This window comes from Salarias fasciatus, chromosome 20 (assembly GCF_902148845.1).
Source record: "Salarias fasciatus chromosome 20, fSalaFa1.1, whole genome shotgun sequence".
Classification (NCBI taxonomy): Eukaryota; Metazoa; Chordata; class Actinopteri; order Blenniiformes; family Blenniidae; genus Salarias; species Salarias fasciatus.
The window spans coordinates 32685394-32757482 of NC_043764.1; the positions used below are offsets into that span (position 1 = coordinate 32685394).

At 48.6% G+C, this 72089-nt stretch overlaps 1 protein-coding gene across 1 annotated transcript; it reads right to left on the bottom strand.

Annotated features, from left to right (window-relative positions):
- Positions 1-18265: 18265 nt before the first annotated feature.
- On the bottom strand, positions 18266-44753 carry LOC115407481 (tumor necrosis factor receptor superfamily member 14-like; the record flags this gene model as incomplete). Its single annotated transcript, XM_030117827.1, has 7 exons — positions 44616-44753; positions 39431-39545; positions 19428-19518; positions 19061-19186; positions 18606-18764; positions 18420-18507; positions 18266-18347 (listed from the first exon to the last, which is right to left on the bottom strand). Coding segments are annotated over exons 2-7 (588 nt in total), but the record flags the coding sequence as incomplete, so codon positions are not given.
- Between the last annotated feature and the right edge of the window lie 27336 nt (positions 44754-72089).

The following is a 72089-nucleotide window of genomic DNA, read 5'->3' on the forward strand; positions in this document are numbered from 1 at the left end:
GGACGCCACCATTCACACACTCCCTTCTGGTGTGACCTCCTCTCCTTGTCACCCACGCCTGGTTTAGGCTAACCTGCTCTGTATCGTGACACTGATATCGTCGGGTTTGTTGGAGCGTCCATACGATATTCCTCACATCTCCACCCCAGGACACGGTGTGGAGAACCTCTCGCCAGCTCCTGCTAAGACATTTAACATGTGTGTATTTCGTATGGTCATGATAGTCATGTTGACTAGGTATGTCTGTTCTGCAATGACTTCTTCTTATACAGTGGTGAACTCTCATATTCACATTCCAATGCATACATGTACATATGCGACCCCTCTCCTAGTTGCTCATGATTTCAGGAGTCTCTCCTCTGAAAAAACAGCAAAGTTCCACAGCATGGAATGATGCTTTAACATGAAGTCTCTGACTCTGTGTCACCTGATGTTACGCTGGTCTCTCCTGTCATTGCAGATTTCTGAAGTTGATCAAATAAGATCAAAAGAGGGGAATGTTCTGGTAAAATGAAAAATTGTCATGTTTTTGTGTTCTTCCTGCTGATCGTTATACCAGATGACTGAATGTTCTGTAGCAGAGCTGTGGATCTCAGTGAGGACTGCATTGTCTTCAGGTGGTTTTCCTCTGAACTGCTCAGCTCCTGCTCTGCCTCCTCCTCCTCTGACTTGGGAGGGGTAGAAGTTTATTCTGCTGTGTCTGGGTCTCACAGAGGCTTGGTCATGGAGGCAGGACTCCTGTGCTCCAATAAAACATTCAGAAGACCGTTGGTTGAGGATTCTTTACCCAAGGCTGTCAGCAGTGCTTCATAGAATTTCCAGGACCAGGACCAGGACCCCTCAGGGAAGCATTGCAGACATACACCATACAATACAAACACAATCCCAAACCAAGGCCACTATTATTTAACAATACTTCCTGATCAGAAGGCACAAAGCATGAAGACACCACCATATCGTCTTCCCTCACTCCCCACGGTACAATCTACATCCCATAATGACACAACAGCAACAGAGTTTCTGACAGGGAGCATCATATATTTGCTTATATTAGCCTGACAGCAGGACAGATCTGATCCAGAGAGAGTAAATCAAACAACAAACGGTCAGTTTATATCTGCTATTTAATTATATCTAGCCTAAAGTTATAGCCAAATTATATTTAACTTTTCTATGTATGGTTGGGCTTTGTAATTTTCACTTTTCTTTTCTACGTTGTGCTGCTGTAACCCTGCAATTAAATAAAATAAAGGACTTTCAATTTCAATTTCAATTTCAATTTCAACAAAAGCCAGCAGTTTGTTCTCTAAACCAGGCGAGGTGCAAAGTGCCCTGATCCGGATCACTCTCGAACGAAAATCCAAAGTGATAACCATGGGATGAAAGGCCGGGTTGGACCAGAGATGAACCAGTCCACCATCCTGGCTGAAGGACAAGCAGGAGGAGTGGACCAGCAGGGTGCAGAGATCCACGACCCTTTTGGCAGAAGCCAGAGCCAAAAGAAGGGCAGCCTTGAAGGAGAGAAAACCGAAGTCTGCCTGCTCCAAAGGCTCGAAAGGAGGCCCCCCCCCCCAGGCTCTCCAACACGGTGTGGAGGTCGCACGGGGGAACCACATGTCTCGGGGGAGGCCTCAGCCTACACGCACCTCACAGAAAACGCTTCACCAGCGAGTGACTGCGTGCCGAGAAACGCCCGAAGCCTTTGTGGCCCGTTGTGATGGCCGATGTAAACACCACGAGGGTGGAAGCAGAGCGACCGCTATCCAGCCACTAGGGATGTCCCGATACAACTTTTTCACTCACGATACGATGCCAATATTGCAACCTTCAGTTTTGGCCGATACCGATATTGGTCCGATACAATATCAGCGCGAATCATACATACTTTATGACTTATTTTTTAATGTGGAATGTTGGAAAAGGCTTGATCAAGTGATGTTAGACAGAGAGCAGCAGTCAGCAACAGTAGGTATGAGAAAAACTGACCCATTTATTATTAACCGATTGGTTACAATCATTTTAACCTTCAACATAATATCTGCAGTGCTCTACAGTTGAATAAAATAAGAAAATAAATACATTAGAATATGCTGAAAAATAGCCTAAATAACTCCAATAAAACCAAATTATACTTTTAAAGTGCAAACAATTCCAGTCCTCTTCAGTTAATTTTTACTGTCAGTAAATGGTGGAACAACTGAAGGCGAGGATGAAAACAACAAAAACAACACAATACTGTCCACTGTCCAACTGCTCAAACCTCATAGTTCACAGCTCCAGGTTCACTGACTGGCTCTTAGTCTTCACTCAAAAAAAAAAAAAAAAAAACTTGCTTCAAACGTGCAATGAGGTTGGTCGTATTAAACTTTCTGGGTTATCTGCCACCACGGGAAACTTCTGCATGACAAGTGTTGCACTCAGCTGCAGCGTCTCTGTCCAAGTTTACGGTAAAATACTGCCACATGGCGACATCCTGCTCTACAGAGGCCCTGGTGTTGTGATCAGGTGGGCTCTGCATGCTGGATCAGAGACTTCTATTGGCTGGATCCGGGTGCTCTTCTTCTTTGGCGTTTGTAGCAGACGGCACCAACGTTCAGGTGCATTACCGCCACCTACTGTTAGAGAATGTGAACCAGACTCACCTCTGGATAGAAGTGCTGGAGCGGAAAATGGACTGCTTAACAGGGCGCTTATATCGGAGATTTTAGATTCAATCCAATAAAATCCGATACTCGTTTTTTTGGCTGATATCGGACCGATATCCGATATCAATATCGGATCGGGACACCCCTACCAGCAACCCCTGCAAAAACTCCAGAACCCCACCAACGGTGCAGGAGCTGGGGTCCAAACCCTTCTCTGAGCACCACGACATGAAGAGGCATCACCGAGACCTGTAGGCCTTGACAGTAGAGGGGACCCTGGCAGTCTGGATAGTGGACACTACGGCCAGGGGGAGATCTACGAGGGGGGACCGGAAAGAAACCGGACTGTGTTTATAAAATTAAAACAAGAATGATTTCAGACTTCTGGCCGTTACATGTCGCTATAGCATAGCCTTAAGCACTGTGAACAATTTCACCTTCCAAAGACACAGAGGCAGCTCACACGCAGTGTTTATGTTACTACAGTCCCCCCCCCTTCTTCGAAAAATGCCAAAATGGTCCGGCGCCTCTGAACCACGGAGCAGAACCAGGCTGGGTGGACATGTCCAGGAGCTGAAAGGCAGCTGGAGGACGATGGAGGCTGTCTGGAAGATCCTCCCTGCTGCGGCGCTCCGGGAGGCGGTCAGGCTGAAGCGGCGGCGCTGTGGGAGACTGGGGACTGCTGCTCCATCCGCCGTATCCCCTCCATTTAGCATCTTGCAACTTCTGTCTCTTCCCAAGAATGAACATGGAACTGAAGGGGCGGAGCTTTGATGACGTGAAGAGGTGCAAAAAAAATCGAAGGACGCTCTTAAAGGGACCGTTACGCAGCAGCATGCTGACTGTTCTGAGCAGTGGAAATCCCGGCTGCAGCGCTGGATTCAAGCCGAAGGAGAGGACTTTGAAGGTGACAGTTTTGATTAAATGTGAAAATAAAAAGTTATAACCACAGTCTGGTTTCTTTCCAGTTCCCCCTCGTAGCTCTGCTAGTCTCACCCTCTCAGCATCCAGACCAGGAGTCTACTGCCCAAGACAGGGCGGGACCGCAGGGCGCCCCCCGTGTGGAGTAGGGCATCGGGCTCGTCGGGGATCGGCCAGGGACTCTCCCTCGCTCCGCCTCTCCTGGGAGAGACAAGCCTTCATGGTCACGGCGTCCAGTTTCAGGGCCAGATACATCGCCTGTTGGGCCGGAAGAAGTGCGCTTTTGTCCTCGTTCACCACAAACCCAAGGCGTTTGATGTGGTGGAGAACCTGGGCTGTGTGTTCCACGGCCTCCTGACGAGAGAATGCCAGTGCCAGCCAGTCGTCGATGTAAGTGAGAATCCTCAGACCACAACGACGGAGGGGCTCCAGCAAAGCCTCGACGCATTTGGAGAAGGTGCGCGGCGCGAGGGAGTAGCCGAAAGGGAGGCGGTCGTACTGCAAACACCGGTTTCCAATGGAGAATTGAGAACCCGTAAGTCCAGGATAGGTCTTACTCCTCCCTTTTTCTTGGGAACCAGGAAATAAGGGGAGTAGAAGCCCAAGTGTGCCTCCTCCGTGCTCAACTCCGTTATCGCGCCCCGGCATAGGAGTGAGGACACCTCTTCAATAAGCGTGGCCCCCTGAGGGGCAAGTGAGCCTTGTGCGGAGGATCCCATTGAAAGGAGGAGGGTGACATGCAAATTGCAGGGCGTAACCGCACCTCAGCATCCTGGACAACCAGGGTGAGAGCGGACCCAGCATCTCGCGCCATGCGTGAAAGTGAAGCTTAAGCTGTTGAACCACGTTCACATCCAGGAGCCCCGGCCCGCCCGCCCTCTTGGAGCAGATGTTCAGTGATCATCAGACGTTCATCCCCGGCGTTCAGCGGCAGTTGAAGCGGAGGGAGGGGGCGTGGTCCCCAGTCGCATCAGACCACCGACCCCGCAGATAACCGTGGTTGCCGGGATAACAGCACCAGGCTGTTCCACTGCAGGGATGCCACCAATCATGGTTCAGGCGCCGTCAAATTCCCCCCCACTCCATTGCAAACCTGTCGGAGGAGGGCGGGAGAAAGGCACAGGAGAGGGGCGCTCAGAGCTCCTCGCCGGGAGGCGGACAGGCAGCGCGAGCGGGAGGGCATCATACATCAATCAATCAATCAATCAATTTATTTTTGTATAGCCCAGTATCACAACAACAGTTGCCTCAGAGGGCTTCAAGATGTTACATTTGTCGGTAAAAGTAAAAACAGTGAATAAGCATAATGGTAATATGTCAATATTTACAGTAACGAGACAGAACGAAGCAACCACCGCCTTCGACCCTCACATCCGGCAAGAAAAAACTCCAAAAACCCAGTGGGAAAAGAAGAAATCTTGGGGAGAACCACAGTATGGAGGGATCCCTCTCCCAGGGACGGACAGCTTTGGCAACAGCTAGCATGAGACAATAAGAAGTAAAGCCTAGGACTATGTTGAGGACAGTTCGTTGGACGGTCCAGCACAAGAACCACGGATCCCAGCAGTAGAACCGAAGCCAGTCCACGGGCAGGACCGACAGGGGTGTCCTCCCGGTCCGGACGGAGCTTGTTCATAGGCCTTCGTAATAGTGGAGTCAGCAACTGAAACTGGAGAAGACTCCCCCTCGAAGGGGGGGACAACAGGTGAAAAGCAATGAACGGACTAAAGGGAATAACATTCAGACATTAGAGGAGGACAGGGCTCAGTGCACCGTACTTCCCACAGCATTCTAGCTCCTGGGGCAGCTTTGTGGATACTTAACTGTTTAAACTAGTATTTAGTTAGTATAGTTTAGTTTAGTTTAATTTGGTTTGGTTTAGTTTAATTTTGTTTAGTGTAATTTGGTTTGGTTTGGTTTAGTTTAATTTAATTTAATTTAGTTTAGTTTAGTTTAGTTTAGTTTAGTTTAGTTTTGTTTAGTTTAGTTTGGTTTACTGTAGTTTGGTTTGGTTTACTTTAGTTTGGTTTGGTTTGTTTTAGTTTAGTTTAGTTTAGTTTAGTTTAGTTTGGTTTACTGTAGTTTGATTTGTTTTAGTTTAGTTTAGTTTAGTTTGGTTTACTTTAGTTTGGTTTGGTTTGTTTTAGTGTAGTTTAGTTTAGTGTAGTTTAGTTTAGTTTAGTTTAGTTTAGAGTCCCTAGCTGACCTGATCATAGGCTGCATCGAAGAGAAACGTCTTGAGCCTAACCTTAAATGTGGAGACTGTGTCTGCCTCTTTGACACCACTTGGAAGCTGGTTCCATAAAAATGGTGCCTGATAGCTAAAGGCTCTTCCACCTAGTGTCCATTTAGAGACTCTAGGAGTCACCAGTAACCCTGCATTTTGAGAGCGAAGTGCTCTGATTGGTTGATAAGGCGTTAAAGCATCTTGGAGATAGGTTGGAGCCATCCCATTTAGGATTTTGTAAGTGAGGAGAAGGATTTTAAATCTAACTCTAAACTCGACTGGAAGCCAGTGAAGAGATTTTAGAACGGGAGTAATGTGTTCACGTCTTCTAGTTCCAGTTAATAATCTGGCGGCTGCATTTTGAACCAACTGAAAGTTTTTTAATACACTTTTTGGGCAGGCTGCGAGAAGGGAGTTGCAGTAGTCCAATCTCGCAGAAACAAATGCATGGATGAGTTTTTCTGCATCGCTTCTAGGTAAAATGTTTCTTATTTTAGCTATGTTGCGCAAGTGGAAATATGCTGTTTTACAAGCCAGGTTGATGTGTGCTTTAAATGAGATATCCTGATCAAATAAGACCCCGAGGTTCCTCACAGTAGAGGAGGAGGATACACTGACGTTATCTAAGGTAATAATCTGTCCGGACAGACACTCCCTCAGTCTACGGGGGCCCAGTACAACGACCTCTGTTTTGCCAGGATTCAGACGGAGATAGTTCGTAGTCATCCAGGTTTTAATTTCTCTGATACAGTCACTGAGTCTGTCTATTTGATTAGTTTGATCAGGTTTCATAGATAAATACAGTTGTGTGTCATCTGCATAGCAATGAAAATTGATATCGTGACTTCTAATTATGTTCCCTAAAGGAAGCATATATAACAGAAATAAAATTGGCCCGAGCACGGACCCTTGAGGAACCCCATAACTGACCTGGGAGCACGGTGAGGACTGTTGGTTAACGTGAACAAATTGGTACCTATTAGATAAATAGGATTTGAACCAGCAGAGGGCTTTTCCTCTGATGCCAACCTCACATTCTAACCTCTGCAGGAGAATATTGTGGTCGATTGTATCAAAAGCTGCACTGAGGTCTAGGAGAACCAGGATTGAGACTAGACCTGCGTCAGCCGCCAATAGCAAGTCATTAGTGACTTTAACTAGCGCAGTCTCAGTGCTGTGATAAGCTCTATATCCTGACTGAAATTTCTCAAATAAACTATTGTCCTGTAGGTGGCGGTAAAGCTGTTTAACCACAACTTTTTCCAGGACTTTTGAAATAAAAGGCAGATTTGATATCGGTCTGTAGTTAGCTAGAATATCAGGATCGAGATTAGGTTTTTTCAGCAGTGGTTTGATTACTGCGAATTTAAATGACTGTGGCACATAGCCATTTTCTAGAGAGGTATTTATTATAGTTATGATCGTATTTAAGATAACTGGAAGGATATCTTTGAAAAGCTTAGTTGGAATTGGATCTAGGAGACAGGTTGAGGTTTTAGAAGACATTACAATTGAAGTAATCTCAGCCCCATTTACTAATGAGAAACTATCTAGTATTTCAGGTATTTCAGGTGGAGGTAGTGGCTGGATTCCCTGAGCTTGATCTGAGGAAAGCGCTTCACTGATTTTACCTCTAATGGTTATGATTTTATCATTAAAGAATTTAAGAAAGTCATGGCAGTTTAAAGATTCTGGGATTACTGGTTCCACTACAGTATGACTGGTTGTCAGTCTGGCTACAGTGTTGAATAGAAACCGAGGGTTATTTTTGTTTATTTCTATTAAACGAGAGTAATATAATGTCTTGGCTTTAAAGAGAATTTGTTTATAGCTTAGCAAGCTACATTTCCAGGCCTTCAGAGATTGTTCTGATTTAGATTTACGCCACAGTCTTTCTAATTGCCGAGTTTTTTGTTTGAGAACACGGGTTTCAGAATTAAACCATGGAGCAACGCGCCTGGGTCGATTGGTTTTCAGCTGCAACGGGGCCACTACGTCAAGGGCAGATTTTAGTGAGTGCATAGCACTGTCAACAAACTGATCACTATTATCACCACTGGCCAATAAGCTCATTTCTGTGAGTTCACAAGATAATGCAGCAAATGCAGGCTGGATCAATTCTTTGTACCGAGCCACAGATTTTTCAGATAATGTCCGTATCAGCTTAATTTTATCTTTTTGAGCACAGTAGTCTTCAATCAAAACCTGAAAAGTAATTAAAAAATGGTCTGAGAGAATAGGGTTCTGAGGGAGAACATTTAGGTCACTGACTTCTATCCCATATGTTAAGACCAGATCCAGGGTGTGCTTGTGACTATGAGTGGATTCATCAACATTTTGAGTGAAACCGATACTATCTAATACTGCAATAAACGCATTACTCAAACTATCACCAGAATCATCCACATGGATGTTAAAGTCACCTATTATAAGGATCTTGTTATGAGTCAATACTATATTGCTTAAAAACTCTGAGAACTCAGTTAAAAAGTCAGAGTAAGGACCAGGAGGTCGATACACAATAATTAATAGCACAGCTTTTTGATTCTTCCAATTTGGACAAGTAAGCGTTAGTATTAAGCTTTCAAAAGAGTTGAATTTAACATTAGTTTTGGGTTTAAGAAGAAGACTGGAGTGGGAAATCACTGCCACACCTCCACCTCGACCTGTTGATCTAGCTGTTTGGAAATTAACATAGGTTGGAGGGGTACATTCATTGAGCCTCACATAATCATCTTGCTGGAGCCAAGTTTCTGTTAGAGCAAGGAGATCAATGTTATTGTCACCGATAAGGTCATTAACTAACAGAGATTTAGTGGAGATTGCTCTAATGTTTAGTAGACCACATTTTATGTATTTCCTACTGGAAAAGTTATTTTGTCTTGTACAGATGTTAAGCTTTTTACCCATTGACTTTTTTTTAATGCTTTGAGCACTTTGGACAGACTCAGTCTCTGTTAGCCTAGGTAAACCTCCATGCTTGACTTGTAAAAATCCGGGAGCAGGATTAGTGACGGGATCAACAAGATCAACAGAGGAGTGTTCTACACGACTGCTCTGCGCCCGGGGCTCATAGCTGGATTGTCAATTTAGAGTTCGAAGCCGATCAGCCATATTGTGAGCTAAAAGGGCTGCACCATCCAAAGTTGGGTGGATGCCGTCCCTGCGGATGAGCCCAGGCTTTCCCCAGAAGGTGCACCAGTTGTTTAGAAAAATAACTCCGTTTTCCTCACTCCATCTAGACAACCAGCGATTGAATGATGAAAGTCGGCTATACATTTCATCATTGACCAAATTGGGCAGGGGACCAGAGAATATTACGGCATCAGACATCGACTTAGCCAATTCACACACCGAGGCTACTTGTAATTTGAGCACCTCTGATTGTCTCCGCCGGGCATCATTACCGCCTGCGTGAATCACGACTCGACGGAATCTCCTACCTTCCTGTTTTAAAAGCCTAAGGTTCCCCTCGATGTCCCCCACTCTGGCCCCCGGGTAACACCTAACCTTCACCGCTGGCAGCTTCACGTCTCTAACTATAGAGCTGCCAATCACCAGCGTGTCCAGTTCAGCCGGCGTGTCGTCGCTGAGGGGAGAGAACCTATTGCAGACGTGAAGCGGTTCTTGGAGTGCTACGTGGCGGTGCTTAGCACTAGCCTTCCTCCGGACTGTCACAAACCGGTCCTGGTCTTGTCCCGGCTGCTCGGGACACGCTGCGGGGCTAGGCTTGCTAACACTCCTCTCACTGCGGGAACGGGCTGCGAGCCCTGCCGCTACCTCGCTATAGCTAGCGCTGCCCTGCCCCTCACATCTGCGCAGCCGCTCCTCTAACTCGGTTACCCTGGCCTCCAGCGCTGTCAATACACTGCACTTTACGCAAATACCCCTATCGTCAAGGGAGGCAGGGTTCTGACTCAACATACGGCACACTGAGCAGGAAAGAAAAGAAGACAGAGGGGAGGACGCCATAGCGGTCCCGGCGGACCAAGCTAGTTAGCACGCTAAGCTAGTTAGCACGCCGGTGGCGCTAACGGCGGAGAAGAAATGTAATTCACGAGAGATCGCTTGGTCAATCGGGGGCGAAGTAACCCCGGGGGCGTAAATAACCCCGATTTTTGATTGCTTCGTGAATTAACAGTAATAGCAAGAGAGAGACAGCAAGCACTTCAGTCGCTCGCAGGCTTCAGCAAGCTTCACCAACACGGAAAACACTCACCGGAGTGACGTCAGACGCTCAGGCTGCGCAGGCTCACACACCAATGACCTTATATCATACATTGCCGTGGGGGCCAATCTGGGACACTTAGGGACTGACCACCGGGCCAGGGAGTGGAGGTGGGTAGCAGGCAGAGTCTCACGGAGTCCTCGATGATCGAGACTCCGGTGACACAGGACCAGCCATCCACACAGCAGTACTCACGGTAGCCTTTCACCGGCCCCTTGGCGGTGAGGGGCGTACCCCAGTCTCGCTGGACGTTGTTCTGGAAAGACGGCACCGCGGGGCATAGAGCTGCAGTCCGGGACCTGGTCCAGGACTGGGTCACTAGCCCGAGTGCAAAGTCCCGCGGCGCCGGCTCGGGAGGCTGCGGTGGGAGCGCTAACCCGGTGCGGTCTGCAGCGGCGGTAAACAGTGCTGTTCCACAGGTTCACGGTGTGTACTGTGACAACTGGCTCTGGATACAGTCGACAGGGAGTCATCGTGCCGCTCGGACCTCTCGGAGCTGGAGGAGTCATGTCAGCTCTGCAGGTCATGTCTGTCTGTATCGGTCCAGTTGGTGAAGGCAGTGGGAGTGGCGGCGAAGTCATTGTCAGTCTCGTCGGTTGCTGAAGCTGGTGAAACGGCGCCCATGAAGGCAGCTCGACGCTCGGTTTCTTCGAGCGGGAGAGCGAGGCAGGCTGGGCAGGAAGCCCGCTGGCTTTGGTGCTGCCAGCCGAGGCAGGTGAAGCAAGTGCTCGTGCCGGTCTTGCTCGAGCAGCGGAGTGCCACGTCCGCGGCAGCTGAAGGACGCGACACCGGAATGCGACTCAGATCGGGCTGGCTTGTCCATCTTCATAGTCTTGTCTTTGCCTTGAAGGCAACGGTCTATCTCAGGCTGAGAAAGAAGAAGGGAGAGTTTACGGAGCTGCTTGGTTATATCCTCTTGGAGAGGGGCCGGCGCCCGGGTATGATTGGAGGGGCAACGTTTTTGATCTGTCTCAGTGTCTGGCTGGTGCCAAAGGAGGGTACCAATAGCGAAGCCCATAGGTGGGCTAAGCACCACACGAAGTAGAAATGAGAGTTATTAAAATCTGAGCCAGACCACATTCCACCTCCATAGTTCCACAGCCAGTTCAATCTGCTTTTTGAATAAAAACAAGTCATTAAACAGCAGTTAAATGTTGCAGAAGAGGAGCAGAAAAGAGACGCAGATCAGTTTTTAGACACAATGGAAACAAAAGGAAACACATTAAATGAGTTCAAGTTCCTCACAACATGGAATAAAACTCATCATCCAGAAGGTGGTAGAAGGTCCTGACCTCTGTTCAGTGATGAAGTCAGTAAAGTCATTTTAATCCATTCATTGAAAGACTTTCAGTAAACATAAAGCTTGAACATGGAGCTCTGACCACAAACAGTTTAACTGTTCAGCACTGAACCAAAGAGGAACACTGAAGATCTTTACAACAGAACAGAAAAGGAACCATCAGAGTTAGAATGATATGAAACAAGCCAAAGTCATTACAGCCGCTGATTAAAATATACTGTCATGATTTAATGTGACAGACTGAAGCAGAGTGAAGTGGAAAGAAACAGACTCGTGGTTTCAGTAAAAATATCTGAAATATTTACATCAGGATGTTTTAGTATGCTGGGAAATATACAATATATGAGCAATATATTTCAGTATATGCATAGAGGATATATGAGTGTATATTGATACTGATAAAAAAAAACAGCAGAAAGAGCTCAACTCTTTAATATTATGTATATGGAATAAATTGAATAATGGTGATCGTAAATGCATCTACCTCGTGGTGAACTTACTTTACATTTACAGACACTAACAACAATGATCGAGTTAAAAAACATCAAGCTAAAACACTTCTGATTGCATAAGTCATGAAAGAATAATTTAAAAGAGAAACTGTGCAAATTATGATACAAGCATGAAAAACTACATCCCTGTGGTCCTAGGGCCACCTGTCCTCCTGTCCATCCTGTCCTCCTGTCCCTTCAGGTGTGTCTCTCTGACTGGTTCAGGGTTCAACAGGCCACACTGAGATTTTCAAAATCCTAAAGAGAAGTTTTTTCTCTCTTCCAGACTCCACACAGGAGGAAAACATCTGGTGGTGATCAGTTTGATCGATATGCTCCACCAGGCCTGCGCTGGATTCCAATCTGGAATTTCAATCAATTTGAAGAGTTGGATTTTGTATCGATTCCACCCACAGAAGCAGGAACTCCGCCCACCCAGTCATAGAGAGAGTTGGGGCAGTGATGAAGACCAGTGTCAGCAGTCCATCCATAGAGACGTGGCTGACTGCTAAACCCAAGGTTCTACTTCTATAACTACACCCCGACACCCCGAGCACAGCCTCTTCAGCTACGACTGAATGAAAACATTAGGACAAAACATCATTAATACAGGAAAACAAGACAAAACTTCACTCATCAGACTGGTAAAGTCCAGGTGAGCAGGCTGGAAAACACACATCAAGGTTGTTCAAATCGTCACATATAGTACATGTTACAATGAAAGAAATCAGGTTCTAGAGGTCAAGTTAGCAGCTGTCTTGAAAAATGGCCGCCATCTAGGATTCTTTAATGTCCAATCAGGCCTATTTGATCAATAAGTAAGTAAATCACGGTCATTTATAAAATACTTTTCACTGATAAAAGATCACAAAGCACTGTACAGAACAAAATAAAATACATATCATTACACATACCTCAGATTTATCTGGTGAAGTATTCAGCCAAACACTTCCCTAAATAAAAGGCTCTTCAAGTCCTTTTTGAAGGAGTCTCCAGACCCAGCTGTATGGAGAGACAGGGGCAAACGGTCAGAGTCTGGGGGCAACAGCCTGAAAGGATCCGTCTCCCAGGTTTTGAACCAACAGCCTGAAAGGATCCGTCTCCCAGGTTTTGAACCAACAGCCTGAAAGGATGGGTCATGGAAGAGTTGCTGTGGAGGTGGTCAGCTGAGGGCGGGGCTTCTTTCACAGTTTGCATGTTAGCAGGAGTGTTGCTCTCCAGCTGGCTTGAGAGAAACGGCTCCGTTCTCATGAGAGCCTTCACTGAGCTCTTCAGGAACTAAACGCCTCCTGGCCTGAGGCTTGGTGTTCGGTTCAGTCATCAGTACAGTCACATCAACAGCAAATGCAAAATCTGTTATCCAGTCCTCAGCGGAGGGCTCCGGGATGTCTTCGCCTCTCTTCTCACAAAACTCTAGAATCCCTGCTCTCAGGTCTCAGACTCTTTTTAGCTCTTTGGCCCGGCTGACGTTCAGTCTCTGCTCCTCCAGAAGGGAGACAGACGGTCTCTGGCTCAGCGCTCTCACCCTGTTCCAGTCCCCACATCAGCAACATGCTGATCTTTACCACTGACCTGCAGACACCTGCTGATGTAGAACACTTTCTGCTCTGGGTCGACTTCCGTCACTTAATCTTGCACACGTTTTAAAAGTCCGATGTTTTTCTCCGCCAGATTTGGACAACCATCGATTGTGACGCCTGCCGGTCTGTCCCATTCCAGTCCCGGTGTGTCCCTGCACGCTTTAACCTCGGAGGACAGGTCTCTCCCTTGGTGGTCTCCTTCATCGAGCACATTGCTGCCGGCTGCTCTGTGATCTGGAAGTCCTTCATTGTCCCCAGGGCCGGCGATTAGGCTGGGCATCCGGGGCAGTTGCCCAGGGCGCCGAGCCATAGGGGGGCGCTTGACGTGGCCGTGAGGCGCACCGCCCAAGTTGCGACGCCGTGACGGCTGTTTGAGCAGCGCACTGCTTGGTTCGCTCGCTCGCGCCCCTCGACAGATATTGTCCCCGCTCAACAACTTTCGGCGATACTCGGCGGTCTCCGTCTCCACCCCCCCGCTGAACAACTCTCGCAGCGCGACTCTCCTTGACACTACCACGGGGCGCCAGGTTTGCCCAGGGTGCCTGACAAGCCTGCGCCAGCCCTGATTGTCCCACAGACAAATACCAGTCACTGGGCTGTGTCATGGACATCACAGCTCTCGTCCGAAGCCAGGGAGGAAAAGTCCAAACTTGACACTTCACTCTGCAGCTGAAGCTCCAGGTTCCCCGCAATGTCCTGGATCCTTGTGGTCAATTGCGTCTCTTTTCTCAGGGCATAAGAGCGATGCAGAGTCCACCGAGCCGTCTCTGATGAACCCCCGTCTTAGAACGGCTGTTCTGAGCCGTCTTGTGGGATTTCACAGAACTGGTCTTGACAGCTGCATCCCTGGACGTGACATCTGGTGAAAAAGTCTTGTTGCTTTTGTAGCTTTGCTAGCAAAGCTCCCGATGTTCCAGCTCTGTCGGCATCGCTCAGGGTTTTATATTTATCAGAACGCTTCATCCTGTAACGCCCACTCAAATTATAATCCTTGAAAACGGGGATCTGTTCTCCTCAAACACACAGCTTTACCTTTAATGTCAGTAAAGAAGTACTTAGCAGTCCATACTTTGTTGAAAACTCTGCAGTCTGCACTCTGGGGTTCAGTGTCTTGCTCATAGGCACTTTGACACATGGACAGTAGGAGCTGGATGAAACTAAAATAATGTTTAATTTGGTCAACATCCCATCAGTGAAAGCATCAGACTGAAGTGTCCTGGTTCCTGTGTCCTGTCAGTGTCCATCTCTGTGGACAGCAGCCAGGAGCAGCAGCTTCAGGACCGGGTCCTGGTCCCTCCTGCTGCCGGCTCTGACCCTGTTCCCAGAGCCTCACCTGTCCTGACAGGAACCTGCAGCCTGCTGCTTCCAGCTCCTCCACACACCGGCTTCACCTGGTCTGCTTCTCAGGAGCCTGCAGGGGGTTCTGAAGCTCCAGGTCCCCTGGTTTCTGACAGATAGGGGGTCCCTGGTCTCTGGTTCATTGGTCTCTGGTTCTCCTGTCTTCACCTGGTGTTCCTCTGGTTCTCTCCTGTCTCTCATCTACAGCAGCTCTGTGGACCCCTTCACCTCTGGATTTAAGAAAATGAACCATTCTGAATTCTGTTTCTTTGTTTAGTGCAGTTTCTCATGAAAAGCTTCTATCATCATATTCAATCTGTGAATGAACTGCAGCAGCTTGTTGAAATCAAGGTAGTAAAGTATATATATATATACTGTATATATATACACAGTGCCTTGTGAAAGTATTTGACCCCCTTGAACTTTTCAAAATTTTGCCATTCCAGCCTTCAAACATAAAGATATAAAATTTAAATTTCATGTCAAGAGTCAACAACAAGTGGGACACAATCGTGAAGTGGAACAAAATGTATTAGATATTTTAAACTTTTTAAACAAATAAACTGAAAAGTGGGGCGGGCAATATTATTCGGCCCCCTTCTGTTAATACTTCGTAGCGCCACCTTTTGCCATCTCTATCTCACCGTCTCTATCAGGTTTGCACATGGAGAGAGTCTGAAATTCTTCACATTCTTCTTGCAAACAGCTGGAGCTCAGTGAGGCTGGATGGAGAGTGAACAGCAGCCTTCAGCTCTTTCCACAGATTCTGGACTGGGTTCAGGTCTGGACTTGGACTTGGCCATTCTAACACCTGAATACGTTGACTTGTGAACCGTTCCATTGTAGATTTGGCTTCATGTTCTGGATCCTTGTCCTGTTGGGAGATAAATCTCCGTCCCAGTCTCAGGTCTGTTGCACACTCCAACAGGTTTTCTTCCAGAAAGGTCCTGGATCTGGCTCCATCCATCTTCCATCAGTTTTAACCATCTTCCTGTCCCTACTGAAGAGAGGCAGCTCAAATCATGATGCTGCCTCCACCATGTTTGTGTTCAGGGTGAGGAGCTCTGTTGCTTTTATGCCAAACATCTCATTTTGCATGGTGGCCAAAAAGTTGGATTTTGGTTTCCTCTGACCAGAGCAGCTTCTTCCACATGTCTGTTGTTTCTCCCAGGCGGCTTGTGGCAAACTTTAAATGAGACTTTTTATGGATATCTTTGAGAAATGGCTTTCTTCTTCCACTCTTCCATAAAGGCCAGATGTGTGCAGTGTAGGACTGATTGTTGTTCTCTGGACAGACTGTCCTCCCTCAGCTGTAGATCTCTGCAGGTCCTCCAGAGGGATCCTGGGCCTCTGGGCTGATCTCTGATCAGTCTTCTCCTTGTTCCAGAAGAAAGTTTAGAGGGACGGCCGGGTCTTGGTAGACTTGCAGTGGTCTGATACTTCTTCCACTTCAATATGACTGTTTACTCAGAGCTCCTTGAGCTGTTTAAAGCTTGGGAAATCTTTATGTATCCACATCCGGCTTTAAGTAAGTAAATAAAATTTATTTAGAGATCGCTTTTTACAGACCGGCGTCACAAAGTGCTTCACAAGCAAAAAAAAAAAAAAAAAAAAAAAAAAAAAAGATAAAAGAACATTCAAAAGAGCGTGTAATATATCAATAAGAGATTGTAGCCATTGCTCTTACATAAAAGCAGAATGTTAGAAACCATATAGGCAGTATATGGTACCGCCAAGACACACTGTGTCCGTGGGTCTGATATACCTTCTGGAACAGATGTGTTTTGAGATGTTTTTTGAAGGCCTCCACTGAGTTCAGGGAGAGTAGGTCTCGGGGGATCTGGTTTCAGAGGCGAGGCGCAATGGATGTGAATGAGCGGTCACCCCTGGTTTTAAAGTGAGTCCGGGGGGTTCTCAGCAGGTTCTGTTCAGCGGACCTCAGGCTTCGGGCCGAGCTGTCTCACGACGTTAGACCATCGTGAGACAGGTTAGTTTTACCCTACTGATGATGTGATGTTCCAATAGTAATCCTGCTAACTCTGGGTTGTAAGGCTTTAAACTTCTCCACAGCAGTATCTGGACCTGTCTGGTGTTCCTTGGTCTTCATGATGCTCTCTGCACTTTAAACAGAACCCTGAGACTCACAGAGCAGGTGCATTTATACAGAGACTTGATTCCACACAGGTGGGTTCTATTTATCATCATCAGTCATTTAGGACAACACTGGATCCTTCAGAGATCATCACTGAACCTCTGGAAGAACCTCAAGAAAAACTAAATTATAGAAGGACAACAAAATCATGCTGCAGTTTGAGAAAAACTTAAACAACAATGTCAAGTATTTTTTCTGTTGAGTAAAAAAGTTAAACTCCAATGTGGAGAATAAAGTAGAAACGAGCCTCAAACTCTTCTGGCTACAGGAACACAGAACCCTGAACCCTGCAGACCCTCTGAGGAACACATCTGTCCCAGCAGAGACCAGCTGTGTGGTGAAGTGTCAGTGTGTGAGCAGCAGCTGGTCTCAGTGTGATGGGATCTGGTCAGTCTGGAGACTCTTCAGGGTCTGAGCTTCTGGAGCCTCAGAGTCCGTCTCACAGAGGAGGTTCAGCTCTGCTTCTGGGGGAAGAAGCAGCTTCACGTCTCCTGGTCCGTTCAGTCGTTCCTGTGTGATAAAGCAGAGATCATCAGGACAAAGAGGAAACATGTCAGATGGAAATCTTCCACAATTTATCATCATTTCACAGAATGAGACAAAACTTTATGACTTCAACACTGTTGACTGGAGAAATGCTCTGAATAAAATACTTCATCAACTGAAAACTCAGAAAATATCAAAATGATCTCAAAGTAAAAGGAGTCTAAATATTAACAGGAATTTGTCTGTTGAGTGAAACATTAAAGATCTGCGACAAGTGAGTCAAAGAAAACTCTGTCCAAGAGCAGCGATGCAGCAGGAGAAGACAGGTAAATCTAAATTGAATTATGGAGAAGTTTATAAAATAATAATTAAAAAAAAGAAGATACAGAGCTGATCTTAAGATCTTCTCAGAGCTGAGAGTTTCCAGACTGAGTCTGATCCAGATCAGAGTTTGTGTCCATTCAGTCCGGTTTGACAGAGACTGGAGAACAACGTCAACACGTCACGTTCTGCTCTGATCAGACGTTTAACAGCAGCTCTAAGACGAGGAACCATGAAGTGAGGAGAACATGAAGATCCATGAAGCTACCAGACGAACTGTCTTATTGTGAAACACAGAAGAAACTGTTCAAACTGAGAGGAGTTCTAGAAACGAGAGGAGCAAACGTACCGTCACACCACACCATTCTCTGGACTTCCTCCGTTTGGCTGTTTGAAGCACATCAATTCAAAAACAGATAATTAATGAACATGTTCTTTCATCATATAGACTATAATATTTCCACAAAATCCAAAGCTTACCCTGAAGATAGTCTTTCGTTTTAAAAACATTACAACTCCAACTATTACCAGTAATGCCACCAGAACCACCGGAACCAGACTGACACCAAATATTGTCCGAGGTTGACCTTGTTTTTCACACTGAGCATCAGCTGAAGTGGTTCCAGCTGTTGTCTGCAGCAGGCCCAGCTCTTCACATCTGTCAGGACAGAGTCCAGAGTGAGAGGACAGTCCCTGCTGCTGTCTCAGTGGACGCTGAGGCTTCACTCACTGTGTGTGCTGCTGACATGTGGTGGAGTTCCCGTCAGAAAACGTCCCGTCACTGCAGGGGGAGCACTGGGTGTCTGAGGAGGCTGTTCCTGGAGAACATGGAGAGCAGTCAGCCTGGGACAGCTCCACTGACTGGCTGAATATGGCCGTTTCCTGACGGAGCGCAGCAGCAGGCGCTGACACCAACCTTTCTGATGGATGTATTGACCCGGCTCACAGCTGTGGTGCTTCCTCACTGCTGCACAGCCGTTTCTGTCAGAAGAGGCGACACACAGAAATCCTTCCCGCGGCTCACAAACTGTGTCTGATGTTGCTGAACAGAACTTCTTCACTGTCAGTCCAGAACCTGTGGACACAAGTGGAGGTTCCACAGAACGCAGACAGAGACAACATCAACATTTTAACAGCTTCTCTTCTCTATTTGGACCATTTCATCAAAGCTCCTGGTGGACATGTGAGGTCCTGACAAGCCTCAGCAGCAGAACAGCAGCCAGGATTTTTTTCCTGAGTTTGTCCTGTGATGGACTGGAGACCTGTCCAGGTGGACCTGTCCTCACCCAGGAGCCCCTGGGATTGGCTCCAGCCCCCTGCGACCCTGAACAGGATGAGCGGTACAGAAGATAAATAAAAGACAGATCCTACCTGGATCACAGGAGGTGCAAGAGAAACACTTCTTTAATCCGTTGGGCTTTTCTGTGAAGGTTCCATCAACACAGGGTAGACAGGAAGTGCTCCAGAACTCTGTACAGTCAACCCCCACTCGAGTTCCTGTTTAACACAAAAACTCTGATCACCTGAAGAAGTTCAGACAGAATCAAAGTGTGTCTCAATAACGTCTTTACTTTGATTAGATTAATTCAGAAACATGAATCCAGGAGCTGCTTTCAGGATCTGAACATCTTTCTGTTGATGGTTGGAGGATTCAAGCTCAGAAACATCTTCTACACCAAATATGTTCACCTGAGAGCCTGAAGCAGCAGCTGGACACATCTGGACTCAGTGGTCTTACCTGCTGGACACATGTAACAGCACTCGTTGTTCACTTCATACTCAGCTGGATGGCAGGTGAGGGAATCACCAATGAAGACAGTCACAATCACCTGTCCAGAGAAATGAAAGTCTTCAGCAACAGAGGACAGCAGCAGGTGGAGACAAAGCAGGTCAAACTGACCAGAGGTCAGCATGTGAGGAGGACGAGTGGAGGAGGACAGAGATGGAGACAGGAAGGAGGGACAGACGGTGAGGAGAGGTGAGACTCCTCCTGGAGGATGGAAGAGGCTCCAGAAACCACCTGTAGCAGGATGAGCTTTGTTCCCACCACCCTGCACTGTTTCTCCTGCACAGCTGATTAGTGGGCGTTGGACTGAAGTTGGGTTTATTTTATTATCTGCTGAACTGATCTTGTTGCACCACTATTTGTTGTGATTTTTTTGAGCAATTTGATAAATTTTTAGTTCTTTATTTTATGTAGTTCCTTATTTTTTATTTTTATTTCAGAATAAAGAAGCTTTATTCTGTCATTGCAGTACAAGTACATCTACAAAATTGCGTTTGAGTAGGAGTATCGTCCCGCAGCGAGTTGAACACTCCGCCAACGCCTCCTCTTCCAGAAGAACAGAACAAGAACAATCAGGGGCGATGAGCGCTGCAGTTAGCACATAGACAACATTCTGCATCTGACTTGGAGCTGGGGCTGCCACAGGGCTCTTTGTTTGCAGGGAGGGGGAGGGAGGGGTGATAAAGGGAGGGGCCAGAGGAGAGGGAGTTGCTGCATTGCTGCATGAAGTCAGCGTCCTTGGAGATGTTTCATGAATGCAAGTACTTGTTTAATCAGCAGCTGTTGGTTTGATGACCAAATGCAGCTCGTCCAGGAGACTGTCTCTGAGCAGAATGGCGTCAGATTAGGCCGGTTGCTCTGTCCTCGGTGGTTATCCTCTGGAGGAGGCCAGAGTTCTGATGACGGGAGCATGGGGGGAGGGGGGCTTCCATCATCCATAGGCTAGGTTTACACTTGAACGATTCTGTGGCAGGCATCGGCACAAATCGAGTCGCAAACTACTTGTAAAGTGGTGTGAAGTGTGCGTAAACCCGTTGTGACTGCGTGCCATGTCGGGACGAGAATTTTGAAATGTTCAAAATTTTGTTCACGACAAAATATCGCAAACGGGCCGTGAACTAAGCGCCAACTGTCCGTGAACGCCTCGTGAACATGTCAGGACGATGTGGGAGGATGCTGCCAGTCGTGGCCACCGGCGAGGATCCGGAAAAGGGCCCCATGCAGGGGATTTTCGACACACGGTCGTTGCAGCATCAAGTGTAGCGTCTTTAATTTGTCATTGAAATTGACTGATGTCAGCCGTCCGTCGGGGCCCCCTTCAGCTCGGGGCCCTCGGCAGCGCCTGTTCTGCTGCTCTTCAACACAGAGCAGCTGCAGGTACAGGATCTTCTCTTCTCCGCAGTGACGGTGTCTCTGGCGTTCAGCATGTTGTCTGTTCCACAGCAAATCCAAAAATGACCCGGGGCTGGGGAAGCCCCCTTTTTATATGACGTGCATAATTGCATGTGCAACCACGTCGTGCCAATGCGGGAAGCTCGCAAACGATGCGTGAATGTGTCGTGCCAGTTCGCCACACTGACGGGAGCATTCGTGAACTATTCGTGAACTGGTCGTGAACAGTGCCAGTTTGTGACTCCAGATTGGCACGACAACATCGTGGCAAAAAGTCGTGCAAGTGTTCCACCTCTCATTCATTACTCTGGGAGACACTCAAAGCTTTCGTGAGAGGGCAGATTATTTCTTTTTCCTCCCACTCGAACAAAACACAGAACGCTAGACTCACAGAATTATCATCTGCTAATAGTGACCTTGATCGTGAAGCCGTCTCTAATCCTACTCCTGAATTATTTAAGAAGCGCCTAAACCTTAAAACAGATTTTGATTTTATATCTACTGGAAGTGCTGAGCGTATGTTATTATGTACCCGTGGTAATTATTATGAACATGGTGATAAAGCCAGCCGGTTGTTGGCACACCAGTTAAAACGCCAGTCCACCTCACGACTTATTCCCCAAATTAAAAATGACTCCAATGTTATTGTGACTGATCCTGTTGAAATTAACAAAACATTCAAATCTTTTTATTTATTCTTATACAGTTCAAAGTTTCCTTCTGATAATACTGAAATGAATGAGTTTCTGGGCGATCTTCAGTTCCCTACTATTAAACCTGACCAAACAGAAGAATTGGATGCTCCTCTCTCCCTAGAAGAACTAAAATCTGCAATCAAAGCAATGCAGTCTAAAAAGGCTCCAGGCCCTGATGGTTTTCCAATAGAGTTCATTAAGAATTTTGTCAATAAATGATCGCCATTACTTTTGTCAATGTTTAATGGGTCTGTGGAGAATGGCGTGTTACCACCCACTTTGTCCCAAGCCTCAATAGTTCTTCTCTTAAAAAGTGAAAAGGATCCTACATTGTGTAGCTCATACAGGCCTCTCTCTTTACTTAATGCTGACGTGAAGATTTTGGCTAAAACTGTTGCCACTCGTTTAGCGAGTGTCCTGCCCGGTATTACTTCTGAGGAGCAAACAGGATTTATTAAAGGACGTCACATATTCTCTAATGCTCGTTTGCTCATGGATATCATTTATTGCAACCACTCAGATACTTTACCTGAGATTGTAGTTTCACTGGATGCGGAAAAGGCATTTTATAGGGTTGAGTGGGGGTACTTGTTTGAGGTACTAAAAAAATTTGGCTTTGGTCTTAAATTTATTAGTTGGGCAAAATTACTATACACTTCACCTCAAGCTAGTGTTCACACAAACCATGACCGCTCAGACTATTTTTCTTTAGAACGTGGTACACGCCAGGGCTGCCCTCTATCTCCATCTCGGTTTGCCTTAGCCATTGACCCATTAGCCATCTCCATAAGGTCCTATAATTTACTGAGAGGTGTAATCCGTAATGGTGTTACCGTTTATCTCTATGCGCAGATGATTTATTGTTATACGTAACAGATCCGGTATTTTCTCTTCCAGGTGTCCTGTCCATTTTGGATAAATTAAGTTCATTCTCAGGATATAAGCTAAATCGCAATAAAAGTGAATGTTTTCCCATTAATGCTGCTGGTTCACAACTCCAACAGGCTGACTTGCCTTTTAAAATCACCCCTTCTGGCTTTAAGTATCTTGGAATTCATGTGACTCGTACCTTTTCTGGTCTCTTCTCCGCCAACTTCACTCCAATTATAGCCCAAGTAAAATCTGACTTAGAGAGGTGGAAGAACTTCCCCTTTTCCTTGATAGGAAAGATTAAAGTTATTAAAATTCATATCCTATTCATATCCTCCTTTCTCTATCTGTTTCAATCAATCCCTTTATCTTACCAAAACATTTTTTTGTTTCTTCAGATAAAACGCTTGGTTGCTTTGTTTGGGGTGCAAGGTCTCCAAGGGTGCGACGATCATTATTACAAAGACGTAAGCTTAGTGGTGGTCTTGCTCTTCCATATTTTGAGTTTTATTATTGGGCAACACACATTCAAAAAATACGTTGTTGGATCAATTGTCCTTATTTAATATGGTGCAAACTAGAAAATCAATCTTGTTACAACTCTTCTTTGCCTGCTCTCTTATATTCTTCTCTGCCACTTAAGGTCTCAACATACGTTAAAAACCCTGTTGTGCTCAATACACTAAAGATTTGGCTTCAGTTCAGGAAATATTTTAATTTCCTCATGGCGTCTCCTCTGGGCCCATTGTGTGATAATCACCTGTTTTCCCCATCTAACATGGATTCTGCTTTCTCAGTATGGTGTAAAAAGGGTATTCGTTCTTTTCTTGATTTATATTCAAATGGTATTTTCAATAGTTTTGCCAATTTATCAACACGATATGATCTGTCTTCAAATCATCTGTTTCGGTACTTCCAGGTCAGACATTTTGTTTCTAAGTCTTTCTCAGCCTTTCCTTCCCTACCCCCTCAATCAGGTATGGGAAGATATATTGACATTTAAGATACCAAGTTGAGGAGGAGTCTCGGTATTATATGACCTTATACTGGACCTGGGTGATCACTCCAGCTCAAAAACGAGGACTGCATGGGAGGAGGAGATTGGTATTTCAATTGATGAAAATTGGTGGGGTGCAATGGTCAGAAAGTCAAGCACTGTCTTTTCTTGTGCACGTTTGGCTCTTATCCAGTTTAAGATCAACCATAGGGTCCATTTCTCTAAGTTAAAATTGTCTAAAATAATTCCAGGGGTGGAGGACAAATGTGACCGTTGTTCTAATTCACAGTGTCATCTGAGTCATACGTTTTTCTTTTGCCCACGCCTGCATAATTATTGGTTAAGTTATTTTTATATAATATCCTGTGTAATGGGAATTGTTATACAGCCCTGTCCATTTATTGCTATTTTCGGCACCACTTATAAGTCTAGGGAATTAGGGTCCAAAAAGAAATGATTAGTTTTACCTCTTTAATTGCCAAGCGCCGCCTTCTTTTGCAGTGGAAATCTCCCAACCCTCCTTCTGTATCGCAATGGCTTACAGACCTCATGTTCTTCATTAAACTTGAGAAGATTAAATATACGATGAGAGGATGTACTGACAAGTTCTTTTCTAAATGGGAACCCTTTATTTCATACTTTCAGGAATTGCAGGTCCTGCCAGATTAAGTGCTATTCTTTGTGCTTAAACTGTATATTTGATTTTCATCTGAGCCAGGGTGGGATGGGTATATGTGGTTGGGTTAGACTTGAGTATATTTTGTATGATTTTTATTTACTCATCTTTATTTTGTTTCCCCTTTGTTTTGTTTTTTTGTTTTTTGTTTTGTTTTTTTTGTTTGTTTTTTTTTTCTGAAAATCTGGGGAATAAGGAAATTGTATGACACAACTACAACTTGTCACTGGATATATTCTCCAATAAAAAAAAAAAAAAAAAAAAAAGTCGTGCAAGTGGTGATCCACAAGACGGTGGGCCGGAACAGTATTGTCTCCCACCTAATCCAGCCTCCAATGGGCTTCCATCTTACGATAGAGTTCCTCAGTCTGTGTTACAGCCGGATGTGTTTCTATCACCTGTTCTCTGATCGCACCGCAGTGGTGTTCTATCAAAGTCGACGGCTGCAGGGCTCCTTATTGGCTGCCATGTTGCTCACTTTACCATAGATCAGGACAACCCCGAGGAGATGTTCTTCCATCATGAGTACAAAGATCTTCTTCGTCCTCCAAATCCAGCTGTCAGGATCATGACTTTCCACTTCTTCTCAGTGTCCATTGTGTAGCCCGCAGGAAAAGTCCCTTTAGGACACTTTGTCTCTCTCAAACCAGCATTCCTCAGTGAAAAAATCATGTCAATGTGTTCAGGGACCAGCTGATCAATTCCACGATTTCTCAGTTTGAGGATTCTCACTGACGGACAGAAGTTTCCAGGAAAGGAGAAAGCACCAAATAAATCACCAAAGCCTCTTTTTCACTGTTTGAATTCATCCGCTAGTTTAGCTTAGCATTAGCATCAGCGAACTCCCCCCAGAACTGCCACCTTAAAGTGGTGGGGGAGTTTGAGCAGCTGCCAGGAGTTATGTTGTCAGGGGCTTTACGCTCCTGGTAGGGTCTCCCCTGGCAAACCAGTTCTGGGTGACGGGCCAGACAACAGCCCTTATGAAGACGTTAAAATCGAGGTCCGTGACGTCGCCTGGTATGGCGCAGCCGGGGCCCCATTCTGGATCCAGGCCTGGGGTTAGGGTTCATATGCGAGCGCCTGGTGGCCGGGCCTTCGCCCACGGGGTCCAGCCGGGTTCAGATTGACAGGGCGATGTGGGCCTAACCTCTGGTGGGCTCACCACCCACCGACGGAACCATAGGGGCCGGGTGCAGTGTGGATTGGGTGGCAACTGATGGCAGGGTGCCCGGCGACCCAATTCTCAGACACAGAGTCTGGCCCTAGGGACATAGAATGTCACCTGTGGATTTAGATTTTGGTTTAGACACGCCGGACGGCGCAGGTAGGTGACGTGTGATGTGGTAAGTGACGCACTTCCTGTGAGACGGCAGATTCAAACTAAGCGCGCTGACAGATTCATTTGTTTACTGAATTTCACTAACTCGGCTCTAAAAAGTCGTAGAAGTAGAGAAATTAGTGTGTTTTAGGTTCACCCTGGAGCACAGTGAAGAGGATTCGACCAGCCTGACAGAGTACATAGATCGCTGCTTCGACCGGATCGTCATGGGGAAGCCGAATCAAACATCCACCCCCTCTACTTCCTCGTCTAAAGCCAAGAGACAGCGGGAGGAATCGTCTGGAGCTATTTCTCCACCTGCGAACGACTCGACGGACGTTCTTATCTCCATAGATAAGAAACTTTCCAGCCTCGATGCTCGCCTGAACCTGTTGGAAATCCTCCACAAGGAGTTCCAGGCTGTGCGCGAGTCGCTGGAATTCAGCCAGCAGCAGGTCGAGTCGCTGGCGGCGGAGAACGTCAGCCTCAGAGAGTCGGTGAAGACCCTCACGGAGGGGCTGACCCGACTGTCAGAGGAAAACAAGAAGATTAAAGAAACGGTGATCGATCTCCAGGCCAGGAGCATGAGGGACAACTTAGTGTTCTCTGGAATCCCGGAGCAGACGGAGGAGGACCCCGAGGCGACGGTGAAAAGTTTCCTCAGAACGCAGCTGAAGCTCCCGGAGGAAGCGGTGAAAAACATCTCCTTCCACAGGATCCACCGCCTGGGAGGGAGAAGACCCGGCGAGTCCAGACCCAGACCCATCGTGGCCAAGTTCGTCAACTTCAAACAGAAGGAGCAGGTGAAGAGCCAGGGCCGGCAGCTGAAGGGAACCCACTACGGCGTGAATGATCAATTCCCGAAGGAGATCCTGGATCGGCGCAGAGTTCTGTTCCCGATCAGGAAAAAATCCATCTCGGAGGGCTCCCGCGCCGTCATCGCCGTGGATAAATTATTCATCAACGGCCAGCTGTTCCGTGACCCAAACATCACTCCGTGGCTCTACTGATCTCAGGTGCTGCATTCTCACTATCCCATAATCACTCCGTAAATATTGATACATAAAACAGCCATAAATTAATTAATAGTAAGTCACTGCCCGTCTCCACTGCACTGCTCACCGTGGATGTGTTTTTTTAAGCATTTGTTTCTTTTTTCACTCTCACTTTTTTCTCTCTTCACCCTTTTTCACTCTCACCCTCTCACGCTTCACTGTAGCTGCACCCGTTACCATAGTAACCCGACACGCGGGGCGCACCGGGACATCGGCTTATTGACACACATCACTGTACAGGTTCACGCGCACTCTAAGCATGTTGATAGACAGATTCAGAACGCACACTCAGCTGACATGCAGGGTGCACACCAGTAAACAACGGGCTCCATTCAGACACCAGGTTTAGTGAAATGCATGTAACACTCATAGCTGTCTAGTCATGAACACTCTCAATTTCGTTTCCTGGAATATCCGTGGGGCTGGTACAAGGGAAAAGAGATTAAAAATTACCCATCGGCTTCAGGAGTTGCAGGCAGACATTGTCTTATTACAGGAAACTCATCTAACAAACTCATCAGTAGATCTTCTCCGATCAACACAGTTTCCACAGGTGTACTCAGCCTGTTACAATTCCAGGCAAAGAGGAGTAGCAACTCTTATCAGTAGAAGGTTAAACTTCTCTACTGACAGTTCAATCATAGATCCAGAAGGCAGATTTGTTATTATCACATTATCTATCCAGAATGTTAAACTCTGCATTGCTAACGTGTATGGACCTAATGTTGATGACCCCTCCTTCTTTCACTCCCTCTTCTCCTCACTGGATGATCACTCAGGTCACACATTGATTATAGGAGGGGATTTCAACATGGTTTCTGACCTACAATTGGACAGACTGAGTACCACAGGAAGTCAACGACTCTGGCAATCCTCAGAAACTGTGAAACAGTACATGAAGGATTTTGGTCTCTGCGATGCCTGGCGCTCTCACCACCCCACTGCAAGAGAATACACATTCTTCTCTTCAGTTCACCATTCCTACTCTAGATTAGATTATTTCTTAACTAGCAGCACACTGATGAATGACATCTCAGAAATCAAAATTCATCCCATCGTCATAAGTGATCATGCACCAGTTTCATTTACTCTCAGAAATAAGACGAATAAACCACCAACTAGAAACTGGAGATTTAATACATCATTACTTAAAGATCCAGAGTTTATTAGCTATCTAACGAGAGAATGGTCTATATATTTAGAAAATAATGACTTGCCAGATACTTCAGCATGTGTTCTTTGGGAGGCAGGGAAAGCAGTGATGAGGGGAAAAATAATTTCCTTCTCCTCACACAAGAAAAAGAAAGAAGCTTCAAGAACTTTAGAATTGGAATTAAGAATTAAATCGCTGGAGGAGGCTTATCATGTCTCCCCACAAGAGAACATACTGAAGGATATAAGGAAAGCTAAACTTGAACTGAATGAAATTCTAGATAAAAAAACTCAATTCCTGATCCAACGACTCCGTTTAGAGAACTTTGAGCATAGTAATAAATCTGGAAGATTCCTGGCGAATCAGTTAAAAACAAACAAGGAGAAAAACACGATTTCAGCTGTTAAAGATTCAGAAGGAAACATCAGCCATGACCCAGACAAGATCAATAATATCTTTAGAGATTTCTATCAAGGATTATACCGATCACAAATAGACACAACAGATGAGGAAATTAATACTTTTTTTAATGATATTAACCTTCCAAAATTGAAAGATGAAAATAGAATAGTGTTGGATTCTCCTCTTTCACTGGATGAACTCCATAAATCTCTGCAGGATATGCCCAACAATAAAGCTCCAGGTCCAGATGGCTATCCAGCAGAATTCTATAAAGAATTCTGGACCATGTTGGCTCCCACTTTTCATAAAATGGTAATGGAAATAAAAAATAAACGAACAGTACCCTCAAATATGAACTTAGCCAAAATAACTTTAATACTTAAACCAGGGAAAGACCCCACACTTCCGTCTAGTTACCGTCCTATTTCATTAATAAATGTAGATCTCAAAATAATCAGCAAAGCCCTATCCAGAAGAATAGAAAAGGTAACCCCGCTCATAATACATCCTGACCAAACAGGGTTCATTAAAGGTAGACACTCATCCAATAACATGCGCAGATTAATTAATATAATAGATTACGCTACAATACACAATCTGGAATCCATAATTATCTCTTTAGATGCTGAAAAAGCTTTTGATCGAGTAAATTGGAAATTTCTATTTGGAATATTAACCAAATTTGGGTTTGGAACGTCTTTCATAGATTGGATTAAAATCTTATATAACAACCCAGCTGCATGTGTGAAGACTAACGAGCAGACTTCTTCAAGCTTCTGTCTGCAGCGAGGAACCAGACAGGGCTGTCCACTCTCTCCCTCACTGTTTGCCATCTTTATCGAACCTCTGGCAGCTGCTATAAGACAAAATAAAGACATCAGAGGGATCCTGGCTAACAATAAGATAGAACATAAAATAAGTCTTTATGCAGATGATGTATTGCTTTTCCTGCAGAACTCTCCATCTTCTATCTCCCAGACAATCACACTTATTGACAAATTTTCACTAATATCTGACTATTCTATCAACTGGTCTAAGACTACAGCCATGCCTATAAACTGTGATTTACAAAGTATACCCAATGCTACAATCCAGTCTGGAAACATTAGATATTTAGGCATAAACATTTCTCCAAGGATATCAGAACTTTTAAAACTAAATTACGTTCCGTTACTGAAATCAACAGAGGATGACCTCTTACGGTGGAGACGCTTACCTATATCTCTTATGGGGAGGGTTGCCACCATTAAAATGATGACTTTACCTAAGGTTAACTATTTATTTTCAATGATACCAACCAAACCATCGTCTGGCTGGTTCAAATCACTGGACTCATACATATCTAAATTTCTCTGGAAAAATAAACCATCACGTATCAGTTTAAAGACGCTACAACAGACTAAAGACAGAGGTGGACTAGACTTGCCTAACTTCAGTAATTACTTTATAGCCAGCAAGCTGCAATATATCTCCAAATGGCTTAAACCGAACAATTTAGATGAGCCATGGCTGGATGTAGAGCAAGCATTATGTGAGGATCTAGTTATCTCTGACCTGCCATTCATCAGTCCCACCATCAAATCCCATCGGTGTTTTAAAAGTGTCAACATCAGCTCCTCTTTAATGGCTTGGTGGGACTTTCTAAAGCTAACCAAATCTTCTCTGATCCCGTGTAAACTCACACCCATCTGGAACAACCCGGACATCGTGCAAAACAAAAAGATGATCAACTTCACTCAGTGGAGAAATAAAGGAATCAGCCAGCTTGAACATATCATTGAAAATGGCAACTTTCTATCATTCAATACTCTCATCTCACAATATGGAATCAGCAGCACAGCATTTTTAGAATATCATCAACTTAAATCTATCATAGGCAAAAAGTATACCTTTAATCAATTGCAGGGACAGCTACCTCTCGGGGTCGAAGAATTCTTAAACCTCAGTTCCCCAAAGTTGCTATCAAAGATATATAAAATATTATCAAAGGTAGAAGACGAAATCTTCCTTCCGACCTTAAAATGGGAGGCTGACTTATCTAACAACTTTGACCAAAATGCGTGGTCACAAATATGTTTAAATACTTTCAAAATGACAAAGAATTCAAATATACAACTAATACAATTCAAAATTCTGCATAGAATTCATTACACAGGACGAAGGATGTTCCAGATGGGTCTATCACAATCTGATATCTGTTCACATTGCAAGGATAACATGACTGACAACTACCTCCATGCCTTGTGGTCCTGCACACCAGTGCAGAGGTTCTGGCTTCAGGTGTGTGAGGACCTGTCAACATGGTTCACATGCAATATCCCTGCAACTCCCACACTGTGCCTTTTAGGTGATCTGGGTGAAATTAACATGTCGATAAACTCTGTCTACATGGTTCTCACCATCTTGTGCATCGCAAAGAAAACTATCCTTGTAAATTGGAAATCCAGAAATAATCTGAGTAACGGGCAGTTTAAGAATCTTCTATTAGATCATATCAGCTTGGAGACGATGTCTGTCTGTTCAGAGGACCAATCAGCTGAATCTGGTTCCCTCTGGTCCCCTGTGATCAGCTCCATCACTTAATGTAAGGGGAAGATGAGGGCCTCTCCACTTTGAGGGTCGGTTGTTGGTGGGGGGGCCTGATGGCTGCAGGTGGTTGGCACTGTCTTGGGGTCGGGATCTGGGCAGCTTCGCTGGGGGCTGTCTTCGTGTTTGGTTTGGATTGGGGGTGGGGGGGCTGCCGGTTGTTGGGGCTGTCTGGCGGCGGTGGGGCGGGGGCCCCGGGGGGCCGGGGTCGGCGGGTGCCGGTTCATGTCCGGGCGGCCGGGGTGTCCTGGGGCGGGTGTGGCTGGGGGCCCTGGGCCCTGGTGCCTGGGGGCTCTCTCCTTCCGTGAGGGTGAGGGGGTCGACCTGGCTGGGGGGGCCGGTCGGCTCGGGCGTGCTGCCGCGGCCTGGGTCGGTGCACGCCCTGGTGTCTGGTTGCTGCCCCGGAATCCAGGGCATCGGGGTGGGTGGTTGTGGTGGTGGGGGACAGGGGGGTGGGGTGGATGGGTGGGGGGAGGCGGGGGAGGTGGGTGGGTGGTGGGGGACAGGGTGGGGTGGATGGGGGTGTAGATAGGGGGGTGGTGGGCTGTGGGGGTTAGGGGGTTGGGGAAGGTGCGTGTACGTGTATGTGTATATGTGTGTGGGTGTGTATGTGTGAGTATGTATATATGTTTTTGTATGTGTGGGTATTTATGTAGGTGTATGTGAGTGTGTGGGTGTGTATCTGGATATGTTTGTGTATGACTATGTATGTATGTGTGTGTGGGTATGTATCTGTGAGCGGGGTATGTATGTGTGTGAGGGTGTGTATCTGTAAGTATGTATGTATGTCTGTACGTGTGTGTATATGTGTGGGCGACTGGAGCTATGTATGAGAGAGTGCGGTGTCCTGTGGGGGGTGGCCCCGGTGGGCCTGGGGGCAGTGGGCCCTGGGTCTGGGTCCTTCTGCTGCCCCCTGTCTGTCCTCACCTTCACTCCTCCTGATGCATGATGGGTGTGTGCTTCTTGGGTCGGTGGTTCTCTGGCCATGGTCGCTGTCCGCCCTGGTCCTGGGGGGGGGGGGGTGGCGCTCCTGGCCCTGTCCTTCATCGGGGGGCTCCTGGGTGACGGGGGTGCTGCGGCATCCCCGGACCCCCCTCTCCCCCCGCTCTCATGCACACACACGTAGGGCTTTGGGAGGCGGGCTTATCAAGTTGGGTGTGGTGGAGGGGGCCATCTAAGTGGCCCCAATCACTGCACCCTTCAGTGGCTCGCCTCTCAGTCTTAATTGCACTTAGTCATCTAACACGACCAAATACATACAAACACACACATCGGGGGGTCTTGGCGCGCTGTGTCGGGGGTGGGGCTGTTCAGGTGGATGAGACTGCTCGTTTGGCCTCACTCGCGGCACGGTGTGGTTACTGACCCTCAAATTTTAATCGCAAACAACATATACTCCCATCAACACTCAAGAGACGGAGGGGGGGGAGGGAGGGCAATGGGGTCTTCTGCGCCCCCGTTTCCAGATTCCTTCTGGTGGGGGGTGGGGCGGGGGGGGCTGTTGTTTTCCCCACAGGCCGGGGGTTTGGAGCGGCTGTGGTTTGGGGGGCTGCTGGCTCAGGGGGGTGCATACCTGTCTGCGGCAGGGGGGTGGGGGGGTGGGGGCGGCAGTTGTGGGTGGCGGGGGGTTCTGGATGTGGGGTTCGGTGTTCCCTTGCCTTCCGGGGGTGTCTCCCACAGGATGTGACAGTTGGATGACGCGGGAATGTGAGTGTGTTTGGGGTAGGATGGACTGTGTGTGTGTGTGTGTGTGTGTGTGTGTGTGTGTGTGTGTGTGTGTGTGCGTGTGTGCGTGTGTGCGTGTGTGCGTGTGTGCGTGCGTGCGTGCGTGCGTGCGTGCGTGCGTGCGTGCGTGTGTCTGTGTGTCTGTGTCTGTGTGTCTGTGTGTGTGCGTGCGCGTGCTTGTTAGCGTGTGCGTGAGAGGGTGTGAGTGTGTTGGAATGTGAGTGTGTGTGTGTGTGCGTTTGGTTTAGGGATGAGTGGTTGTGTGTGTGCGTGTGTGCATGTGTGTGTGTCAGTATGAGTGAGTGGGTATGAGTGTTGGGTTGGGGCGGGGGGGAGTGAGGCGGGAGAGGACAGGGGGTGGGAGGGGTGGGAGGGGTGGGCCGGGCGGGGGACGGGCGGGGGGGTGGGTTCCGGGTGGGGGTCGTGGGGTGGGGGGTGGGGTGGGGTGGGTTGGGGGGGGGGGGGGGGGGGGGTGGGGTGGGGGGGGGGGGGTGATGCCCTGGATCTCGGGGTGCGTGGCCGGAGCGCTGGGGGGTGTACTGGCCCGGGGTGGGTAGCCGCCCGTGTGGGCTGGTTCTCCCGGGTGGGTCATAGCCCTTCGCCTGGGTGGGGGGTTGGCTCCTGGGCTCTTGGGCCTTGGGCTCTCGGCCCTGCCCGCCCCGGGCGTCCGGCGCCCGGGGTGGACCGGCTCCTGCCGGTCATGGCTCCGCGGGGCCCGGGCCCCGGGACTGCCGGGGTCCCCGGCCGGGGCTTTCCTCTGCCCCGTTTCTGGACTGGAGCGTGGGCGTCTGCCTCGGGGGGCGGCTTGGATCCGGGCTCTGTGATGTCCGCCGGCTGTCTGGGCTCTGAGGGCCTCTCTGGCCTGCTTCTGGCCTTCTCAGAGGTCAGAGGTCATATATGCATGATCACTATCACCATCACTGTCACCATCATATTCACATGATCACGTTGATCTTTAATCACTCTTTACATACTGGGTTACCTTGTCTTCTTGTGGTGGTTAGACTAATGGTGATCTGTAGCAGACCTCTCTTGATGCACACCCCGAGTTTACTACTAGTTACGACTAGCTATATTCAAAAAAAAAAAAAAAAAAAAAAAAAAAAAAAAATACGGTTTGTGGTGTCCTTGCATTTCCCTCCTCCCCTACACCTCCTTTTATTTTTGTGGCCTGGTCTGTTCACTAATATGGTTTGGAAAAAAAGGGGGGAAAAAAAAAAAAAAAAAAAAAAATGTATGTATGGTTCTGTAATTTTCTGTGTTGGTTGTCGGCTCTGTTTTGGTGTTGTCTAGATTGGGGGTTTGGGATTGTTCTAGGTTGCGTGTGGTGCGTCGACAACACTGTTTTGTATTGTGACTTTGTACATAGGTTGTGTGCCCCCCCCCCCCCCCCCCCCCCCCCCCCCCCCCCCTTCCGTTCTCCCTCTCTTTATCTTTCTCTCTTTCTGTCCCTGCTCTCTGAGCGTTTCCGTCCCGGTCCTGTCCGGTAGCCATGCCGGATGCCAGCTTTAAATAAAGGCAGCAGCAGGAGGAGACTCAGTCTCATCCTGCTGCTAATATTAAAATCTGTTCGGATAGTAAAAGGCTACAATCATACAATATTGCACGCCCCAGCTACCGAACAGGACAAGGGAAAAAAAAAAAAAAAAAAAAAAAAAAAAAAAAAGAATGTCACCTTGTTGGTGGGAAGGAGCCTGGGCTTGTGATGGAGATTGAGAGGTTGAGAGGTATTGGCTAGATATAGTCAGGTTCACCTCCACACACAGCCTGGGCTCTGGAACCAAACTTCTCAAGAAGGGCTGGTTCTCCCCAGTGAACCAGAGGGTCTGGTCCCTGGTCCTTCGGGTCGGGGATAGGTTCCTCACTGTTGTCTCGGCTTACAGGCTGAACAGCAGTGCAGAGTACCCGACCTTCTTGGAGTTCCAGGGAGGGGCACTGGACATTGCTCCATCTGGGAACTCCATTGTTCTCGTGGGAGAATTCAACGCCCACGTGGGCAGCGACAGTGAGACCTGGAAGGGGGTGATTGGGACGCACGGCCTCCCTGATCTGAACCCGAGTGGTGTTCTGTTATTGGACTTCTGACTAGCCACAGTTTGCCCATAACAAACACCATGTTCGAGCTCAGAGGTGTCCATCAGTGCACTTGGCACCAGGACACCCAAGGTCGGAGGTCGATGATTGACTTTGCTGTTGTGTCATCTGACCTCTGACCTCGTGTTTTGGACACTCGGGTGAAGAGAGGAGCAGAGCTGTGGACCGATCACCACCTGGTGGTGAGTTGGATTCGCTGGCGGAGGAGGAAACCGGACAGACTTGGCAGACCCAAACGTGTTGTGAGGGTCTGCTGGGAACGTCTGGTGGAACCCTCTGTCAGCAGGGTTTTCAACTCTCACCTCCAGGAGAGCTTCTCTCATGTCCCGAGGGAGGCTGGGGACATTTAGTCTGAGTAGACCATGTCCTCCACCTCCATTGTCGAAGCAGCTGCCCGGAGCTGTGGTCGGTGGAAAGAATATACTTTGAGTACCTCCTCAACCCCATCACCGTGTCTTCCGTAGAGGAAGCAGAGTCTGAGGTCTCAGAGGTGGATTCATCCATCACCAAGCTGAAGTCTCAGGTGGTCGGTCAGCTCCTTGGTGGCAAGGCACCGGGGGTGGACAAGATTCGCCCTGAGTACCTTAAGTCTCTGGATATGCAGGGACTGTCTTTGTTGACACGTCTCTATAACATCGCGTAGCGGTCGGGGAGAGTACCTCTGGACTGGCAGACCGGAGTGGTGGTTCTCCTTTTGAAAAAGGGGGACCAGAGGGCAGTGGCGGATTTAACAAATTTGGGGCCCAAGGCAAAGGCAGGAATGGGGCCCTCTCAAATGAGAAGACAACACACACGCCATTTTGATACTCACTAGCTGCTCATCTCCACACGTCGACAACTGACCCTCCCAAACAGGTGTTGATGTCGCCGTTACACTTGCTGGTTGTTGTGAATATTGTATTTTATTTTGATTCATACTAAGTTTGAACATGATAAATACGATGAACAGTAAAGCCTCAGTTGCAACATCTGTCTCATTAAAACCATCTGCACATAGGGGTCAGTTTAGGGGGGATGGGGGGGGGGGGGGGGGGATGGGGGGGGACTCACACAAATCCTTCACATGTAGCCATTGTAACCCCGTTATTTTCAGTAGTAATTAACATTCCGACGCTCCTGAACGCACCATCCGCTGATCGCAGAGACGCACACAGACGTTCACGAGGATTGAAAAAATAAAAACAATGTGCGGCTGCTCTAAATGTGCTCTGTTCCATTGGAACAGTTACTTGGGACCGAGTTGGTCGGGGGCCGACTTGGCTTGGGGCCGGCGAGGTCAGGGACAGCTTGGCTTGGGGCCGTGGTGGGTTGCTGCTGCTGGAGCCGCTGCCGCGGTGAAGTATGTCGTCACTTTGGGGCATTTTGAGAGCAGCTTTCTGCTTTCCTCCTTTTTCCTCCTTTTTCCTCCTTTTTTCAGCATCGCTGGGGGAGCTTCTTTTCATCGTCTTTTTCTTTTCTGTTCTGTTCTTTTCTCTTCTCTGCTCTTCTCTTGTCTTCGCGCCGTTTGTTTTCGTATGTTTTGCTGCTCTTCCTGGATCCTCTCTGCACATGCGCAGTAAGATGGACTGATCCAATGTGGAGACTGAAGGGGGGCCCCGAGACACACATAATACAATAAGCATTCTGCTGGCATTTTAGCGACAGGATTTCAATCAAAACATAATTAATGTGTACAAATAAGCAATAACTGTATTAACCATAAGTGTATGAGGAGTTTTATGGGGCCCCCAGGAACTTGGGGCCCGAGGCAACTGCCTAGTTTCGCCTAATGGTAAGTCCGCCCCTGCCGGAGGGTGTGCTCCAACTATAGAGGGATCACACTCGTCAGCCTCCCCGGGAAAGTCTATTCCAGGGTTCCACGGAGTTCGCGGCCCATTGTTAAGGCCCATCCAGTCTCTGTATAACTCTGTATAGCAGGACCCTGGTCTGCATTGCCAGGAGTAAGTCGGACCTGTTCCTGGTGCATGTCAGACTCCGGCAAGGCTCTGTCAGTGGTTCTGTTCTACATTTTTATGGACAGAATTTCGAGGTGCAATCAGGGGCCAGAGGGGGTCCGGTTCAGGAACCAGGGGCCAGAGGGGGTCCGGTTCAGGAACCAGGGGCCAGAGGGGGTCCGGTTCAGGGACCACAGGTCTCTGCTTTTTGCAGATGATGCTGTCCTGTTGGCTCAATGGAACCTGGACCATCATGCACTGGGATGGTTCGCAGTTGAATGTGAAGTGACAGGGATGAGGATCAGTACTTCCAATTCCGAGGCCATGGTCCTGGACCGGAACAAGGTGGCTTTCCCTCTTCAGGTTGGTGGAGAGACTCTGGAGGAAGGATGGAGGTGATATTGACAGGCGGATCGGTGCAGCGTCTGCAGTGATGCGGTCGTTGTATCGGTCCATTGTGGTAAAGAAGGAGCTGAGCCAAAAGGCGGAGCTCTCGATATACAGGTCAGTCTATGACCCCACCCTCACCACAGGTGAGGGTGGGAACCAGCTGAGGAAGCTCAGCACCTCTATAGGATGCCTCCTGGACGCCTCCCTGGGGAGGAGTTCCAGGCATCTCCCACCAGGAGGAGACCCCGGGGAAGACCCAGGACAGGATGGAGAGACTATGTCTCTGGGCTGGGAATGCCTTGGGGTCCTCCAGGAAGAGCTGGATGAAGACTCTGGGGACAGGAAGTCTGGGTATCTCTGCTCAGACTGCTGCCCCAGCGACCCGGCCCCAGATCAGTGGTAGTAAATGGATGGATGGATGGATGGATGGATGTACAGCATCAGTGATGTCAGATGCTAACGGAGCCCAACATCCTCCCTATGACCGAGGTGCTGCTTTATCCTCTAACTCCACTTCTGGTCCTGCTCAGGATCAGTTCAGTTCAGTTCAGTTTATTCATTTGTCCCTTGGAGGGCGATTCAATGTGCAGTAAGTTCACGTTCATACATAACAAGACAACATAAAAGCATAACAAACCTCGGTGCATAATCAGCTCCAGTACAAATAAAAAGCAGATCAGCAAGGTGGACCCATAAAACCAAGCTGTGTGAAACAATCCAGACGGCAAACAAGAAATGACAAACCACTGTCAGCGAATGTGCAGTAGTTGCATAGTAAAGCATGGAGACTGGTAGACATTCTGTTACTTCCTCTTCTTCTCGGCATTTAAAGCGCGGATGGAGAGAGGCACAAAGGAAAATTTATATCTGTTTTTAGTAGCTAGAGGGACAGTGAAGCGGAGGCCAGAGGGAAGGAGCTGATACTCCTGATGCAGAGGGTGGGTTTCGTCTCTGCAAATGTTCTTGGCTTTCTTAAGCAGCTGAATATTATAAATTTCCTCCAGGCTGCTGAACTTCACCCCGGCTACTTTGGAAGCAACGCGCACAATTCTCCCTAAGGAGTTTTTGTCCTTAACAGTAACATTACCGTACCAACAAAGGATACAAAAGGAAATAACGGACTCGATATAAGTAAACAGTAAAACATTTTCATCAGGCCTCTGTCTACCTGGAATTTAGCGAGCTTCCTCAGACAAAATAGGCGCTGCTGACCCTTTTTACAGAGCATGTCACAGTTCTCATCAAATTTGAGCGAGTTATCTATTATAGTGCCCAAATATTTGTAGCTGCTCACCAGTTCAACTCCCTGATTGTGAACGACACTGCGATGAGGAACCTGAGTCGTACGTCTGAAGTCAATACAGACTTCCTTCGTTTTAGTAACGTTGATCTGTAAAAAGAAATCATCGCACCAGGATACAAAATCGTCAAGTACCTGGCCGTGGCTGACCTCCTCATCAGGGAGCAGGCTGACTATAACAGAGTCATCCGCATACTTTATAATGAATCTGTTTGTGTGACGACTACAACAGTCATTAGTATACAAAATGTAAAGAAGTGCAGACAGAGCACAGCCTTGAGGTGAACCGGTTGAGGATGATAAAAGGCTGGACAATGTTCCATTCACTCTGACTTGTTGTGATCTGTTAGTGAGGAAGTCAAGAATCCAACCCACAAGACCCCATCTAGACCAAACAAGTCCATGAGTTTCTCTACTAGGATGTTTCCAGACAAGTGTTAATTCCACCAGTTAGTGTTTCTCAGTCTGCACGCCGCTGGCTGGAAAGCAGCTGTGTCTGATTAAAGATGGTCTGGAGACGACACAACAGATCCTGGGTCAGTCAGGAGCTCTGAAGAAAACTGAAGCTTCACCATCACATTTTCTGAAATGGTCCTTTCAGTCAGAAAATGATCAATCGGTCAGCCTTGAACACAAGTTACTTTTCCAAACATCTAGTAACTTTATATTTTAATCAAGTTTTGATAAACTTTGTGACAGAAAGTCTCTATAAGTGTTGGTACTTTTTAAAGATTAATTAATCAGTTCCTTATTAACTTACTGTTTGACTGTATTGAACTGAAACAGAAAATATTTAGTATTTTAATCTGAACTCATTTGAGGATCAGAGTCATGTGTCGCTGCTCAGATCTTCAAGAAGTCCAAAGATCATCCAGGTTTAATTACAGTCACACCTTAACAGCCGAAATGACCTTTGACCTTTGATCAGTACCTGGTCAGTCATTTACTGAAGGGTTTTCTGCATGACCCACTCTCAAAGCTGTTAATTCACCCATTCACACACTAATGGAGGCAGCTGTCCATCAGATTTGGAGCTTTAGGACAGTTTAATTCAAAATGAGGAAAAGTCTTGAAGAGTTCCATCAAGACTCTTCAGATCCTGAGCAGGTGGTGAAGAGTGTGGATCAGTCAGGAGGAAGATGGATGAAGAACAGAGAGTAGATGAGCAGCCTGGCTTTATTCTGCCACATCCTGAGGAGGAAACTCCCCAGTCTGACAGAAGCAGCTCTCAGCTGGACAGTCAGAACATGTTCCACATTCAGCCTCCACCCTCATCTCACCATCAGTCCTCAGAGCCAGACTTCACCAGGCCTGAGGCCACAGTGTCCAAAACACAGACATGTCCCTGCAGGACAGGAAGCGTCTCACCAGGAAGACGGCGGCTGCTGGAGGCCTTCTCCTCGGAGTCATGTTCTCAGGCTGCTGGAGGGTGAAGACATCGTCTGACTGAGGTCTGGAGGAGGAGACTTCACCACCCCGAACTCTGCAACACAGCAGCAAATGAGGGAAAGTTCACTACAGGAATAATATGACATTTTATTTAGAAGCTCTCAGGTCAGTCGAGGTCGCTGTGCTGGAAACAAGATAAAATACAGGCAGGGAGGAGAGATGAAAAACAACGTTCAGTAAAGGCCTTTGTATGCCTCTGCGTCGCAGCGATGCAGGACTTACGCCACCTACGCAGCCCCCTATGCTAGGGCTTGACGTGCACCTCCCAAAAATCTTAAACTCCTGTTGACATGAGCAAGATATGCTCAGTGACGGCGTAGGGTTACCGACGTAGTAATGGCGTCGCCGTGATGGAGAACGGTAAATCAGGCTTAACTCTGTGTGTGTGTGTGTGTGTGTGTGTGTGTGTGTGTGTGTGTGTGTGTGTGTGTGTGTGTGTGTGTGTGTGTGTGTGTGCGCGCGTGCGCGCGAGTGTTTGTTTGATTGGGTGTGTACGTGCGTATGTCTGTCTGTGTGTCCATCTCTCTTGTGATTAGACCCAAGTGACAAATTATAGACGGACGAGCAACACCGTAACTAATCGTCATTTATTAGGGACCGAGCCTGGAGGGCCAGGTCTCTATTGTTCTTCGTTTGTTTCTTCTTAGATATTACGCGCCCCCCGTGTTTGACCCCAAATTTGACCCCCTAAACATGCACGAAAACTCACCAAATTTGGCACGCACATCATAACCGGCAAAAAATTTTATAAAATGGAAAAATTAACCTCATCTGCTCTCTAGCACCACCTAGAAACAGTGAAATAGGCACAACGGCCCGCAGGAATGCCGTAGAGAGATCAAACCAACGTTGACGCGTTCGTCTCATCAAGATCTACATTTCACATGCTGACACCCCTGACCTAAATCCAACAGGAAGTCCGCTATTTCCCTTTCAAAGTAAAATTTTGCTCAAAATCACTCCTCACGAAAAAATTATCTCCTCCGAGACCGTTTGTCGTACAGACATAAGAGTCACGCGACGTGATAGAGGAGAAATTTCTCTACAAAAGTTGTGAACAACTTAATCAAAAGTCTAATGGTGTGGATTTTATTAGCGTTCAAATTTGGAAGTCTCAAATCCTGCCTTGCTCCGGCCCTCATCCTTAATAATGGGGAAAAAAGGAAAAAAGTCGCCTTTTTTCAGCACCTCGAACAAGTGGTGACTGCGGCTAAACCGTGACTCCTATCAACAAACCGAGCACACGCAAAGTTTCACCAGGTTCTCCCGAACAAGATGATGTAACATAAGTGGGGAAAATATCATGTATCTGTAAGTTTTCACAGGTAAGAAAAGGTGTACGCTCTGCATTTTTTTTGCTCTCAGTTATAATGGAGCCGGATGGGGAAAAATCCCACGCTTCTCACAAACTGAGGCCTCTCCGGTCCAAACTAAAAGTCTGACTGCTCTGAAAGCCTCACCAACTGAAAGACAACTAATTTTCCTCTCAAACGTGATATTTTTTGTTCAGTTTTGCCAAACAGGAAAGGAACAAGGAGCAGTTGTTTCCCAAACAGGAGCTTTTATTTTCTCCTCTCCCCCACTCTAACTCACATTACCATATATGGGCATGCATTGCAGTTACACAGCTGACAGCAGCTGTCAATCAAACTCTGACACTCAGTGCCTTCATTCAGTGACTCTCAAAAGCAGATGGGAGATGCTAACAACTTCATGTTAGTGGATGGAAGATGCTAACAACTTCATGTTACACAGCTGACAGCAGCTGTCAATCAAACTCTGACACTCAGGCTGTGTTCGAAACCACATACTGCCTACTATATTCTTCCATACTCATACTACCCATCCTGCATCCTGCATACTCAGTCCATCAGACAGTATGCAAAGCGTTTACACTACAGCATACTACATAATGCATTGCACTCCTCCCCGAGCCGAAATCGACCTGCTAAAGCTGATTTCACTTTAGCTCTGACCTCTTCAAATGTATAACTTTATCGAGATTTTTTTTTTTAATTAGGCGACAAAGTGGTGGTTTAGAGCCCAAATGTGTCGTTTACTTGTCCGAATACCAACTGTTTATGATTTTGTTAGGACGAATTCGGCGAAATGTGAGCCAGCTGCAGTGAGCGGCTCCAGCACAGGGGTGTCAGAGAAGCAGAGAGGCAGAGCACACAGGAACCCCGGACCCGCCACAGGGCCCCCCCGCCCGGCACAGCGCTCAGCACCGTGGCCGCGGCAGTCGGTCCCCCAACCCGGCGGCCCAGCTTCCAGGCCCGGTCGGGCTTTGGCGGCGGGCGACCGCGGATCACACCGCCGGCCGCCCCCGCCACTCCGACCGGCTCCCCGCCGACCCGCTCGGCAGCAGGACCGAGACGCTCGGCCTCACCCAGCGGTCCTACGGAGCAGCCCGCCCCGGGCATCGCACCGAGTCGGTCCCGGAGGTCCGGCGGCGGACCCCCAGGCCCCCCGGTGCGGCGCGGCACCCCAGCGGCGGGCCCGCCGGCAAGCACAGAGTTTCCCAGATCGCAGGGCCAGCCCCCCTACTAGAGGCGCCGCAAGCTCTGTCTGGCGCAACCGCTGTCCGTCGTGTTGCATCTTGGGCAATTTCAGTATGAGTAGTGAACACACGATGTATACTCAACATTTCTGGCGAATGCAGTATGCATCCGGAATTTCTCGCATACTCAAAATCGCATACTGCCAGTGTAAACACACTGCATACTCAATAAGTTAGTATGAGTAGTAGGTAAGTACGCAGGTTCGAACACAGCCTCAGTGCCTTCATTTAGTGACTCTCAATAGCAGATGGAAGAAGCTAACAGCTCCGTGTTAGTGGATGGGAGATGTTAACAACTTCATGTTAGTGGATGACAGATGCTAAGAGCTATATGTTAGTGGATGGGACATGCTAACAAGTTCACTGTTACAGATGCTAACAGCTACATGTTAGTGGATGAGACATGATAACAACTCCATGTTAGTGGATGGAAGATGCTAACAGCTCCATGTTAGTGGATGGGACATGCTAACAACTCCACGTTAATGGATGACAGATGCTAACAGCTACATGTTAGTGGATGGGACATGCTAACAACTCCATGTTGGTGGATGGGAGAAGCTAACAGCTACATGTTAGTGGATGGGACATGCTAACAACTCCATGTTAGTGGATGAGAGATGCCAACAGCTACATGTTAGTGTATGGAACATGCTAACAACTCCATGTTAGTGGATGGGAAATGCTAACAACTGTATGTTAGTTGGTGACAGATGCTAACAACTCCATGTTAGTGGATGACAGATGCTAACAACTCCATGTTAGTGGATGGGAGATGCTAACAGCTACGTGTTAGTGGATGGGACATGCTAACAACTCCATGTTCGTGGATGAGAGATGCTAACAGGTACATGTTAGTGGATGGGAGATGCTAACAGCTACATGTTAGTGGATGGGAGATGCTAACAGCTCCATGTTAGTGGATGACAGATGCTAACAGCTACATGTTAGTGAATGGGACATGCTAACAGCTCCATGTTAGTGGATGGGACATGCTAACAGCTACATGTTAGTGGATGGGAGATGCTAACAGCTACATGTTAGTGGATGGGACATGCTAACAGCTCCATGTTATTGGATTGGAGTTGCTAACAGCTGCATGTTAGTGGATGACAGATGCTAACAGCTACCTATTAGTGGATGGGACATGCTAACAATTCCATGTTAGTGGATGGGAGATGCTAACAACTTGCATGTTAGTGGGTGGACGTCTCAGTCGCGGGCCGGCGGGGAGGCTCGGTCCCGACCAATGCCGCTTGCGGCTTTAATTTTGTTTTATTTTGAAAATTGACCAGATTCTCTTGCCTTTTCTGTTTCCGACTTCCTGTCTGGTCCGATCTGCTTGATCCAGCTTGACATATGGCGCTCCCGGCGCTCGCGGCATGCGTGAAAAATAGAACGAAGCAGAGTGGGTGCACTGCAGAGCGCGATCTGCGGCGCGCGTAGCACTTCACTGTGTGTTGTGTGCGGCCAGCCAGATAGGTTAACATGGGAGGCGATCAGAAGCGCCGTGCGCGACGCTTCCGCGTCCAGTGCGTTCGGGCCGTTAGTCCACTTTCTCACCCACAGCAGTAGCCAGGTCTTTGATGGGGGTTTGGACTTTAGCACTGAGCTACTCTTCAATCATTGACCAATAGTCAGAGGACAGGAAGGCCTCCAGGAAGGACTTCTTGAGCCACAACCAGCTGTTCATTTTATGGCAAGACACCAACCGAGCAGGACCCTTCAGAACTGCGTTCAGGGTTCCCATCAGCTCAGCATCGCTCCATGGCCAGAGGGCCAGAAAGGTTTCACACTGCTCGATTAAATCCATGAGCTGCTTGACTCTCCAGACTGGGGGAACTCCATCTGGAGGAGCAGGGGGGACCACAAGTAGAATAGTGAATATAACATCAGAGGACGTCTGGTGGGTGGAGGATTTGAAGCAGCAGGTGGAGGAACTGACTGTCCTCCATCACTGGTGGCGTTCTGCACTGATCTGATGTAGTTCTTCCCTCCATCAGCCCCGGCGCGTGCTTGTTATGCGCCCCAGATGAGACCGAGACGAGCGCCCTCATTCAATGAGCAAGTGACCAGAGACTGCAACCGCCACCCCTCCTGTCCGCTGTGCTGTCAGCGTGGTGGCGCTGGCACCCCATTATGGACAGCCCCCTTAGCATCTGACTGTATTGCCTCTGCCACGGGTCGGCTCTTCCCTCCATTGTTCATGTCTTCTATTGGTTGACATTATTGTCAATAACTCCCATGTCAGTGGGCCCAGCCCTGCTCCCTGATGTCTCTCAGACTGACTCCACTTCCTGCCAGCAGGCTGATGTCTCTGAGGTTAAAGTCAGACTGAAAAGAACCAGCTGAACATTAAAGACACTTCATGGAGGTCAGGTTAGAAACCAAACATTCAGTCTGGAACATCTGGAATCCTCAATCCAGCCATTTGGTTTCTAAACACACATTCAGCAGTTCAGCTTTCAGGAAATAATAGGAAGGAAGAAAACAGCAGTACCAGTCAGACAGAGAGGAGAAACAGAGTCTGAATCATGAACTCACCTTCAGTCCTTCACTTTGTTCAGCTTTACAATCCACAACTAGACGAGTTTAACACCAGTCTGGAGCTTACAGCTTTACAACCAGTCCACAGTCTGAAAACCTGACCAGCCTTCTCCCCCTTCCTGCTTCAAATGCAGTCACTGTTCTGTTCGCTCAGGTGTGTTGGAGAGAGGCTCCGCCCCTCAGAGAGAGAAAGAGAGTCCTCAGTGCGACAGTATAAAGAGTTCAATAGGTGGACTGAAATAGTGTCAAAGAAGAAGAGGGAACACACACACACACACGTCTACACTGTCACTTCACTGTGAGGACATTCATTGACATAATGCATTTCCTAGTCCCTAACCCATACCCAAAACCTAACCTCAACCTAATTGTAACCCTAAACCAAAAATCAAGTCTTAACCCTCAAAATGGTCAGAAAGGTCTGTTGAAAAGTGAGGACGGGCAAAAATGTCCTCACTCTGTTGGTTAAAAACTTGTTGGGGACGCATTGGTGGAAAGTTGATCATTATGAAAGTGATTTGTTGATCATGTGTTAATTAGTAATAGACATTGTTAATAAAGGCTCATTAACTGAACTGAACGATTCATGCTTCTCTTTTTGGTGGTCTTGTGACAAATGTCCTGGTTGCAACAGTCTATGCTTGATCTCACACCTTCTCTGATAATTTAACGGTGTTTATCCAAAGATTAACCACCAGCTTAAATTATCTTTCCATCTTTGAGACTGAAAATTGGTAATGAATGTTCCTCTGACGAGCTGGTGCCCCGGAATGATCAATTAAATCACCCACAGGTTTATTTAATGCATAATTCACAACTTCCCTCAGCTCATTTTCTGTAATTTACCCATTTCCAGTAATTGGTAATTTGTGGCATTATTGATTAATTAATAACACCTTGTTAATCAATAATTTGATGGTTAAATCACTCTGTGGTCCACTCCATTCCCAAATAGCTGATCATTTAACATTATTAATGAATAAATAACCATTTATTCTGATTAATAATAATTGATGTTGGGTTAAATTACTTGGTGCTTCACTTTAAACAGTTTATTACGCCGTAATTGATTGTTATTGGTGATCCACTGTGAATGACCTGCAATTATTAATTGGTAAATCAAAATTTACCCAAATTAATGAGTAACTAAATTACTTAAAGTAATTAATTACTCCCAGTAATCAATACTTTAGTAATTTATTCCCAATTACCAATCGTAAACCCCAAAATATTGGTGCTGCCCATGTGAGGCTGTTTTAAACCAGACTTTGTCACAAAACTCCAAAACCTGAATTGTTCCTTTGTTGTTTTCGTTGCTGTTAACTTTATTCTGGCAGGATTTGGTTTTTCAGGGAACGCGTTGCAACATTGCCGAACAAAGTCAGTCATGGTTGTGAAGTGGTAGAGACTGGTTTTTCTGTTAAATGTGCATCACATGCATTTTTAACTCTTCTGGAAAGTAACAGTCAAGTTATTGCTCACCAGGTTTTGTTAGACACATCCTACTAATCTGATTAGGCTGCAATAGAGCAATTAACATAACCTTATAGGTTTGTAAGTCACAGGTACGGCTCACCTGTGCACTTTAACATGTGTTGCACAAGCAAGCTCATCTGATATTGAGTGTAAGCCTCTATTATCATGGATAATCAGAGCATTCAGACATCAGGAGTAGCAGAGGCGCAGCAGACGCCTCTGGAGCCAGCCCTGCATGGCACAACAGCGAGTGCGCTTGCATGCCTCTCCGTGCCAGAGAGAAGACGCTTCAATGATTTCAGCATTGAAGAGTGCGACGCAGAGATCCGGAGACTAGGTGACAAGCTCACCCAGCCGGACGGCATCCAGCCGAGCGTCATCACAAGCACTTTAAACGAACTTACGCTGCTCTGCCAACGTAAAGCCGAGCTTCAAGCTCAGAAAGCCCAAGTGCATCTTTCTCAGCTGCAACGTCAAAACGATCGACTGACCTGTGATGCCACAGAGCCACAGAACCTGGCCCGGCCGGACCAGAACCACCTTATGGAGCTCCCAGAGTCACACATTGCTCCTCCACCACCAGAGCAGAAATACACCGCAGGTTTCTCAGAAACATCATCCGAGGTCATCGACCTCCCATCTGCTGACAGGACCGGGGACCCGGTCCAGCCACACCTCAGCGCTTCTCGGGAGGGAGGAGCAAACCTGCAATATGAACTTCAACCTGTCCAGTCAGATGGACAGCCCGAGCCCAACCGGGGTCATCTTGAAGCAACCCGATCGGGGAGGCTCGACGCCGTCTGCCAGCCTAGTGTCACAGCATGGATGCAGACCGCATATTACCATGAGGTAAGTGATTCTGCTCCACATCACCATCATGGTTCCTCCCCCGCTTCTTACACTGAGGTCTCTCAGCTTCCAACCTCCAGCCGGTCCCCTTCCATCTGGGTCCAGCCGCCACGGCGTGCATCTTGGCTTTCCCGCCACTCCTTCACTGCAGGTCCCCCGCGGTGGCAGCAGCTTTGGACCCCTGGCTACTGTGGAGACCATCCACTCCAGTAGCCTCCACTTCCACCGGCCTAGAGATCCTCGGTTGTATCCGCACCGAGATCGGTCAGAGTTAGACCCAGCAGACTCTGACAACTTCAACTCTCCCAGGGGGCGTGGTCCGAGCACCCGCCAGTCAGGATCCCTGGTGAGAGACATTGATTGCTTCGACCCCAATAGCTTGGAGGTTGGTATAGAGGACTACCTCCGAGAGGTCGAGCGGTTCTTCCTGGACTCTCCCTCCCCTTCCACTCATGAAAAGCTGAAGCTTTTCTGGAAGAAAAAGTCCAGAAGCATCCATGTGTGCATCACTTCCACCCTCCATCAGAGACCGACATCCTGACTTCCATCAGGCGCTCAGTGAAGTGTACCATGACCCCGCCTCCGCGATGCCTGATCCCCGCGTGATCTCTCATGAGAAGTCTGAACCTCCAGGGGAGGATTACAGACACCTGAGAGATAGCCGCACAGAACCAGACCTGGAAGATGATCATGCACCCTGGTCTATGTTTGTTAATAACCCACACGGCCGTGTGAGGTTCAATGTCACACTGTTTTCCAGGACCGCCGGACACACTATGACAGAACTCCGCAGACATGCGCAGTTGGTGTGGGAGCAGCGTCAACGCCATACAGGCACGAAGCCTGCAGGTGGCGCCAGAGTCCATGGAATGCAGATGACTGGCAGCACAAACCAGCGATCTGAAGGTCATGAGTTCCCTCCCTCGAAAGTGGTTGGCCTAGGGGGTCTAATACACACCCACCGCATCAGCAGGGTGAACAACCAGATCAAATGGGTGTGAAAGTGGGTCTGCTGAATCCTCAACACAAAGGGGGGTCAGACCCAAGCCACACATGGAGAGGTGAGTCTGAAAAGAACCAAGGGCTCCCCCTAGGGGACAACCCGAGAACAGAGTTGCAGCAGTGGATGAAAACCTGCACTCAGACAGCCATACAGGGCCTGGACCCGACCTCCCCGAGGGGGGTGCAGGGCCACCAGCCCCTCCTCGCCTGACTATGCCGAGACTCCCTCCCCGCTGTTCACAGGGCTCCCCCTGTGGGTTGGGGAAGGGAGTTCGGTAAGTCAAAGAGGGGGACCGAGACCACCGGTCTCCAGCCCTCAGACTTACCGTTCCTGACTTTCCTGAACCGTTTTGAGCGCAGAGACCATCTCAAGCGCATTTACACCACCATAGTGGTAGAGGTGTAGGTCATCAGTCTTGCCCTGCTTCATTCTGGGTCTGAAACAACTTTCATGTGTTCAGTGACTTTCGCAGTCGTCCAGAGAACCCTGCTCTCTCTTGGTAAACCATCTCATGTGGCAGCCTGCAGTGTTAGCATCACCAGCTACACTCAGGATTCTTCACCCACCACACCACCGGTCTGGGTGAACATCAATGTTCCAAGAAACATCATTGGTGGATCCCACCGACGTCACCACACTGAACACAGCACCACGACTCGTCGGCCACAACCTCCCAGACCGACCAGCGCCGCTGATCGATCACCATCATGGGCACCCGCGAGCCCAAATCAGCGATCCGACTCCATCTGGTCCAGAAATGGACCAGGCCGCTTCCAACAGCAGAGTAGCTGTCACCGAGTCCCGAGGTCCGGCACTGATGCTCACGCCGCTCCCAGAATCCAGCCGGCAGACACCACTGACCACGCCTCCTTTCAGTCACCAACCACCACATGCTGAGACCCAAAACTGCTTTCAGGATCACCTGTCTCTCTTAAGCTCACTAAGACCCGTGAGCTCTCCTTTGTACAGCCCCCACATCGTGGGAGGAGTACATTTAAGGGGAACCTCGGTTCCCGAGACACTCTTGGTCCTCTGGTCCAAGAAATCCGCCATCGACGTGGACCTGCTGAAACTCTTGTGCCCGCACGATGCACCTCCCAAGCAGGTGCAACCCAGTCACCACCGACTCTGAGCAGGCTCCACCCAGGCCTCCATTAAAGCCATCGGTGTACGCGTTCTGTCCGTGCTCACCAGACAGAAAGACACCACGCACCGTATGAGCATAATTCATGGTCTATGTCCCCCTGGTCTCACCAGGGTGGGTCCTCTTCTCAGGCTTGGGACCCAACTGCAAGCTGTGAACCAAGATCTGTGGTCGCTACCGAGCACCAACCCGCAGCCACTGACGGCACAGCCACAGCAGCTGGCGTCCGGCCAAACCAGCCCGCAGGCCCGTCATGTGGCCCATGACCCAGACGTCACAGCCCCGGCACGACCAGCAGGGGTCCCCATTCACCTGACACTCCTTCAGGGCCAGAAAATGCCTGACCCACAGGCTCTTCTCCAGCCTCTGCCCCGCTTTCGTCACCTTCATCTAACGATCTGTGGCATACCTCTTCTTGAGCTGAACCGTCATTCAGCCTACCTGCTAATCCAGAATCCAGCATGGGTTGTGATCCAAGTGACTGCACAGCAACCACCAAGGGTGCCAACTGACAGTTCGTTCCACCATTTTCAGCAAACGGTCCCAGTCAGCGGTGACCAACCCCCATCCTCAACCAGGGACGGCGTGCTCAGTGACGCTTCTTTCACCTTCCCGACCAGGGTGATCACAGTCAGCCGCCATGACGCCGTCGAGCAGGAGGCAGTTTGTGATGCAACCCTCGGTATGACAGGTGACATGATCGTGTACACCCTGGCAGCCCAGCCAGGAGACACAGGTACACCCGGTGAACCGGTCGAGCATGCACTCGGAAAGCCTTGCTCCGTTCCCAGCCAGCGGTAGAGCAACAGCTTGCAGAAGCGGATGCTCGAGCAGCTCAGAACCGGAGAAACGCGCTCAGAGGTGTTTTCCGCGATCTTCAAACGACCCTCGCCCGGGACTCGCATAACGGTGGGGTCACTGACCTCCACCCAGTGCCTGTTCCCACTGACCCGGGCCCGCCACCGTCCTTTGCACGGCAGTGCAGAGTTCGGTCGGCTGCCTACGAGTCAGCGCAGAGGATCCTTGACCGATCGCCGGAGGAGAACCTCAACTGAGAGTGCAGCTCAACCCACAACTCACCAATCTGGCCAGCGCTAAAATCCACGTGTAAATGGCGGCCCACCATGGTGGTGGACCCCGCTGACCAGTACAGACTAGGCTTTTCCTTCGGCAACCGCCAGCACGTCTGGAAGCGGTGCCCATTCGGCTATTTGAACCCACCATTGGAGTTCAGCGTCTTTTTCCACAAAGCCCTGAGTGCCGCCGCCGCCGTTGGCAGCAGCCTCATCTTTGTGGGTGACATCCTCATGAGGAGCCGCTCCTCTGAGGACCACTCAGCCGAAACCGAACGCGTCTTGAGCCAGCTCCTGGCTCGATTTTCAAACAGCCGTATTGCCTCAGGAATGATGGCACTTCAAGGCTATGACATCGAGGTCGAGCACGCTCAGAACCAGAAAATGGCCGCGGGCCGAAGCCTGGTTGAGCGTCAGCATTGTGACTGTGCAGAACAGTCTAATATCAAACCTCTCTTTGTCACGACTCAGACCCTCTCTTCCCCTCATCATCGCCATGATGAGGACGTCTGTCAGGGTCTTCCCCGATTCTATGTCAATGGCTGCTCATTCCATCATGACAGCCAACTTAGGGCCGGTGTGGGTATTGTTTGGATCGGTCAGAACGGTGACCTGCCAAGTCACTTCCACCTGAACCCTAAGACCAGTCAGTACGCTGAAACCGCAGCAGTGCTCACAGCACTGCAGCAGGCAGCGAAACTGTCCACCAAACAACTGGTATTTTGTTCCACCCTGAACTATGCCTGCCATAGTTCCACCTCGCACCTCCCCACTGGGACAGCGAATGGCATGAAAAATGCCCGGAACAAAACTGTCAAACAGTCAGAACTGTTTTCGACATGCAACCAGCCTGTGGCCAACAAAGGAATGACAGTGGACCCGGAGAAGGTCAAAGGTCATTCCCATTTCACAGGTCCGGACAAAGCTCAAGATGATGAGGCAGAACACCTAGCCAAGCTGGGAGTAGAACAGGGAACACACTGGGAATTCCAGCATGAGTGGCCCCCTGCTCCACAGTCGTGTGTGGTCCAAGCCGTCATCTGCCGTCAGGCCAGGGAGACACAAGGGGGCGCCAACGCGCAGACCCTCCACCTGGGACGGAACCTAGGTAACGACGACCTAATCACAATGCAGGAGCGGGACCCCGTGCTCGGGATCCTCCGACAGCTTGTGGAGAACACATCTGCGGATGGAGTCCCACATGTCCCGCCGGACGGGCCAAGTGAGCTGCAGACCTTCCACCGTGATCTGTCACACATGACACGGGAGGGGGGCCTGTTAGTTCACACCAACAGCCAGGCACCCGCCCGGTGGGTGGTCCTGACTGACCACCGAGGTGCCATGTTAGCTCTCGCGCACGGCTCCCCTGTGGGTGGCCGCCACGGCTCCTGCGCAATCCTCCAAACTCCCCAGCAGGTGGCATACCGGCCCACAATGGCCCACAACACCGAGCTCTATGCCCAAAGCCGCCTCATCCAGTATCAGTCTCAACCCTCGCGACCACGGAACCGAGCTCCACTCCTAGGGAGGGGGGTCATCTTCTGGTGGTCTCACCCGCAAGTTGACTGGATGGGGCCCGGCCCCAGATCCTCCGGAGGTAACAACTACCTCCACACCATCACTTGCTCCTCCACCAAGCGGGTTGAAGGCCTTCCAGCGCCCAATGACGCAACCATCATGACTGCGGCCCTGTTCCTGAACCACCGGTTCAGATGCTGGGGCCTTCCTCCGTCTGGGGACCCAGACAGAGGCACACATTCCGCGTTACAGGTTATGACACCCCGATACGACATCTGGGGGGTGGAAGTAAGCTTCCACCTGTCATACCACACTCAGTCATCTGGTCAGGTTGAAAGAACCAACCCAACCATTACCAGGAGGCCCAGAGAGCATGCTGGGAGCAATGGTAAAGACCGGGACGTGAAACTCCCCCTGGTGCTGACGACCAACTGGTCTACACCGCACCACAGACACCGAGTCACTCCCTTCGAAATGATGACTGACATAGAAATGACACCTCCCTTGCACCTCCTGTTCCACCCTGAAGGTGTCAATGTGGCCACCGCCCACACTGCACATCAATACGCGGCCAATCTGCGTAAACACACCTGAACCACCTTCTCATGGGCCCAAGGAGACTTGGAGGCCGGCGTTCCAGGGGCGTAGGCCGACCCGGATTGCACGGCACCCCGCAGAGAGCACCAGGTGGCCGGCCAAGTGTTTTACATCAGACACGCCCAGCAAGCAGGAACCTCCAGAACGTTCCTCCCCGGGTGGTCAGGACCATTTGAGACCGTGGGGAAACTGTCGCCAGCCGCTGACCGGATCAGAATCCTGAAGCCCAGACACCCCCCAGGATACAAATGGGTCCACACAAACCAGATCAAACTCTTCAACCCATTCACTCCTCGGGTACCAGAGGACAGCTCCCCGCCTGGCGAGGGGGGAGGACCTCAAACCCGGGTAGAGTAGTGAGGTCACTAGTAGGGTCCAGTAGACCGCCATGTTCAACTAACATCATGCATGCACGAGTCCTGCCCACGTCCTCCACCTGACCTAGTGACTAGTTATGAGGCTCGAGTAACCGTTCAGGGTCCATAGTCGCTGTAAACTTACACTTTGCTTTAATAACACCTTGCATGCCTAAAAGACTGTGAAGTACCGTTAAGAACAACCTGCGTGAAGAGTCAGAAATCAGAAGCTTCCCCCCCGTTAGCAGCCTCAGTATAGGTGAAACGCCACTGTACTTAGCATACTAACCCCGGTCGAGCAGATTTCCAGAGCTAACACTGCCACGGTTATACAACGTTCACAGGTGCCTCTGGCAGAGTCTCGGCAGTGCCATTCCGTTCTCTGTTAGCCAACAGAGCCAAGAGTTGGGTTTTACACAAACCTAATTGGCATAAAGCAGAAAGTGTAATGTCTAAGTCCGTACTGAATGTTGGGTTTGGGAGGGTGACACACGCAGACACTTCCAAACACACCACCAACAGTCACTCACCATCACGGCCGTGGTTACCACACCACGTATAACATCCAAATTTACAGACCAGACTATAGCCCTGATTCTGATACCACCGTGCGCTGTAAGACAATGCGCATACCAACCGCGGGTTATTCCTTCTCCCCCCGGGGGGGCAGAAATAACCTACTAACCTTGGTCTAACAACCAGTTTCCTTTCTTGTCTTTTCTTTGCTCTACACCTTCACTCTTCCATTTTGAACATGTGATCCGACTGTCTGAAATGAAACGAGTATGTGTATGTAGCTAGTTAGAACAACAATTGTAGAGCCCTGCCCAGGTTCCCCTCTGCCTTACCACCCAGGTGCTCACCTCTCAACCTTGAACTGTTCGAACATGAACTGTCTCGACATGAACTGTTTGAACTTTGAACTGTTTGAGCTCTGGACTGGTTATGAACATTATGCTTTACAGGATCTGTTGATTATTCGTCCCATACGTTGCTCCAAAGACTGTGAACCGAATCCCACTCTTCAGACCAAAGGGTGGATGTTGGGGATGCATTGGTGGAAAGATCCAGCTCAGGCATGACCCGGAGTCATGTTGTCTGCGAATTCTGTCCCCCTTCACAGAGGAGACATGACCCCTGCTGTGACAGAGACACAGCAGACTTTGAAGCTCTCTCGAACAAAGAGAGTAACTTCTTCCTCTCAGCAGGAGGCCACCGCCATCTTGTCCCCCAGAACCTGAAATGGCTGCCCTCTTTCACCATGTGCTCAGAACAAAGAACCCCTCATGTAATGGTCGCTCATCTCTTCTCACAGCGGACGAAAACCAGATAAGGGTGCAATACCACCACCAACCTCACAAGGGCGCTTGTGAGGGAGGCTCCTCCCCAGAGCAGAGGAGGGAGGACCCAGATCACTGTCTGATTGGCCAAGAAGACCCTGGGGGCGGGAGCTCCACCCGCCAGTCAAACAGAGTCACAAGACGCCATCTTTAGTTCAACTTAAGTTTCTGTCTAGGAAGGACGTGTGCAGCGCGTCTCTCCCACGGACTAAACCCGGCTGGCTGGGACGTTCCGGGACCAACTCCCCTCCTTCACCGGTGAACCCCTTTTCCAGCGGAGCAGAACGGCAGGGACTCCCCTGGAGTGGACCGAAGACTCCAGCCGGACCGCACTGCCGGCTCAGAGCTCCTCCATTCTCCTCCCCCCGCAGCCGACCAAGAACCCACTGAGGGCCCAGACCGGAGAACCGGACGCCTCTTTTCCTCCACGTGGACCCCTCCAAGAGCCCAAGGTTCTGTTGGACGCAACAGAACCCAACCGAGATCAGAGCGACGGCTTTGATCTCCCAGCCGAACTCACCTCATTAACGGACAGGACACGCACAGCGGCTGAGAGTCGCTGCTTAAAACTCCTCATCACACAGAGGTTCTGCCTGGGCAGATTACATAGTGGTGATGATTCAATGCTTGTGTGTTTTTATTGTGAACCAGGACTGAAGCCGTTCATGATATATGCACTGTTGTGTCCTTTCTTCATCTCTCTCTCTTTCTCCTCGTGCGCTCCGTGCGCACGCTCACGAGCACACGCTCACGAGCACACGCTTCCTTCTCACAGATCAGACCCGCAAGACGCCGGCTAGCCGTGCATCTGTGCGTGTGAGATAGGAAGACAGGCTCATCTTTCTCCGCCTTTCCTCTTTACTAACCTGAGAGTAGTAAGTTGAACCAGCGCGGTAGACATGGAGTCGAGAGCAAGCACGCGCATCGGGCACTCGCTCCCTCACCTCACCTCACCTCCCTCTCTCTCTCTCTCTCTCTCTCTCACTCTGCCCCTCCCCGCTACCCCTCCCGAGGAAGCCGGACAGGGACCATCACCCTGCTCTCACTCCGTTCGCAGAGCCCAGACTCGGGACTCCGAGAGACTCCTCCGCTCTCTCTCCCTCTCTCTCTCTCTCTCTCTCTCTCTCTCTCCGTGCATGCGGACACCCATGTGCCGACTCGTCAGCGATCCGGACATTCACGAACACCCGAGCGTGACCCGAGTCATGCCTACTTCGTGAGTGACTCAGGATCGACTCCTCCTGACGCTTCGGGTGGCCACTCCGCCACACACACACACACACACACACACACACACACACACACACACAGACACACACAGACACACACAGACACACACACACACACACACACACACACACACACACACACACGACTTGCAAGTTTGGAATGTTCTGTTTGTGTTATTAGATGTTAATTAGTAATAGGCACTGTCACAGGCGGATCTAGGGGGTTGGCTACTTGGGCTCAAGCCCCGGATGTTTTGTCAAGAGCCCCGGATCGCGGATCCGAGCTGGTCTGAGTATAATGTGCAGTACTGGAATCCACCAGAGAGTGGCAGCATGCGCTGGAGAGCAGCCAGCAGTCTGCCGCCTGTCCAGAAGAAGAAGCTCAAGTCTATGCGCACAAGTCGCTGCTCCTTGATTCTACTGCCCACCAGAGTCGACTCAAGTAATGGATATCAGAAGCTTTTTCAAAAAGCGGATGTCGCCACCAGCAGCAGCAGCAGCAGCAGCTGCTGCTACACAGACTGATGTTCCCGGTTTGTGAAACTCTGACTGATTCTGCTCGCTGGCTATCAGTATTATACGTTAACACAACCGCACTGAAAATGAAAGACAGCAAGATCAATGTTACATTCCAGGATAAGACGTAAGATGTACACTTTGGGGTGGTTCAATCAACAGTTAATAATGATGTATTTTTCAGCTAATCCAATGGAGTTTAAAACAGTTCATTTATTTGAAGAAGAGGGAGAATTTTCTAATCTCATCAAGAAACATTTCAAACATTTAAACTCAATATATCAGTATGTTTCATAGGTTTTATCTCTAAATATTTTTATTTATTTTGGTTCATGTGTGAGTGAAGAGGAAAAGACAGGCGATGATGTAACAGGTCTCAGGTTGAGTACCCGTAAACACAGGGCCGGCCCGGCGTTCAGAGGCGCCCTAGGCAAGCCCGAGACGAGCGCCCCTTGGGAGCGTGTTTTTCAAGCGGTCCCGACATTTGTTGAGCGGGGGGGGGGGGGGGGGGGGGGGGGTGCGCTGAGGAGCGATGCCGAACAATCAAGCTATACCAATCAGTGACGGGCAGCGCCGAGGACGAGGAGCGCGGTGCGTCGGACCGCTTCACAGCGGGGCACACGGAACACAGAGCGTCGTGGCGCCCCTTGTACGACCGCGGCGCCCCCCTCGGGACGTGGCGCCCTAGGCGGCCGCCTAGTTCGCCTATGCCTAGAGCCGGCCCTGCGTAAACAGATAAGAAATCCTGTAAAACAGGATGAAAAGATGAGACAGACAACCGATGCTTCTGGTGCAGTCTGGCTTCTTCAGCAGAATGAGGAAGTTGATACTTCCGTTTACACGGAGAAGCAAGGCGCCACTGCCTCCTACTGGTGGCACTGAATAAGTGTCTCACAAATGTAATTGCCTCACATGACAACAATTTTCTTTGCTCTTAGAGGAAGCAACAATTAATCATTTCGGATTACATTCACAAATCTACAGAAATAATATATTCAAAATCAACAAAACTTCATAAAATGTGACCGACATTTAATGAGCGTCACATTGACATTCAACATTCAAAAAAAGGCATGACAACATGAGAACAGCTCTGAAATATTGTATTTAAAGAGTAACAGAGACAGAAGAGAGGAAGGAGTGAAAGAGTGAGGGGTAAAATGAACAGGAAATCATAAAAAACGTGCAGAGAAAGCAAGAGAGAAGAGACAGGAAGATTGAAGACAGGACTTGAGGACAGAATTGAAGAACAGAGCAGTAAAGGACAGAAGAGGTGCCAGCCAGGATCACAGGGAGCCTGCAGTAAGGAAATACTATAAGGTATTTTATTTCTTTATTTTCCCAGTAGACACACTACGTTGTATTAACGTTGGTTCTTGGTTTGATATGGGTTGCAACATTGGACAACCAAAAGCCAACGTTGATACAACATCTAAAGCTTACGTCAGTTAAACGTAGAAACTTTAACGTCAATCTGACGTTGTCATTTAGTTGGTTTCAAGTTGTGTTGGCAAGTAACCAACATCCAACGTCTGGTCAACATCAAAGGCCAACGTCAAATTGACGTAGAATACTGACGTTCAGTTGTTGGGTTGCAACCAAAGCCCAACGTCTTCTAAACATTATATGGACAACCTCCAAACAATGTTAAATTCTAACGTCACCCTGACGTTCTCATTTAGTTGGTTTTAAGTTGTGTTGGCAAGTAACCAACATTCAACGTCTGGTCAACGTCAAAGGCTAACGTCAAATTGACGTAGAATACCGACGTTCAGTTGTTGGGTTTACAACCAAAGCCCAACGTCTTCTAAACGTTATATTGACAACATCCAAACAATGTCAAATTCCAATGTCAATCTGACGTTGCCCTTTAGTTGGTTTCAAGTTGTGTTGGCAAGTAACCAACATTCAACGTCTGGTCAACGTCAAAGGCCAACGTCAAATTGACATAGAATACTGACGTTCAGTTGTTGGGTTTACAACCAAAGCCCAACGTCTTCTAAACGTTATATTGACAACATCCAAACAATGTTAAATTCCAACGTCACCCTGACGTTCTCATTTAGTTGGTTTTAAGTTGTGTTGGCAAGTAACCAACATTCAACGTCTGGTCAACGTCAAAGGCCAACGTCAAATTGACGTAGAATACTGATGTTCAGTTGTTGGGTTACAACCAAAGCGCAACGTCTTCTTAACGTTATATTGACAACATCCAAACAATGTTAAATTCCAACGTCACCCTGACGTTCTCATTTAGTTGGTTTTAAGTTGTGTTGGCAAGTAACCAACATTCAACGTCTGGTCAACGTCAAAGGCCAACGTCAAATTGACGTAGAATACTGATGTTCAGTTGTTGGGTTACAACCAAAGCGCAACGTCTTCTTAACGTTATATTGACAACATCCAAACAATGTTAAAGTCAAACGTATACCCAACATTCTACTTTAGTTGGTTTTAAGTTGTGTTGGCAAGTAACCAACATCCAACGTCTGGTCAACGTCAAAGGCTAACGTCAAATTGACGTTGAACAACGATGTTCAGTTGTTGGGTTAACACCAAAGGCCAACGTCTTCTAAACGTTATATTGACAACATCCAAACAATGTTAAATTCCAACGTCAATCTGACGTTGCCCTGTAGTTGGTTTCTTTTCTTTTTTTTTTTTTTCCCTTGTCCTGTTCGGCAGCTGGGGCGTGCAATATTGTATGATTGTAGCCTTTTACTATCCGAACAGATTTTAATGTTAGCAGCAGGACGAGACTGAGTCTCCTCCTGCTGCTGCCTTTATTTAAAGCTGGCATCCGGCATGGCTGAGGACAGGACCGGGACGGAAACGCTCAGAGAGCAGGGACAGAAAGAGAGAAAGATAAAGAGAGGGCGAACCGGGGGGGGGGCACAACCTATGTACAAAGTCACAATACAAAACAGTGTTGTCGACGCACCACGCGCAACCTAGAACAATCCCAAACCCCCAATCTAGACAACACCAAAACAGAGCCGACAACCAACACAGAAAATTACAGAACCATACTTACATTTTTTTTTTCTTTTTTTCCGAACCATATTAATGAACAGACCAGGCCACAAAAATAAAAGGAGGTGTAGGGGAGGAAGGAAATGCAAGGACACCACAAACCGTTTTTTTTTTTTTTTTTTTTTGAATATAGCTAGTCGTAACTAGTAGTAAACTCGGGGCGTGCATCAAGAGAGGTCTGCTACAGATCACCATTATTCTAACCACCACAAGAAGACAAGGTAACCGAGTATGTGAAGAGTGATTAAAGATCAATGTGATCATGTGAATATGATGGTGACAGTGATGGTGATAGTGATCATGCATATATGACCTCTGACCTCTGAGAAGGCCAGAAGCAGGCCAGAGAGGCCCTCCGAGCCCAGACAGCCGGCGGACATCACAGAGCCCGGATCCAAGCCGCCCCCCCAGGCAGACGCCCACGCTCCGGTCCAGAAACGGGGCAGAGGAAAGCCCCGGCCGGGGACCCCGGCAGTCCCGGGGCCCGGGCCCCGCGGAGCCACGACCGGCAGGAGCCGGTCCACCCCGGGGGTCCGCCCCGGGCGTCCCCACCCAGGCGGAGGGCCATGACCCACCCGGGAGAACCAGCCCACACGGGCGGCTACCCACCCCAGGCCGGTTTACAGTCAGGTCGGCACCACTCCAAGTCGGCCCCGGCCAACTCGGCACCGCCCCGGGATACAGTCAACTCGGCATCAAGCCAAGTCGGCATCAAGCCAAGTCGGCATCTCGCCAAGTCGGCCTCGCGGGCGGGGGGGCTCTCGAGTGGCCGAGTTGGTCGGTGCGGACTTGACTGTAAGCTGCTTACCAACTCGGCCAAAAGCGTCTTTCTTTTTTTTTTAATCACGATGGTGGATAATGTACCTGGGAGCTTCATGTTTGACGTCCGAGTAGCTTAGCTAATAAAATTATAATGCAGGCGACTGGTTTGATCATGCGGCGTTCGCGGATCACATGCTGGTCACATGATCTGGTCACATGACCAGACAGCCGCTCGCGCTGTGCGCTCGTAGCTAAGCTACTCGGTTCAAACAGGACGTCAACCATGAAGCTCCAGGTCCATTCTCCACCTCTAACCTGTCAGTCACCATAACCACACAGTTTGTCCTCCAGTCCCCTGCCTGCTACGTGAGGAGAAGCGGCGCTGCCGGCACGAAAAAAACTGCAAATCGTCGCAGCGCAGCCGGCATCGCTGCACCACGATTCCCAGAATGCCTTGGGACCGGTCACATGACCAGACAGCCGCTAAGCGCTGCGCGCTTGTAGCTAAGCTACTCGGACGTCAAACATGAAGCTCCCAGGTACATTATCCACCATCGTGATTAAAAAAAAAAAAGGAAGACGCTTTTGGCCGAGTTGGTAAGCAGCTTACAGTCAAGTCCGCACCGACCAACTCGGCCACTCGAGAGCCCCCCCCACCCGCGAGGCCGACTTGGCGAGATGCCGACTTGGCTTGATGCCGACTTGGCTTGATGCCGAGTTGACTGTATCCCGGGGCGGTGCCGAGTTGGCCGGGGCCGACTTGGAGTGGTGCCGACCTGACTGTATCCCCCCCAGGCCAGTACACCCCCCAGCGCTCCGGCCATGCACCCCGAGATCCAGGGCATCATCCCCCCCCCCCCACCCCACGACCCCCACCCGGAACCCACCCCCCCGTCCACCGCCCGGCCCACCCCTCCCACCCCCTGTCCTCTCCCGCCTCACTCCCCTCCGCCCCAACCCAACACTCATACCCACTCACTCATACTGACACACACACATGCACACACGCACACACACAACCACTCATCCCTAAAACAAACGCACACACACACACACTCACTCACATTCCAACACACTCACACACTCTCACGCACACGCTAACAAGCACACACACACACACACACACACACTCCATCCTACCCCAAACACACTCACATTCCCGCGTCATCCAACTGTCACATCCTGTGGGAGACACCCCCGGAAGGCAAGGGAACACCGAACCCCACATCCAGGACCCCCCGCCACCCACAACTGCCGCCCCCACCCCCCCACCCCTCCGCCGCAGACAGGTATGCACCCCCCTGAGCCAGCAGCCCCCCAAACCACAGCCGCTCCAAACCCCAGGCCTGTGGGGAAAACAACAGCCCCCCCCCGCCCCACCCCCCACCAGAAGGAATCCGGAAACGGGGGCGCAGAAGACCCCATTGCCCTCCCTCCCCCCCCTCCGTCTCGTGAGTGTTGATGGAGTATATGTTGTTTACGATTAAAATTTGAGGGTCAGTAACCACACCGTGCCGCGAGTGAGGCCAAACGAGCAGTCTCATCCACCTGAACAGCCCCACCCCCGACACAGCGCGCCAAGACCCCCCGACGTTTGTGTTTGTATGTATTTGGTCGTGTTAGATGACTAAGTGCAATTAAGACTGAGAGGCGAGCCACTGAAGGGTGCAGTGATTGGGGCCACTTAGATGGCCCCCTCCACCACACCCAACTTGATAAGCCCGCCTCCCAAAGCCCTACGTGTGTGTGCATGAGAGCGGGGGGAGAGGGGGGTCCGGGGATGCCGCAGCACCCCCGTCACCCAGGAGCCCCCCGATGAAGGACAGGGCCAGGAGCGCCACCCCCCCCACCCCCCCTCCAGGACCAGGGCGGACAGCGACCATGGCCAGAGAGCCACCGACCCAAGAAGCACACACCCATCATGCATCAGGAGGAGTGAAGGTGAGGACAGACAGGGGGCAGCAGAAGGACCCAGACCCAGGGCCCACTGCCCCCAGGCCCACCGGGGCCCCCCCCCCACAGGACACCGCACTCTCTCATACATAGCTCCAGTCGCCCACACATATACACACACGTACAGACATACATACATACTTACAGATACACACCCTCACACACATACATACCCCGCTCACAGATACATACCCACTTACACATACATAGTCACACACATGCACATACATATCCAGATACACACCCACACACTCACATACACCTACATAAATACCCACACATACAAAAACATATATACATACTCACACATACACACCCACACACATATACACATACACGTACACGCACCTTCCCCAACCCCCTAACCCCCACAGCCCACCACCCCCCTATCTACCCCCCCATCCACCCCGCCCCGTCCCCCACCACCCACCCACCTCCCCCGCCACCACCCACCCAGCCACCCCACCCCCCTGTCCCCCACCACCACAACCCCCCACCCCGATGCCCTGAATTCCGGGGCAGCAACCAGACACCAGGGCGTGCACCGACCCAGGCCGCGGCAGCACGCCCGAGCCGACCGGCCCCCCAGCCAGGTCGACCCCCTCACCCTCACGGAAGGAGAGAGCCCCCAGGCACCAGGGCCCAGGGCCCCCAGCCACACCCGCCCCAGGACACCCCGGCCGCCCGGACATGAACCGGCACCCGCCGACCCCGGCCCCCCGGGGCCCCCGCCCCACCGCCGCCTTCAGCCCCAACAACCGGCGGCCCCCCCACCCCCAATCCAAACCAAACACGAAGACAGCCCCCAGCGAAGCAGCCCAGATCCCGACCCCAAGACAGCGCCAACCACCTGCAGCCATCAGCCCCCCCCCCACCAACCACCGACCCTCAAAGAGGAGAGGCCCTCATCTTCCCCTTACATGAAGTGATGGAGCTGATCACAGGGGCCCAGAGGGAACCAGATTCAGCTGATTGATCCTCTGAACAGACAGACATCGTCTCCAAGCTGATATGATCTAATAGAAGATTCTTAAACTGCCTGTTACTCAGATTATTTCTGGATTTCCAATTTACAAGGATAGTTTTCTTTGCGATGCACAAGATGGTGAGAACCATGTAGACAGAGTTTATTGACATGTTAATTTCACCCAGATCCCCTAAAAGGCTCAGTGTGGGAGTTGCAGGGATATTGCATGTGAACCATGTTGACAGGTCTTCACACACCTGAAGCCAGAACCTCTGCACTGGTGAGCAGGACCACAAGGCATGGAGGTAGCTGTCAGTCATGTTATCATTGCAATGTGAACAGATATCAGATTGTGATAGACCCATCTGGAACATCCTTCGTCCTGTGTAATGAATTCTATGCAGAATTTTGAATTGTATTAGTTGTATATTTGAATTCTTTGTCATTTTGAAAGTATTTAAACATATTTGTGACCACGCATTTTGGTCAAAGTTGTTAGATAAGTCAGCCTCCCATTTTAAGGTTGGAAGGAAGATTTCATCTTCTACCTTTGATAATATTTTATATATCTGTAACCGAGTGGGTGATTGAAGTGTTCTGTGAGCGGAGGGGCCTTGAACGCACCACCCGGTCCCCTCCCTCTCTTCACGCTACTTAATCAGCTGATCGACCACCGGTGGGTTCGGTTCGGCGTTTGAGAGCTCGGGTGCAGGGTGCGGTCGTGTCGAGCTGAACGTAAGTTTGCTTATTAAATCTACAAAAACACGGATGTTTAGGCAATCGGCCGGTTTTTCATAAACATTTTTCTGTTTATAGCTGGCCGCTGCTGTTCTTTAAGCTCTAAACATGATTTCATTAAGCTCTCTAATTCCAGTATTGTCTTAAAGTAACTATTGTTTTAAAGAAGATATCTCTAATAAATTAATTCCCCTGTCCCCCTTAGCACTGATAGCCTGTCTTAATTCTGTAGTGTTTAGTGTTTTCTTTGAGTTAATGAAGGGATTGCTTTTGGGTTTTGTGGTTTAGTGTTTAGTATTTTAACATCTACTTCCAACTAAAAGCACTTTACCCTTTGCCCATTTGCACAGCAATTGCACTTTATACTCAAAGCACTTTAAGCACTACAGCACTTTAAAAATAGAAGAAGGTATGGGTTTTGGAATTCTTTTTGGTTTGCTATTGATTGTTTGATTTGGAGTTTCTTTATTAATTTTGTGTGTATTCAATTTGTTTAATTTCTGAATCCCATGTTTACTTTTTTGTTTATTTGGGCTATGGTGCTTATCAAAATATTTTATCTAAATTGTTACACTTCAGCAAAATTCTAAAATAAAAGTAATATTTTGCCATTACTGCCTTGGTTTTCTTTAATGCTGGATCACGAACTGTGCATGTGAATTTCCAAAAAGGGGTTTATTGCTCGGTCATTGTACCACAGAGTGGCGTTGTCGGCAGGATCTGGCAACCAGGCAGTGTGGCTTTAGCTTGGATAAGTTGCTGTAGTGTTTTTTTTGTGAGAGCTTTATTTAAAAAAAATAAAAATAAAAAAAACTCGAACTTTATAAATCAATTAGAGCTTAATTGAACAGCAGCTGGCACACCGTGGGACGAGACCAATATCCCTGGTGTCTGGTGTCCATTCCATCCACGTTGAACCATGGGGGAGGAAGTGCAGCGGCTTCAAAGGAGGGTCCGTGAGCTCGAGGATGAACGAGATCGTTTGGTGCAACAGAGGGACAGCGCCAACGCCGGGCCAAGTCGAGCAGGACAAGCGGACAGTGCTGGGATTACAGATCGGATCATTTATCTGCCTCGAGAAAGAAAGTGTCCAATCTTCAGGGGAACTCATGGGATTGGCATCGATGAATGGATTGAGGAGGTCCGTGCAAGCATGCGGGTGAGACATGTGGGCCGTGCAGACGAGGCTGGGTTTATTTTTGACCACTTAGAAGGTGAAGCGCGTGATGAAATTAAATATAGAACTGTTGCTGAACGAGAAGATCCAGAGACTGTTTTTAAAATCTTGAAAGAACTCTATGGGTGTCAGAAACCTTACATTTTGCTCCAGGAAGATTTCTTTTCAAGAAGACAGCTTAATGGTGAAACTTTACAAGAATTCTCACATGCACTGTTTTGTTTAATGGAACGAGTTGTTGCTAATGCTCCATACCGAATGACTAATTCTGCTATATTGTTGCGTGATCAATTTGTAGAAAATGTAAATAATCCTAATTTAAGAAGAGAGCTAAAGCGTTTAGTGAGGGAAAATCCTAATTGCACCTTGCTTGATGTCCGTTCTGAAGCCATAAAATGGGAGCGTGAGGGCGGGGTTGTTGAGGGTAGGGCAAATTTCCATTCGGTGCCTACATTATGTGCCACCCAACATGTTAATGTGCCCCCACAGGTCCCTCCATCCCCTGATACGGCTACCCAGCTTGCTTCCCTTACTGCCTTAGTTCAGAAGCAACAAGAGCAGTTAGCACATATCACACAAACCCTTGCCGCTATGCAGTCTCCTACTCCTAGGTCCCCAGGTCCAAATAATGTTACCTGCCATCGCTGCCAACAGCCAGGCCATATTGCTCGTCACTGTAATGCACGTGTTCGTTTCAGGTCCTCTTCAGCTCGCTCCCCTCAAGCGATGGCCCCCACTAGCACTCAGCAGACGGAAAACTAGCTCCCCCTACTGTCAGGAGCCAGACATTAGGAGGGGATGGGTTAGGCTCATCAGTGGTGGAGGGTAAAATGGAAAGTTTAATTTCCCCTTGTCCTCAGGTCACAGTGAAATTGGCCGGGGTTCCTGTTCAGTGTATCCTTGATACTGGGTCAATGGTTTCAACCATTTCAGAGTCGTTCTTCAAGCAAAATCTTCAAGGTGAATTAAAGTCATGTCACTGGCTAGAGTTGAAGGCCGCTAACGGTTTATCTATCCCTTACCTGGGTTATCTTGAGCCTGATGTTGAAGTGGGGGGGAGAGTAATTCCACGTAGAGGTATTTTGGTTGTAAAAGACCCTCCCGAACAGGCTAGCTCCACTCCCACACAAGGTATTATTGGGATGAATGTCATAAAAGCATTCTATGAGCAGCTTTCTCATCAGTATGGCCCTGATTTGTTTGACCTCCCCTCTGTTGTAGACGTCCCTGCACCCTGGTTACCTGCTTTTCAGCTCTGCCAAAAAGCTGAGGGGCACTATAGCCCAGCTCGAGTGAGTATAGCCAAAGTCCGAGGTCGAAAGCCAATTGTAGTTCAGGCGGGAACTACCAAATTTGTTGCAGCTACCTGTTCTGTTTTAGCAGGTTCTACTGGAGCGACACTTGCTGAGCCCTTGGGTCACGGATTTAGTTTGCCGCCTGGGTTGTTGATATCCCCATCCTTGATCAGTGTTATCAGAGGAACAGCATACATTCCGGTTGCTAATGTTAGTGCCTCCACTGTGACTTTAAAGCCTCGCTGTCCTTTCGCTTTTGTGTCCCCTGTTGAAGTAGTCAGTTTACCTTCAGGAGTATCGGAAATTCCCTGTGAGCTTGATTCTTTAGTTGCTACTGTTCGGTCACACACTGCAGGGGTTGGTCCAGTGCGGGAGAAAATTTTAGGGCTTGACCTCTCAATGTTAACTTCAGGTGAACAGCAAAAAGCTAGGGCATTATTGCTGAAGTACGAGTCAGTATTTTCAGCTTTCGATGGCGACTTAGGTTGTACAGGGCTTATATCACACGATATCCCTCTGTTAGACACCGTCCCTGTGCGTCAACGTTATAGACGCATACCGCCATCAGAATACGAGTCGGTAAAAGCCCACATCAATCAGCTGTTGGAGGCCCAAATAATACGAGAGAGCAGCAGCCCCTACGCCTCCCCCATCGTGATCGTCCGCAAGAAGGATGGCGGCCTGCGCCTGTGCGTGGATTACAGGCAACTAAACAAGAAAACTCGAAAAGACTCTTTTCCACTACCACGAATTGAGGAGTCGCTTGATTCGTTGTCCGGAGCTCAGTGGTTCACAACTATGGATTTAGCCTGCGGCTATAATCAAGTGCCAGTGACAAAGAAAAGACTGCATTTTGCACCCCATTCGGCTTATATGAGTTTAACCGAATGAGTTTTGGACTATGCAATGCGCCCGGGACCTTCCAGAGGCTCATGGAGCGAATGTTTGGCGCACAACATGGTCAGTCTCTGTTACTGTATCTTGATGATATAGTTGTCTTTTCTTCAGATGTTGATGAACACTTACAGCGACTCGAAGTGGTGTTAAATCGTTTGCAGCGGGAAGGATTAAAAGTTAAACTGGAGAAATGTGAGTTTTTCAAAAGGGAGGTGCAATATCTGGGACATCGGATTTCTAAACAGGGAGTTTCCACCGATCCCGCCAAGATAGCAGCGGTGTCCAACTGGCCTCGGCCGCAGACCGTCTCGGAGCTTCGGTCCTTCATCGGCTTCGCCAGCTATTATCGGAGGTTTGTAGACGGCTTCTCCAAGCTGGCTAGCCCACTCAATCGGCTCGTTGCAGATCTGACCAGCCCCGACAAGCGGAAAGGGCGGAAGACATGCCTGGGCAACGCTTGGTCTGAGGAGTGTGAGGAGAGCTTCAATGCCCTGAAGTCCCGCCTTGTAAGTGCTCCCGCATTAGCGTTTGCTGATTTCACTCTGCCATTTATCCTTGAGGTAGATGCGAGCCACTGTGGATTTGGAGCTGTCCTGTCACAGGAGCAAGGAGGGAAAGTGAGACCAGTGGCCTATGGCAGTCGCAGCCTGCATCCAGCTGAGAAAAACTACAGCTCCATGAAGCTGGAAATGGCAGCCATGAAGTGGGCAATGGCAGAGAAGTTCAAAGATTACCTGTGGGGCCACCGCTGTGTTGTATGGACTGATAACAATCCACTGAGCCACCTGGATACGGCCAAGCTGGGAGCTACTGAGCAACGCTGGGTCGCTGAGTTGTCCGCCTTCGACTATGTTGTGAGGTATCGGCCTGGGCGGATTAATCGAAATGCTGACGCTCTCTCTAGGCAGCATCCTCCCAGTAACGACCGAGATCAGCTGGAGCGTCACCTACCTGGCACACGAGTTCCTGAGGCGATCGCAGAAAACATCGACCAGCGTCATCAGGAGGCCCATCAGTCCACAATCACTGCCCTTCCTTCCCGCAGTCCAGGGGATCTGAAGATGCTCCAGCGTGTTGACCCTGCTATCGGAGCTTTCCTGTTGTTCTGGAGCCAACAGAGATTTCCGAGTCGTGCTGAGCAGGAGGAGATGATCCCTCGAGCGCGGGGTCTGATCAAGCAGTGGGATCGCATCGTGCAGAAGGAGGGACTGCTTTACCGCCGCCTGCAGAGATCAGATGGAGGTGAGGAGATACTCCAACTTCTGTTGCCTGAGTGTTTGCAGGAGGAGGTGCTGAAGGGTCTCCACCAAAACCATGGCCACCAAGGGATCCAGCGGACCACTGAGGTTGTGCGGCAGCGATGCTACTGGCCAGGAATGGATCGGGATATAAAGGACTGGTGCCAGAGCTGTGAACGCTGCGTGGTCGCCAAAAGCACCCAGCCCAAGATTCGTGCACCCATGGGGCACCTTCTTGCATCTAGACCCAATCAAGTTCTCGCAATCGATTTCACACTTCTAGAGCCGGCTCGTGATGGGAGGGAGTTGGTGCTCATCATGACAGACGTATTCTCAAAGTTCACGCAGGCAGTTCCCACACGTGACCAGAAGGCCCAGACGGTGGCAAAGACATTGGTTCGAGAATGGTTTTATCGGTATGGTGTCCCAGCCCGAATACACTCGGACCAGGGAAGAAACTTTGAAAGCCTGCTTGTCCAGCAGCTGTGCGCACTCTATGGGGTCCAGAAGAGCCACACCACACCTTACAGACCACAGGGCAACGGTCAGTGTGAGAGGTTCAACCGGACCTTGCACAATCTTCTCCGCGCTCTCTCTCCTGAAGAAAAGCAAAACTGGCCAAGTCATCTGCCCCAGCTGGTGTTCCAGTATAATGCAACTTCCCACCAGTCCACCGGTGAGTCGCCCCATCTGTTAATGTTTGGCCAAGAGCCTCACTTGCCTGTCGATTTCCTCCTTGGCAATCTTCCAGAGCCTGAAGTTGGAAGGGTGTGTGACTGGGTGGTGGAGCATCGTCGGCGATTGCAGGTGGCCATGGACGTTGCCCAGAATAGAATGGAGTTGGCTGCACGACAAAGGAAAGAGCGGCATGACAGCCAACCGCTGTGTGAGCCACTGCATGAGGGCCAGAGAGTGTACCTGCGGGATGTTGGTCCAGGCCGCAGAAAAATTCAAGATGCCTGGGGCTCCACACTTTACCAAATTGTGAAATCTCCCCGACCAGGAGGTGTGGTCTATTCAATAGCCCCTGTTGACCGTCTCAACCAAGTAAGGCAGGTGCATCGTACCGCTCTAAAGCCCGCTCTACCTCCTCCAGAGATCAGCCTGGAGGTATGGCCGCAAGATGTATCTGTAGAAGAGGGAGTTAGTGATGAGGAACCTGAAGCTGGAGCCTGGGTGGTGGTCAGAGAGTCTGTCAGTGCGCCATCATCACCGGTAGCACTGCCCTCATCACCTGCAGTGCTGCCCTCACCTGAGCATCCTGCTGTCCAAAGTCCGCCCACTCCTCCACCGGTTGTTCCAACTGCACATCATAGTGCTGAGCCGCCAATCAGGAGATCCAACCGCAAAACAGCCGGCCAGCATTCCAATCCACATCGCCTCCCTGTGTCTATTAGGGATGAAGAACAAGGGGCTGCTGCCTCTCAGATACAGGGTGCCAGTAGTTCAGCGACGGCTATATTCCGTCCCTGGTCCTAGGTCCTGTTTTAAATCGGTGGGTCCCGATTCATTTTGGGGGGGAAGAATGTAACCGAGTGGGTGATTGAAGTGTTCTGTGAGCGGAGGGGCCTTGAACGCACCACCCGGTCCCCTCCCTCTCTTCACGCTACTTAATCAGCTGATCGACCACCGGTGGGTTAGGTTCGGCGTTTGAGAGCTCGGGTGCAGGGTGCGGTCGTGTCGAGCTGAACGTAAGTTTGCTTATTAAATCTACAAAAACACGGATGTTTAGGCAATCGGCCGGTTTTTCATAAACATTCTTCTGTTTATAGCTGGCCGCTGCTGTTCTTTAAGCTCTAAACATGATTTCATTAAGCTCTCTAATTCCAGTATTGTCTTAAAGTAACTATTGTTTTAAAGAAGATATCTCTAATAAATTAATTCCCCTGTCCCCCTTAGCACTGATAGCCTGTCTTAATTCTGTAGTGTTTAGTGTTTTCTTTGAGTTAATGAAGGGATTGCTTTTGGGTTTTGTGGTTTAGTGTTTAGTATTTTAACATCTACTTCCAACTAAAAGCACTTTACCCTTTGCCCATTTGCACAGCAATTGCACTTTATACTCAAAGCACTTTAAGCACTACAGCACTTTAAAAATAGAAGAAGGTATGGGTTTTGGAATTCTTTTTGGTTTGCTATTGATTGTTTGATTTGGAGTTTCTTTATTAATTTTGTGTGTATTCAATTTGTTTAATTTCTGAATCCCATGTTTACTTTTTTGTTTATTTGGGCTATGGTGCTTATCAAAATATTTTATCTAAATTGTTACACTTCAGCAAAATTCTAAAATAAAAGTAATATTTTGCCATTACTGCCTTGGTTTTCTTTAATGCTGGATCACGAACTGTGCATGTGAATTTCCAAAAAGGGGTTTATTGCTCGGTCATTGTACCACAGAGCTCTGTGGTACAATGACCGAGCAATAAACCCCTTTTTGGAAATTCACATGCACAGTTCGTGATCCAGCATTAAAGAAAACCAAGGCAGTGATGGCAAAATATTTTACTTTTATTTTAGAATTTGGCTGAAAAGTAACAATTTAGATAAAATATTTTGATAAGCACCATAGCCCAAATAAACAAAAAAGTAAACATGGGATTCAGAAATTAAACAAATTGAATACACACAAAATTAATAAAGAAACTCCAAATCAAACAATCAATAGCAAACCAAAAAGAATTCCAAAACCCATACCTTCTTCTATTTTTAAAGTGCTGTAGTGCTTAAAGTGCTTTGAGTATAAAGTGCAATTGCTGTGCAAATGGGCAAAGGGTAAAGTGCTTTTAGTTGGAAGTAGATGTTAAAATACTAAACACTAAACCACAAAACCCAAAAGCAATCCCTTCATTAACTCAAAGAAAACACTAAACACTACAGAATTAAGACAGGCTATCAGTGCTAAGGGGGACAGGGGAATTAATTTATTAGAGATATCTTCTTTAAAACAATAGTTACTTTAAGACAATACTGGAATTAGAGAGCTTAATGAAATCATGTTTAGAGCTTAAAGAACAGCAGCGGCCAGCTATAAACAGAAGAATGTTTATGAAAAACCGGCCGATTGCCTAAACATCCGTGTTTTTGTAGATTTAATAAGCAAACTTACGTTCAGCTCGACACGACCGCACCCTGCACCCGAGCTCTCAAACGCCGAACCTAACCCACCGGTGGTCGATCAGCTGATTAAGTAGCGTGAAGAGAGGGAGGGGACCGGGTGGTGCGTTCAAGGCCCCTCCGCTCACAGAACACTTCAATCACCCACTCGGTTACATATCTTTGATAGCAACTTTGGGGAACTGAGGTTTAAGAATTCTTCGACCCCGAGAGGTAGCTGTCCCTGCAATTGATTAAAGGTATACTTTTTGCCTATGATAGATTTAAGTTGATGATATTCTAAAAATGCTGTGCTGCTGATTCCATATTGTGAGGTGAGAGTATTGAATGATAGAAAGTTGCCATTTTCAATGATATGTTCAAGCTGGCTGATTCCTTTATTTCTCCACTGAGTGAAGTTGATCATCTTTTTGTTTTGCAGGATGTCCGGGTTGTTCCAGATGGGTGTAAGTTTACACGGGATCAGAGAAGATTTGGTTAGCTTTAGAAAGTCCCACCAAGCCATTAAAGAGGAGCTGATGTTGACACTTTTAAAACACCGATGGGATTTGATGGTGGGACTGATGAATGGCAGGTCAGAGATGACTAGATCCTCACATAATGCTTGCTCTACATCCAGCCATGGCTCATCTAAATTGTTCGGTTTAAGCCATTTGGAGATATATTGCAGCTTGCTGGCTATGAAGTAATTACTGAAGTTAGGCAAGTCTAGTCCACCTCTGTCTTCAGTCTGTTGTAACATCTTTAAACTGATACATGATGGTTTATTTTTCCAGAGAAATTTAGATATGTATGAGTCCAGTGATTTGAACCAGCCAGACGATGGTTTGGTTGGTATCATTGAAAATAAATAGTTAACCTTAGGTAAAGTCATCATTTTAATGGTGGCAACCCTCCCCATAAGAGATATAGGTAAGCGTCTCCACCGTAAGAGGTCATCCTCTGTTGATTTCAGTAACGGAACGTAATTTAGTTTTAAAAGTTCTGATATCCTTGGAGAAATGTTTATGCCTAAATATCTAATGTTTCCAGACTGGATTGTAGCATTGGGTATACTTTGTAAATCACAGTTTATAGGCATGGCTGTAGTCTTAGACCAGTTGATAGAATAGTCAGATATTAGTGAAAATTTGTCAATAAGTGTGATTGTCTGGGAGATAGAAGATGGAGAGTTCTGCAGGAAAAGCAATACATCATCT